The sequence below is a fragment of the Lithobates pipiens genome, unplaced genomic scaffold, assembly GCF_037356315.1.
Source record: "Lithobates pipiens isolate NorthernLeopardFrog02 unplaced genomic scaffold, aLitPip1_a1.2 Scaffold_3, whole genome shotgun sequence".
NCBI classification, from domain to species: domain Eukaryota; kingdom Metazoa; phylum Chordata; class Amphibia; order Anura; family Ranidae; genus Lithobates; species Lithobates pipiens.
In genome coordinates this window covers 100756370-100817317 of record NW_027507790.1, presented here as the reverse complement: position 1 = coordinate 100817317, position 60948 = coordinate 100756370, and the positions used below count along the sequence as shown (strand labels likewise).

Sequence of the window (60948 nt, the reverse complement as noted above, 5' to 3'; positions counted from 1 at the left end):
CTTAATAGGATGCATTAAGGTGAAAAAACACCAGGGTTTACAATCCCTTTAATACCCATCAGATGTTGATTGCAGTCTGTCACTGCTGGAAAGGTACATCATCTCTAACTGTCCTGGTGTGTTGTGAGCGATTGGAAATCTAAAATTGTACAGGCATCTCAAACAAATCTTCCAGTATCAGGGAATATTTGTTCCGGTGATGAAATTTTTTAGGTTTTAAACCTGGTAGGCCTACAGCAGGGCATGATCATCCAAGTGGTGGATGTTGCAGCCTCTCATTGTAGCTGGTCAGCATCTGGCCAAACCTAGCCCTGCACACCGACTTTGTGCTCAACAGCAAAATTAGTGCAGACCACCCCAGTGGTCATGAGAAGTGTTGGAGCTTCTATAAGAAATGGTGCGTAAACTCTGCTGGAACCCACTCAACCTTTGCTCCATCATCTGGCAGTGAGTGTTTATTAGGTGTGCAGTGGCTGTTTTAAAGCTAGAACAAGGGAATACTAATAATTCCAAGTATCCCTTACTTTTTGAGAAAGTACTCCTGCACTGTGCTGGATTGTCTTCTTCAGAGATTTGGGATACTCTGCATTCCCATGGATCTTGCTAGAAGGATAACCAGGGGTATGGCAAGGCTTTGCGGAAGCCAGGGGTATGGCAAGTATATTTACTAACTCTTTCCCCACTTATTTTTCCACTTGAAACATAACATGGCAATTTATTGTGGTGTAATAAGCAGACTTTAAATTAGAGCAAGCCTTGCTTTATACAAAAAAAAAAAAATATTAGGATTGAAGCAAATGGTGGCAGGAATGCATGCACATCACAGGGGCAATTTGATACCTAAAGTTGTGCTAAAGGCAAAATCAAAAAATGACATAGGTATTGTAGGCTGTCACTAACATTGACAAAGCAATATTTGTTTTTTGGAGTTCCCATCATAGCCTAGTTTTTCTTACCTGTTGATTCTGCTCAGGGGCTGTCCCCTCTATCCATGCCACTCCCTAAATGAATAATGGATAGATTCATGCATGAATCGATCCACAGCCGCCGTTGCACCCTCTATTCATGCATCCGACCCCTTCCAGGACTCCGGGCGCATGAATTACAGCATTAGGGGTGTTTTTTTGAAAAAACTGATTAAAGCCATAGGCTCTAATAGGTTTCAAAATAGGGTGGACTCGTGGCGCAGAGCATTGCACTCAGGGCCCACCCAGGTGTGTTAGAAAAGCAAATGAATATTCACCTAACACCGAATCGCCTCTCCACCAATCAGGAAATACGGGTCCGATACCCATCACCTGATTGTCTGAAAGGACAAGTGATCCTATTGGACAAAAGAAAAACGAAACTGCGCTACGGAATTAATAATAATACTTTTGGGGAGGTCTGAAAAAGACCTATTGGAAGCCGGAACTCTGCTGTACAGCAAAAATAGAAAAATAAGTAAATAGAAAAATAATGAATTGAACTAACCTGTAAAATTAATATAAATGTGCAAGTGAACCACAAATGTATCTTAAGTGCTCTATTCGACAACAAAATCAGATTATACCAGTCACATAAATATCTCAAGACAGAGTAAACCTGGACCCCTCACCTTATATTGTGCCCAACCTTACCTCAATGCATAATAATAGTAAATAAAAATAGAAATAATACCTTGTGTGAAAACACAACTTTGAACCAGAAATCAAAAACACTGATTATCACAAGTGAAATAATTATAGTCCAAAAATGATATACGAGTAAAGTAAAAAAAAAAAAAAAAAAAAATTATAAATGAAGTCCAACATAAATTGCAGACCACCCGTGATGAGAGTGAGACACACAACAAATCCAAACGTGTGAGCCGTGTTATATTCACCACCACCTGTATAGAGATTGGCTCCTTACCAGAAGAACATGACCCCCCCATAACAGACCCCCCCCCCACAAAAAAAAGGTGTAAAAACGATATGCAGGCTCTCGCGCCGTCAGACCATCCCTCTGATCTTATAATCTCCACAGCGTAGGGTTAGCTCAGTCCTCTCCAAATACTCCCGATCAGTAAAATGGCACATAAAAAATAGGCCTGATGTAATCTAGTGTTTGTAAGTGCATCGTATATATATTCTATACGATTAAGTAAAGGTTTTACACTATTTGGAGCCTTCCTATTTTGTATGTGCCATTGTACTGATCGGAGAGCTTTGTTCGGGAATTTTTTATAATATTTTTTGAACTTTACTCGTATATCAATCATTTTTGGACTATAAATTATTTTGATAATCAGTGTTTTTGATTTCTGGTTCAAATTTGTGTTTTCACATGAGGTATTATTTCTATTTTTATTTACTATTATTATGCATTGAGGTAAGGTTGGGCACAATATAAGGTGAGGGGTCCAGGTTTACTCGGTCTTGAGATATTTATGTGAGCGTTATGATCTGATTTTGTTGTCGAATAGAGCACTTAAGATACATTTGTGGTTCACTTGAACATTTATATGAATTTTACAGGTTAGCGCAATTCATTATTTTCTCTGATCCTATTGAACGCCTAGCAGGAGGAAAGAAGCGGAAGCATGGAGGACACAGGAGCCACCGCGTGACCTGCCGCCCGTCCCACAGCTCGTCACTGTGGACTGTTGCCTGACTCGCCACCAAGATGGGGTAAGTGCTGGGCAGACAACGAGTGAGTGAGTGAGTGGGGGGGTTTAAAGTTGTGCTTGTTAAGTGCCAGGGGGGGAGGGGATGTTGTGCTTGTTAGGTGCCAGTTAGGTGCTGTGGGGGGGGGGGGGCTTTACAATGGCTGCAATGGATGGGCACAGTGAGGATGCATATATCTGCCATGTCTGGTTGGTGGGGAGGGGGGTGGGCGAGTACCTGGTTTCTCCCTTCAATATTCTGGGACACGTCATAGGTCTCAGAAGATTGCCCAGCCATGCAAGACGGAGCAGTGCACGCCCGGCTGTGAAGCCACAAGCTGTCACAGCCAGGCACCCACAATTGCAATGCAGGCGCCGTGGAGAGGAGGGGGAGAGAACAGAGGCTTAGAGCAGCCACATCGCTGGACCGTGGGACAGGCGAGTGTCTGTTTATTAAAAGTCAGCAGCTACACTTTTTGTAGCGGCTGACTTTTAAATGGGTGGAACTCCACTTTAACACTTGTAGAGGTTTACTTTTTGATTTCAGTTACAATTAAGATGAATAAAAACATAAAATGCTTATTTTGTTTAAAAATGGCAAAATTTATTCACAGTCAGTTTTGTAAGTGTTGTAATTACGGTTTAAATAATACTATGTTAAAATGCATTAGTCCAGTCATTAGTTCTGTGCTATACGTTTTTCAGAGCTTTGATTTTCAGTGCACACATCAGCGGACAGTGTCATTCTCAGTGTTTTGTGAGAAGCCTGCATATGGGAGAACCACTACAGTCCTTATTTAAATCAATGTCCTGAAAGAATAGCATTCAGCTTATAAAAGAAAGGTTCTTTATCAGACACAGAGTCACAACAAATAGGAGTCCTGTTGATGCTTTGCCAGCAGTTGAATTGTTATTGCAATGGCTTGATGATGCTTGCACATTGCATATTGGCTCATTAAATGGGACATACATGTGTTTTGATCAGATAAAGGCATCATTATGACTGACTGGAACCAACTTCCTTTCCGGGACAGTTCATAATTTTACTACAAAACCTATTTAATCATCTTTTATGGTTGTAAATCAAGTTAGTTATTAAAAAGCAAATGATCAAAATGGTTTCGCCAAGCAACACTGCTGTTTCTGTTAGTTTGTTCAGAAATCTGTATTTTTCAGCTTCAGGGCTCTGCAAATAATACTTTTTTGAATTGAATCAAGCCCATTAATTAATACTGTTTAAACTATTACAGTGCTAATCCAATGCATATCAGTGTTGTTTATCAAAGTTATTTGGCACATACTGTAGGAAATCTAAAATTCTAAAAAGCGAGGCCAGTTTCCCTCATATCTGACGACAACAGGTCATTCTAGTGGTCTTTGTTGCTTCTTATTGTGCGTTAAGACGCAGGATGATCTTCTCTCTGTCTGCAGGCTTGTAGTCAGCAATGCCTAAGAAACGGATGCAAAAAAGGTCAACATTAATTCACACAATCAGCAGCTGATTATTTTACATAAACCATTATTATACAAAACAGAGTAAAATACTGTGGAGCCTTTGCGGGTAACATATTATACGTGTCAGTTTACTAGCGCAAGATATAAAATGATGGAGATTAAGCGACTAGTCACCATGGGCAAACTTACAACTTCTACATACAGTGCCTTGAAAAAAGTATTCATACCCCTTGAACATTTTCCAAATTTTCTCATGTTACAACCAAAAACATAGATGTATTTTATTGGGGTTTTATGTGATAGACCAACACAAAGTAGCACATAAAAGTGAAGATACAGTAAATGTAGTAGTGTTAAAGCCTAGACTTTTTATACATGAATGCATTAAAGAGTAACTCCACTTTTGTTAAGAAAAACATTCCCCTCTAGGTGATCTATGTACATTACAAGGATTTTAACAGACTGTTGCAAGTTCCCATCTTTTGTTATTCTGAAGAAATCCCTGTGTGTGTGTTTGTCTGTGCCCATGTGACAAGTACATCTCATGGGAGTGATTTCAATTTTCAATCAGCTGCAGCAGGGCTCTAATGATCTAGCGAACGCGGCGATACCTCCCATGTGTGGTTTGAACACCGGTTTCAAATGCCGGCGCTACTCACGTATGCGTTGGCTTCTGGGTGTGAGCTCGTTGGGACACGGCTCTTTAATTTTTATTTGTTTTGCGTGAAGTAGTTAATGTAAAAAATGGCCCTGTATTCATATCGCTAAGCCACATTGTATGTGTCCATAGACACACAGCCCTGCTCAGGATCGAGGAGGAGGGAGGAGGACCCCTTTCACACTGGGGCGTTTTTCAGATGCTTTTTGGCTAAAATTAGCACATGAAAAATGGCTCCCCTGCAGTCCCAGTGTGAAAGAAAGAAGTCACATGATTGACGTAACGCGTAGGGAGTGGTTGTGACGCGATACCGGGTGAAGTAAGACTGGCGGAAGACGCCAGGACACCATTTTTCTTTATGCGCTGTTTCATTTCCTAAATATGAGAGTCTGATTTTACTTGTAATTGATTAAAATTGATTGTTTTAATAAATACTACACTATCAGAGCCCTTTTTCTCTCCCTATGTTTTTCTTCTGAGTGGCACTTATCAGTGGAAATCGCCACCTCAGTTACTCTCAGCTAACACAGGGATGAATGGCCCCCTGGTGGCCTAGCATGGATATTTATGATGTTCCAGTCAGCTATTACTGAAGATCCCCTGGTGGTTAAAGATAAAACGGAGGCTGTGTGGTTTGCTTGATGTGCCTGATTTTAAAGATCTGAGGTGAGAGTTCTGGGAGCCCTTAGTTTCCCGTTTTTTTAGAAGCACCTTTACCTGCTGTTTCTCTGAAATACCGCTTGAATACATCTGACGCCATTGAACGAATATTCTGGGATTTATTTATGGACCGTTTTGTGCCTGTTCTTTACTTATTAATATTTTTTAAGCACGTAGCACTTTTATTAGTATTTGGTTTGTGCAGGACCATTTTATATCTATAGCTGTCACTTTGGTATTGTGTGTAATATCATTAGGTCCAGCTGCAATACATTAGCACTTTATTGCACATTTACACGTGCACATTTTTTCGGAAATAGTTGTCAAGTGCATTTTATTTATTCGCACATTTCTGTACTGTTTTCTATGAGGTATATTATTATTACCCTTCCTTTATTCATATATATTTTTCACCTTGAAATAGTAGCGCGAAGGCTCTGTTCACTTTTATACCCTTATTTATTTGATTACAGGCGGCACAATGGTGTAGTGGGTAGCACTCTCGCCTACCAGTAAAAAGGGTCGCTGGTTTGAATTCCAACCACGGCACTACCTGCCTGGAGTTTGCATGTTCTCCCTGTACCTGCGTGGGTTTCCCCCGGGTACTCCGGTTTCCTCCCACACTCCAAAGACAGGCTGGTAGGTTAATTGGCTTCTGTCCAAAATTGACCCTAGTATATGAATGAGGACCTTTGGATTGTGGGCACCTTGAAGGTAGGGACTGATGTGAGTGTACAATGTACAGGGATAGGGGCAATTGTAGACACTCATTCAGGTTGAACTGGATGGATTGGTGTCTTTATTCAACCTTACTATGTAACAATGCTATCATTACTGCTGAACTACACAAGCAAATCTCAGTATTAGCCATAATCAATATACAGTAGTATTATCGTATTGTGAGGAATTCATGTCCACAGGTAATGAAAGAAAAAAAAGGGAGGGGGATGGAATGAGATATACATATTTTAGCTAAGCAAACCCTTGGATTATGCCCATTTTCTTTTTTTATGAATTGGTTACTGTGGAGTTCTCATTCTAGATGAAATTTACTAAAATATGTGTTAGAATGTGTGCATGTGTGTTTATTTGTAACATTTGATCCTCTATATTTTAATGGTAAGGAGTCTAAAGGGTACAAAAGCTTCCCAACACCTGTCCCCAAATCCCACACCATTATCACAGGCACCAATGGTGGGGAAAAGCCAGATTTCAGTAATGAACTGGTACTTAAAAAAAAGGGGCCACTTTCTTTTGGGACCCCTTGACATAAGATGGGTACTACTTTTGATAAATAACTCAACCAGCTTTGTATTATCCAAGTCTCTGTCAAGTTTCTAACTTTTTAATGTACTCATAGCCAATTGCTGTTGATTACTGCAGTTTCTCTTAAAATGACAATTTCTCTTAAAAACATATATTATGGAAAACAAACCCTTTCCAGAAAGCCTACCTTCTGACAAAGAGATATCAGCATTCTTAAGAAGCTGCCAATGGCCTACTACATTGTTGACAGTTGTCAGGTAAGGTCCATACAGGGAACTTTTAGTTTCAAATCTAAAAATGGGCAAAAGGAAAGTTATAAAAATAATATAATCAAATAAACAATGCTGAAAAAAAAAAGCAAATTTACATTACACACAATTTGACAAGCATTTTAGTTTACTGAAGTTAGATAAGTAAAATATGAAGTACAATTGGGTAAGCACAAGGCTGTTAGGGGCTTTTAGTGAAATCTCATCACAGGTACTATATAAAAAGGAAACTTAAGATAGTCACTGGAGGTGTATGGCATTATCTATAGGAAAAGTCAGGGAGATCACTCCACTGGATCCTAGCAGGATGGTGATTGAAGACAGGCAGGTGTCTCACCCGCGATAGTTAACATCTCATTTGAAGCTGTAGGATGGTTTACATTAATATATAAAAAAAAAAAAATAGCCACAAAATACATATACCCAGTGAAGTGAACAGCCTCCGATGATACACAGAGATGAAACAAATCCTCCTACATAGTTTTACATGTACACCTGCTCTCTCCAGCCTTGTATACTGTTTAGAAAGCGCAGCTCCTGTTAGAATGTTCACTTCCCGATTCACCTATGGGTGTGGATTATTTCCATACACTGAGAAAGCCGATTGGAGGAAAGGCACACACCCCCGCTCCACATAGGCAGAGTCTTGTAGAGCTCTGCTGTGAATAGACCAGCTCTCTGCTAATCTATTAGAGCACCCACCCTGACACAAATTCAGCCTGGTTTTATCACAGTTGACAGGGAACTTGTCAAACATTATCAGGCTGATAACAGAAGAACTGAGCAGTAGACAGCCATAGTGCTTTGAAGAGAGATAACAAAACACTGCAGATACATGTGCCCAGCTTAAATTTCACAAATGGGGTTTACATCCACTTTAAGAAAACGTATTGAAATTTATTTAACAATGTTACGTTGACTACTCTTACTGAAGGTTTATGAAAAGACTAATCCTTCAGTTAAACAAAGGCTTCTCTTGTCAGCACCATCTTTTAAGGTTATAAGCAAACCTTACATTGCGTTGCCATGGTATTAGGTACTTCAGCTTGTTAATCCAGAAAGCCAAATACTGACAAATTGTTCAGCTGCAGATCAATACATAAAACATGAGGATATGTAAATGTGGTTCGTCATCCAAACATTAGAATGGAGAAGAATGGTGATCTTGCAATATTCACCGTACGTTTTTTGCAGTATCCCAGCACTGCTAATCTCTTGATTTCCTCTTGAGTTTACAAATCATGCTGCAAAAATACCCCCAAAAATAATCTGTTTAAGCTCCAAAACAAAAAAAAACAAAAACAAAATTTTTTGTCCAGGCATTACTGTAGAGCAGGGGTATTTCATTGTATGGTATTGTAGAGAAGAGGAATTGTCTTTGGCCACATAAAATATACTAACAGTAAGGGTAGCTGATGAGCAGAAAAATTCAGGCAGATCAAAAGTTAACGATCACAATATAGATAATGTAACTGAGAAATAAAATTTTATTTTGTAATTTTTTTTTATTATAAAAGTAAAAAAAGAAAAAAATATAAATAGACGAAAACTAGTGAGATATTTGACATATTTTGATAAACTAAAGCGATCAGATTGTAGTGGACATTCTCAATGAATTCTCAAGGTGCTCATCAGATATTTTGGTTCTAATTTTGCCCTTTGTGTGCTTCATGCTTGAAAATAGTTACAAACAAATATACGTGCTGACAAAAACTGATGACATGACTAAGGCGTGATTGTGAAGAGTGGGATATTTTTCTTTAACCACTTCCCGACCAGCGCACGACGATGTACGTCGACAGAATGGCACGGGCAGGCATATTGGCGTACAGGTACGTCCAATATTCGATGCCGCCCTGCCATCGGGAGCGCGCCGCCGGCGGCGCGCTCCCGCGCTGGTCGGGACCCCCGTGAGTCCGGTCGCGGGACCCGCGGACTCGATCGCCGCGGGCATCCCCGCGATCGTCTCATGGAGCGGCCGAATGGAGGAAATGCTGTGTAAACAAAATTTTTCCATTCTGCCTAGCAACTAGTGACGCTGATCTCTGCTCCATGTGATTGGAGCAGGGATCAGTGTACACTAAATGAAAGCCCAACCCCTCCACAGTTAGTAACACACCCCTAGGAACACTTAACCCCTACACTGCCACCCACTGGTTAACCCTTTCACTGCCAGTGTCATTTACACAGGAATCACTGCATTTATATAGCAGTGATTACTGTATAAATGACAATGGTCCCAAAAATGTGTCAAAAATGTCCGATGGGTCCCCCACAATGTCGCAGTCACAATAAAAATCGCAGATCGCCGCCATTACTAGTAAAAAAAAAAAAAATAATAAAAAATTATTAATAAAAATGCTATAAAACTATCCCTATTTTGTAAACGCTATAACTTTTGCGCAAACCAATCAATAATCGCTTATTGCGATTTTTTTACCAAAAATATGTAGAAGAATACGTATCGGCCTAAACTGAGGGAAAAAAATTTTTTTTTATATATTTTTGGGGGATATTTATTATAACAAAAAGTAAAAAATAATGCGTTTTTTTCAAAAATGTCGCTCTATTTTTGTTTATAGCGCAAAAAATAAAAACCGCAGGGGTGATCAAATACCACCAAAAGAAAGCTCTATTTCTGGGAAAAAAAGGACGTAAATTTTGTTTGGGAGCCACGTCGCATGACCGCCCAATTGTCAGTTAAAGCGACGCAGTGCCGAATCGCAAAAAGTGGTCTGGTCTTTGACCAGCAAATTGGTCCGGTCTGAAAGTGGTTAAGAAGATAAAACTTAAGTCCAGTAAAGAGACACGGTCAAGTTTTTCTTCTGCCACATGTGCTCCTCAAATGTAAATGCATTTTCTCTTTTTTGAAGTAAAGAAGAAAAAAATAAAAATCAACATTTTTAGATAGCAGTATAGTCAGTGTTTATCTGGCGCTCCAGATCTTAGGGGTATAGTCTGTGGCTGTAATAGCTGGATGGTAACATATCCATAGAAAGGAGTATTAAGAGTTAAACAGGAAGGCAGCCATCCTTCACAGTGTGTCTAGAACTCTGCAAGACACGTTAGGAAAAACCAGGGAGGGGAAGCGCTGACCTGAGTGTAGTATTAAAATGATGACTTTAATAGGATAAGATTAAAAAACACTTACAAGATGATAGAAGATGCATGCTCATCAAAGTAAAGTGCAGTCCTGGCATTCCACTTGGCTCTGTGGGTCCCACCGCTGTTCCGAATAGCGGGATTTCTGGAGGTTTAGTATCCATCCTAGAGGGATTCCAGATTGTGATTGCTTTGGCCAAGTTGTCCTGCAATCTTTCCCTTGAGGGGGAGAAGAATAGTAGGGCATCCATCCAAATAGGGAATCACAGTGACTCCCTGAAGACTAAGCATGGCTAAGGCTTCCGCCATCACCTTGGTAAAGATCCAAGGTGAGCCTGAATGGCAAGGCCTTGAACTGCAGATGATGAATTATGCCTTCCATCTTTACCACCAACCTGAGATACTTCTGAGACTGGATTAAGATTGGGATATGCAGGTATGCATCCCTTAAATCTATTGACGCTATGTAGTCAAAGGTTTTAGATTGAGGATAAATCGGAATTTCCCTTTTGGCCTTCTTACCAAGAAAATGTGAAATAAAAAAAATCATTGCCGCTCTTCTGATGGCACTTGGATCACTACACCAGGGATATGCAATTAGCGGACCTCCAGCTGTTGCAGAACTACAAGTCCCATGAGGCATAGCAAGACTGACAGCCACAAGCATGACACCCAGAGGAAGAGGCATGATGGGAGTTGTAGTTTTGCAACAGCTGGAGGTCCGCTAATTGCATATCCCTGCACTACACCCTGCTGCATCAGCTCCTTTAATGCGGACTTCATGGCCTGGGCTTTTACTGGATCCTTAAGGGGACTTGTCACAAGAAATCTTCTGGGGGGGGGTGGGGAGAGAATTCCGAAAAAAAATTTGCGTAGCCTTGAGAAAGAGTAGTCGGTATAAACTGATTTAGGGTGAAGACATTTGGAAACTCTGAAAACTTTCCCTAAGCTGAAGGCACTCTCTGGCAAGAGGCTTTTCAGTCATTTTTAGAAGCATCTGCCTCCTGTATTTTCGCTGATGCATGCAGGCCGCAGCACCCTCATAGTTCTTGGATGTAGGTACTATTGACAGACTCACACAGAAAGAAATACACATCTCTCTACACCATACAGGCAGAGCGTTGGGATGTGGACAGGTCTTGAGCAGAGGAAAACTGATCACTCACCACGTGACATACCTCCAAACTAGATGGTCCTTTCATGCTGGTCTACTGCACTATACAGATTGTTCTTTTTTGCAAGGCTCTGATGAAGAATGAAATTCCCCCGAAACGCATGGGCATGTCTAATTTTCAATTTTTTTTACTTTTAACGTGTATATTTTGTAACCCAGCTTTTATGAAAAACGTAGGAACCTTTTTTTATGGTTTTATATATGCATTTGTTTACTTTGCACTTGAATAAATTGTATTGTCTTGATCCTAGCGGTTGATCATGTGCCTTCCTCCTCTTTCTTTTTTCCCCACTCAGGGAAAATCCGATTTGATGTTATGCCTGACCACTGCGGAAAGAAATTTTGCAGCCTTTCGCCCACCTGCAGTTTCGAGTCATTGGGATTTTTTTGCCTTGTGCAGCGTAGGAGGATGGAAAAGGATTTCGCCTTTGCCTTTAGCTTTTTGTGCAGACCAATTGTTCTTCCTCCCCTGGGACTTGTCCTGATCCTGAGCTCTTCGAGGTAGAAAAAAAAAAAAACGCTTCAAGGGTTGTTTCTTTTTTACCGGGAAGGATTTCTTCCTATTGGCAGTCCTGTCTAGAATGGCATCTAGATCAGGGCCAAAGAGGAGGTCACCTGAAAAAGGGAATCCCACAGAGTTTACTCTTCGTTGCTGCATCACCTGGCCAAGTCTTAAGCCATAATGCTCTTCTTGCTGAATTTGTTAAGGCTGCTAATCTAGCCGACATTCTAATTGCTTGGCTGAAGCATTTTGTCAGGGCTGGGCTCAGCCCTTCCTTCTGAGCTGGCCGCTCAGCTTCCGGTTAATTGCCAGCTCTCATCTCTCTACAGTGACTCACCTGTTGATGATTTCCTGCTTGTCAGTCCTGCTTACTTAAGCTGTCCAGCTCAGATGATCTATGCCTTCGCCTGGTCAACATCAGAGACCTTCTCCTGCATTCCAAGTTAAAGACTTGCTTGGCTGACGTTCCTTCTGGCTCCAGATCCTGCTTGCTGTTCCAATATGCTTATTGATGGCTTCCTGACTTTCTGGCTTGTTCGACTGTTTTCGTTTACCGAACTTTGGCTATATTTTGACTACGTTTGTTCGATTTACTTTTACTATTAAAACAAGTGCAATTTAACTGTACTTCTGTCTAGGTCTGATTCATGGTTTCTGACACATACGCTATATAGCCTTCCACAGAGGACAAGGAAGAAAAGAAATCCAAAATTTCCTGTTTGAGTGAATCCACTACTACATGAGCTTTTAACTGGTTAACCCAATATTCCTGGTTCCTGGCTACGAATGTTGTGTCCATAGTTGGCTTTAAATTGCTCATGACCGATTGGCTCTCTTGCTCAAGAGATCTTGGCATATGCTTATCCATTGGATCCCTTAGGACCCCCATGTCTTCAAAGGCCAGGTTGGTGGATCTAGAGACCTGGGAGAAGGCAGCAATCAGCCTAGGGGTCTTTCCATACTGCAGAGGGGTCATCCTTAAAAACGGAAAACATCTCGTGGGCTCTTGAGAAAAGTGTTTTTCTCTGGTTCCTGAAATTTTTTTCTTTATGGCGTCCGAAATGACAGAATGAACCAGAAATGTCTGAACTTTAGGCTCACTTAGATCCACGTACATGTGGTCGTGTAGTGTTAGTTCCTTTTTTTTTCTTCACTTAGGCCAAGGGTAACATGTATGGCTCTAAGAAGCCCATCAACTTCTTCCAGGGATAATTTAAACTTAAACTTAGAAGGGGCTTCTTCCGCCCCCTCACCATCCTCCTCTTCTGAACCGAACAATCATTGGAAGGAACGGGCGATTGACCCCTGGTAGAAGGACCTTCCAAAAAAGATTCTCTGGGACAGAAAGAAAAACCTGGGAAGACTTGGATGTGGAAGGCTGACTAGGCGCCAAGTTAACCAACGAGTCACAGAATGATTAAATCGTGGCATACAGCTCTTTTTTTTACTGGGGCAATCAAGTCATCACAGATGGAAGCAGATTCCTCTTTGACTAAAGAAGCAATGCAAGTGCTGCATAAGGCTTTCTTCCAATTCTCCCTCAGTTTAGCTTTGCATGAGGGACATTGATTTTTGCCTGAATCTGAGTTATTGGCTAAGACCCAGTCTCCACCTGTGGACCACCCCAAGGTGCACTTTAAGAAAAGGTAGAAACACCCTAAAGTGGCCAGACAGGCCCCCCGACACCGGGGGGGGGGGGGGGGGAGTAAAGGATCGGGCAGATTTCAGCTGCCCCCTACCTGGGCCTTGATGGCACCTGTGCCTGTCCCCACCATTGCAAAGCCAGGCCTGGCCCATCCTCCACAGCGCTTCACTTGTGGCTTTACACTCCGCTTCTGGATTCCCATAGTGCCACTGCACCGGACCGGAAACGGAAATAGGTGCCAGAACCAACCCTGCCTCCTCCCCTTGTGCCCAGCCAACCTGCCCTTTAGAGATGTCACTTCTGGCGCGGCTGACTCTTCTGGGCCACTGCAAAATGGAGGTGTGCATGCTCAGCTGGAGCAGAGTGGACTGGCCGGGCCGTACCGCTGCAAAAGCATGGATGAACTAAGGTCCTTGGAGAAAACAAAAGGAAAAAATGGTGAGGAAACCCTGTCTCTCAGGAGCACCCAAGTCTCAGCACCCCCACCCCACACAGATGTTCCCTCCGGGCCAGAGGAAACAAAAACTGATGGGTGGTAAGGAGGTGCCTCCCTTTAAAGATCTGGCGGAAGGATTCACAATCTCTCAGGTGCTGTCCTGAAGACGCCTTGGGAAAAAATACATAAATACCAGTGTTTGGATATATCAATATGTATTAACCACATAATGTTATCACAATATAATACTTTTTTAAATGATGATCTTTTAAAGAGAAAGATCAGAGGAGAATATCCAGCCAGAAGTACACAAGTGCCTAATAAAAAAACAAAAAAACAAACACACCTCACTTCGTGAGCCTAATGGCATCTACTCATGCACAGCACATTGGACTTTGAAGACCATGTGCCAGTGCAGCAAAAATCCACTCCTGTTTGCCAAGAAGAGAAAAATTGGTGTACATGGCTCAGATTGCCATACTGAACATATTGTCTGGTTGGACTTTCGATTACAACATACATATGGTCGCTAGAACGTGGCATTTGCAGCATAAAATTGTTGGTAAAAAAAAAAAAACCACAAACAAACCAGATGCTATGGAATTATTAAAAAAGGAAAAAACATGACAAAAAAAAAAAAAAAAAAAAAACAAACTCAATCAAATTTAGCATAAGTCACAAGGGATATAAATCCACTGGGTGCCCCAAGTGCCTTTTTGAACCCAAAGATTAGCTTGCTAAAGTATCAGTGACATCACACTAAACTACCACATAGGATCTGGAAGAAATACACACACACACACACACACACACACACACACACACACACATTAAAAGGTAGAATAGACAAGTCGCTTGTATTTAGACAGTATTTGCTTATCCCAGAATTCAGGCTTAAAAAAAAAAAAAAAAAAAAAAAAAAAAAGGGACAAAACCCCTTAGAATCATAAAAAAATAGTGCATATGTTGAAATTAGGTCATAATTGAGAGCTTACGAAAAATTTGAATGCTCCTGTGCAGCGTTGAGGACATCCAGAAGTGATGATTGTGAAGGGACCTCAATGACTTCTTCGAAATTATGACCTTCCACTACTAGTCGGACATGAATTGGCTTAACAGCAATGGCAACTTCATCAAGCGCAGGAAGAGGGGTAGGGATCGACAGCGGCTTATCTAAAGGAAAGAACAGGTTTACAAACAATATATATTGTTACAGATATTATAAATGAATATTAAGGCCAAGGGAAAGAGTGGGCATAGACAGCACAACAATTACTGGCAACAGTCACGATTTTAACAATTGGCGACAATTAATCAGGACTTTTCTAATAACCCCCACAGCTCAATGTAAAATCTAGCATTGCTGGCAAAAATAAAAATAAAACACAACACCAAAGACCCATGCATGCTGGGTCAGTAACGTCAAAGCTTTTCTCTTTTTTTTGGGGTCGGTGGTGGTGGCAGGCATCATGATTGACAATGGACCTGCACTGGGGCACAGTTTTTATTTTTAATAAAAGGAATTGTCAAAAAACTGTTTTTATTTCTTAACACTTTTTTGGTGAATGGGTACCCCGTACTCATTCACATGGGGGGGGGGCAGGATCTGGGTCCCCCCCCCCTTCTTAAAGGGGGCTTCAAGATTCCGATAAGCCCCCTGCCTGCAGATCCCCACAACCACAGTCCAGTAGTGTGGGGAAGAAGATCTTGTCCCCAAACCACCAGTCCCCCCTCATATGTTGAGAGCATGTTGCCTGGTATGGTTCAGGAGGGGCGCTCGCTCTTTCCTTTCCTGACCTGCTAGGCTCCATGATAAGATAAGGGTCCAGTATGGCTTTGGCATGGGGTTCCCCTCAAAATCCATACCAGACCCAAAGGGCCTGCTACGGATTGGGGGGTCCCCAGACTGTTTTTTGGGGGTTTTTTTGTATTATTTTATTGCCGGCAATGCTTGTTTTTACATTCAGCAGTCAGCAGGGAAGCCCACTGATGACTCATTGGTTAAGGATGCGACGGACGGCTTCCTGGCCAGCACCTTAACAAGTAGGCATTTGTGGTGTGGCATTAACAAGCCAAAAGTGCTTGTCAAATACACCGTAAACATGCATAGGGCATTTGGGGGAGAATTTTTAATGCTCATTAAACTCTTCTCAACCACACCTATTAACATGCATTAACGCTATAGGCGTGTTTCATAATCGTCAGTATTTTGAGCAAGTGTGAATGAACACTTACAGACCTACAGCTCCCCAATTAGCAGTGCTTTCTTTCCTACAGCTAATATGAAAGCTGTAGGTCTTACATAAAGCACAGGGGTCCTCTTCAGCATACTGCAAGGAATTTACTTTTCTGCTGGGACTGGTTTATGGAAATAAAAAAAGGGACAATAAACTGTTACGCTGAACCTTTTTTTTTTTTTTTTTTTTTTTTTATATCATTTGGACAAAAGCTTAAAATGGGGTTAAACTTACATATTCACAGGAAGTTATGCAACACTGTATTGGTTTTAGTGTTTGAAAGTGAAACTCCCATTTAGGCATCTAAATTTTAAATAAAACATTAAACAATTTGCAAATTTTATATGACTTTTTAAATTCAACCCTGGGTCACTCACGTACTTGTGGATGCGTCACACTTTATATTTGCCAGATTTAGGTAGGTCTTCTGGTAGAACACTGGTAATAACTGGGACATCATCATTGGATTGGAGAACTTCCCTTGGACCACTGCTTCCAGTAAGGCTCTTATTGCTTTGGAAGAAGGTTCTCTGCCGCTTTGACCACCAAGTGCTAAGAGGAACTTGGAAAGAACAATTTTACTGATGTTACCAAGTTCTTAAAAAAGCAAAAACAAAAAAACAAACAAAAAACAAAACAAAAACAAAAACAAAAAAAAAACCCGTCTTCAGTGTTTTGCATGGGGCTTTCTACTGCGGAATGGGGCACTGCTTTCTTCAATGTATTGTGTCGGTGCATATACCCCTTCGCAAACATTTGTTATTTGTCATTGATTTATCTGACTATATGGAAATCCCAGGCTTATGTCTAAGCATAGGATAAGTTAAAAAAATAAAATTTATTATATATATATATATATATATATATATATATATATATATATATATATATATATATATATATATATATATATATATATATATATATATATATATATATATATATAAAATAAATGCAAATTTATTTATTTTTAACTTGCAAAAAAAAGCACATTTGTTATTTTTTGTATTGGGAGCCTGTAAAGCATAGCACTAGTGATCAGCATATCGCTGATGCCATGCGGGTCTCCTGCAGATCTATCAGTGTATCAGCTTGCTCGTACCTTGTATGAGCAACCCGATACATTTGGACAGGAAGACTCAATGAACTACCACAGAGTTCACAGCACCGTAGTAGTTGACTGAAAATTACAAGCCGACAGCCGCAAAGGCTGCCGAACCTTGTAGTTTTCCATTAGCAGAGGACTGTGAATGAGTTGCATGGCCAGTGGGCAGATCCCTCACACAGCTTTTATTTATTTTTATATATATATATATATATATATATATATATTATATATTATATATATATATATATATTATATATTATATATATATATATATATATATATATATATATATATATATATATATATAACCAAACACAAAAATTTACTTTTTTTAACCACTTCAATACTGTCCACCTTTACCGCCTTCTTTGAATAAGAATTGCAGTGTCATGCAGCACTTTACCAATATGATTATATATATATATATATATATATATATATATATATATATATATATATATATATATTTTTTTTTTTTTTTTTTTAAATAGACAGAGCTTTCTTTTGGTGGTATTTAATCACCACTTTTTTTTTTCTAAACAAGTGAAAAAATACCAAAAAGACTTTGTTTCTATCCAAAGGACAAAGTGATCATAAAACGAGAGCGCTGTCCTGTAGCCATCTATTGGCTATAACGCTATAACGCTGCAAGCGGACAGTTTGGTGTGTTGTGAACCAACAGAGGATATGGAAACAGAAGGAGAGAGCAGAGTGATGGCCCCATCAGAATACAGCTTTTCCTTCACTATCCAATTACTGGGTGCATGTGGGAAGGTGACCTAGCTGCCTTGCTTAACCAGAATAGGAAAAAAAAAAAAAAAAAAAAAAAGTCAAGTCACCTGTGCAGTCTGGCAGGGCTGTGCAAATGTTAGGACTGCATGGACAGAAAAAGAAATCCCTTCACAGATAAAAACAGCCACCATTTAAAAGGATTTTTGACTTGCCATTAAAATGTTTCCTGGAGAAACCGTAAACAGTGGGCTCTCTCCTACTTTACCTGAGCTCAACCACTCAAGCAATCAAAACAACTTGCAGTAGCCGCTATTTAGCTTTGATAGAGCAGTGCTACGCTGTTTGAACGGCCTGGAGCAGCTGATAAAAAGGTGCATTAGTGTATTATTCAGCTCATCCAGAAAAAACAGCTGAATGGAGGGGGATGAGAGACCAATGGTTTTTGTGGCGAGCCCCCCCCCCCCCCCCAAACAACTGGATCACTAATGGGAGGGCATGCAACATTTAAAACAGGAGGAGTAATGCTGGTATGTGCAATTTACAGGATATGGACTTTCCTGGTGGGGGGAGTTTTGAAAAATCTTTTGGAAATCACTGGCCATGGGACAGAAAGTCTGTATAAGCCACAACTTCCCATGGGGCGCCTGCCAGGAGCCTGATTAAGTACCATTATTTGGTGCGATTTGAATCACCAGGGTACCCTCAATCACCATCCTGCAACGTAGGTGAGGGAGACTCTGGAGGGGTGTAAAGGCATAGATCAGCCTAAACTGATACCATGGAGTCAGAATGTCCACTGCAAATGCTCCATGTCACAGAACCTGGCGATAAACCAGGCCAGTTTATTTTTGAAGGAGTTCAAGGTCTTCTGTTCCCCATTTGTGGCAAAGTGCTTGAAAATTGCATGCAAAAAGGGCTCATTCTTCTGGTTCCAGATGCCGACAACTGAGAAAGTCCACCTGACAGTTTGATGCCTGGGATAACAGACAGGGCCAAGATGTGAAGTTCTGCCCATGAGGGAATCAAGGCTACATTTATAGCAGTGGGGCTCCTAGTTCATTCTTGATAACTGATGTAGGCCACAGCTTTCTCTGACAACTATGTCGCCTGCACCAAGAGGGTGTACAGGACCGCACCCCAGCCTGACAGGTTGTAACTGAAAATTTTCCAGGATTGAAGAGGAATAGATTTCCCTAATTCCAGCCCTAGAGGGGTACTCCCAATCCTCTGCAGTAGTGGGGTGGGAGGAGGGGTGCCTCATTGCAAGCACCCATAGGCCACAATACAGGGGTATGGAGCATCACTGCTAATATTGTGCCCATGAGACCAGGGCATGTGCACTAGTCAGCATCCAAAGTCTAAAAGGGTACAGACAGGCACTGGACTGCACTGGTGCAGAAACTTCCATTGACCTGACACTGCAAAAAGGCATAGTATGTGCCAAAGGCTGCCCAGGCACCATTGCACCCAGCCACAGTAGAGTGCCACTCTAAAATTTAGAACAGGTGAAATCGTGCCATTGCAAGTGCTCTTCAATACTATATGGTTCCATACTGCACTCCACAGAGGAACAACAGTGGAAAATACCCCTAAGGGAACAAACAATTATGGCACCTTGAAATGAATGTTTAAAAGGGCTCCTGCCCTGTACTCACCAACCAGCTGCAGGAATAAAGGGGATTTACCCCCTCCTAGTTACGCCCACCACAATGGGCATACCCTCAAGGGATTATCGCAGTGGTTATGGTGTAACCAATCATCGTTAGAAGAATCCTCATGGAGAAAAAAATAAATAAAAAATACATAGAAAGATGGGGAAAAAAAAACAAAACAACTCCATACAAGAAGGTAAGCTTCTTTCAGCAGACAAAAGAGGTCCATCCCCTAAGGATGCTAGAGAGAAAAAAATAAAAACCTGAGGCCAGCTCTGAGTGGAAAGTATATATGCGGGGAGGGGGGGGGGGAGGGGGCCGGGGGAATTGGGGACTTCCCAGCAGCTGTTTTTTGTCAGTGTCCAATCACTTGAAGGTAGCTGCATGTGACCCAGTTGTAAGGATTTCAGGAAGCTAAAATTAAGAATGAAATTGTGTCTGTGTATTTCGCAGTTTGTCTGGAGTTCAGCTTTAAAACCTTGTAACTGCTTCGAGAACTTACTGCTAAAACTACACGAGCTCTATGTATTCCATATAATCATGTCCGGAATGTAAAAATTTTTAATGTTGAGCATTATAATAGATAAAAAGATATACAGTATGACCGAAACAATTTTTCAAGTAATCTGGATGGCAAGCTGTGAGAGCGAAACAATCTCTGCAGGCTTACCTGTACAGCAAGAGGTGTGCTATAGATGTTTCCTAATTGCCCATCAGTGCCCTGTGAGGTCAAAATTTTGTCTTTAATACTTTTTATAGCCTTCTTCATGTAGACGACCTCTTCACGAGGATACTTATTAGAATTTTTTAAACATAGGAGTGCTAAACCAGCCATGGCTTCGGTGTCTGTAATGGTAGAACATAAGGAGGCATATTACCATACAAATCAGATGCTGGGGAAAAAAAAAAAAAAAAAAGTTGCTTCTTTTTGACCATAACGGTCGATCAGTTTCTCCTTTTTAGTCCAGGCCTCATTTACATGGGGAATATCAATGTATCCACCCGTGCGGGGTCAGTGTTTACCCATACAGGTATATGTACACAGTTCAGTGCATCCCATGTAGGCAGTCCCATACAAGACACTTGGGACTCAGCAGCTGCACATATACAGCCACTGCCCCCAATTTAACATCTGTGTGGGTGCATGGCCCAGAATGCATACATACATCTGTGCAGCCACTGCGTCCCAGTTGACATAAATGGGACTGCCTGCACAGAGATGCATGCAACACTTGTGCATCCCTATGTAGGTAAATACGGCCCACACATGGATGTGCCCATTGATATGTCCCATATGAACAAGGGCAAAAAAACAAACAAACACACAGCTGTATATGAAGTAGGAAGGTCAGAATCCAAACTGTTATGAGCTGGAAGAGTTTTTTTTTCTAACATAAGAGCAACTCAACAAGTCATTTGTATGCAGCTTAGAATTTACTAGCAATAACTACTTAATTTAAATACAATATACACAATTTTGTATGGATATCAGTGGGTTGAATCACATGGTAGCTTCTTGTGACCTTACACTGCATTGGTGACACGCTCCCCACCCAAACACTTTGTGTCTCTGTCCTCAATAATACTTTGCTGTAGCTGGACTCTAATAGTTTATTCTCTCTAATGGAAGATCTATTAGGGCACTGTGGCTGTTGGGCAAGACTTGGAAGTATGGACTTTCCTATCCACATATAAGAAGGCAGCATGCGATTTAAAATAGAACTGTAGGCACACCTTTACAAAATGCAAACTAAAAGCAGCAATGTAATGCAAAGTTAGGATCTGTCCATATAACAAATCAAGAATAATGTGACTACTATATAAACAGTGTTCTAATCCAGTGGTTCTCAACCCTGTCCCCAAGTACCCCCAATAGGCAATGTTTGCAGGTTTTCCTTTATCTTGCACAGGTGCTTTAAATCAGAGTCAGAGTCAATAACTTGGTATTTTGGACAGCTATTATAGCCAACAGAAATTTCCACAACATAACCTATTGGGAGTACTTTAGGACAGGGTTGAGAACCACTGCTCTAATCCATGGCTGTCATTCCCTCCAGTTAACTGACCACTCTACCGCCCTCCCCCAGAATACTTTGTGGTTACAGTTTGCATCCTCTCTAGCCATTAGGACTACAGCGTGATGTGGCGCTATCCACTGTCATGCAATTAAGATGGTCAGCAAAGGCACACCCTCTTTCTAGCTGAGTGACTGTTACTTCCCTAATCTCGCCTGTCACACAATGCCTACCAGGAGGAAATGCCACAAAAAATGATGGGAAATGTAGTCACTTAAAAGGTTTTGAGAGCGCAGGTTGGAATGCAGATTGAACCTGTCCATCAAACCCTTTGCCCATTGTCTCCTCCAGTTTCAATGTAGAGGTAGGGAAAATGTGTTTTTTTTTTTTGTTTTTTTAAATATATCAAAAGGGCAGCACATTTAAGAAATTACATTAATTTAGCATAGCAGAGCTGATGCTTATATCACCTATACAGCTCATAGAAAGACTTCAGTTGTACTTTAACTTGCCAGTAACTAACAAACAATTTTTAATACAGCATTGGTAAAATTGACCTTTCAAGTAAACCTGTATACTCCCAACAATCTCTGACACATAGGGGTTGATTTACTAAACTGGTACAAAATCTGTGTGCAAAATCTGGTACAATAAATAAACCAATCAGCTTCCAGGTTTTTTTTTTTGTCAAAGCTTAAAATTGAACAAGCTGAAGTTAGAAGCAAATTGGCTACCATGCACAGCTGCACTGGTTTTTGCACTCTTCACTCTTAGTAAATCAAACCCGTAGAGCCCAAGGGCAGCAATACAGTGGTGTGTTTTACAAGTTTGCTTTGCTAGCAGGTTATCCTGGGATTTGATATTTCAGGAGAATGGCCATAGATGACCATTTATTTATTTATTTATTTTTTTTATTTAACCCACCACACCATGTGAAGCATTTGCTCCCAACAATAATGACTCCGTTTAGTCTAATCTAATTTTATAATAAATAAATAGATGAATATTTGACTTTACAACAAATCCATCACAACCCAGAACAATTCACATGCTTCAAACCTAAATACACAGAGGTTACCTTCTGTTAAAGTTGCACATGAAAATGATCACTAGATCAAGAAATACAGGCAGCTAACCCTACACAATAGTGTCCCCTTTTCCAATAAAAGGATTCTTGGACCTGTCCCTTCTTACCTCCCAATAGGTCATTACATATGTCTGCCTTTGGTTTGTAATGTTAAGATAAAGTAGAACTGAAAGGCAAACTTTTTTTTTCCTCTCTCATTTTAGAGTAAGGGAGGATTGTAACCCCTGTCAGATTTTTTTAACCATCTGTCTCCCATTGTGGAAATGTACCTTCACTTTCTGATCCAAAAAGGCAAAAATAAAGTGAGAGGAAATCTCTGCAAATCAGGTGAATCCCTTTTCAATGATAATAGCATACAGAACAAATAGAAAAGTTGAAGCTCCCCAATGTTGGTACACACAGCAATAAAAACCCAATAGTTTCTCTAATACCTCTCCACTCTATCCAGAGAAGGAGAAGATGGTTTTGCCTTTAGTTTTACTTTAAAGGGTTTTTATTTTAGAATGTATTAGGCGAGTGCTGTTTCTGTGCTGAGCCATGTTTGCTAAAATCATAACATAATGCACAAGAAGTTAACTAAATCACCAGTTTCCTTCATGATGTATTCTATTTAAAACCTTTTGGGTCTTACCAACAGTTCACGTTTTGTGGATGTCCACACGCACAACATACTGGAGACAATAAATGTGGATATATAGGGACATCTACAGAACATACACTGATAGCAGGGGTTGAGGACTGGTTTGGGAGAATTCTGTGCTAGTGAAGTCAAATCAGAAACCTATTTTCATACATTCTACATGGTCCCTGTATCTTACCTATTGAGATGGTTTTTCCATGGATAAACTGATTCCTTTCTTCAGCGTAGGTGATCTTGTTTATAAAATGTTTATCGATTAACTTATCATTAACACACAATGCCAGAATACCAAGGCTGTATTGATAATAGCTGGTTAATGGTTTACCATATAGCGCTGTTAAGTGGAAACAGAAAGAAATTACATTTACCACAAGTACAGAGTTAGCAACATGAGCATTTGAAACTATCAAAATTACAGTAAAGTAGGCAAAGTAGTTTTGATTAGAGTGGTGTGGGATTAGAACCTCTGATTCCTGTGTTCCCACTGAGGGAGTACTCCGTGCTAGAAGGATAGCGAGGAATAATCCAAAATTTATAGTGGTCATCTGAACAGGAATAGATGGGAAATATTTCGGTGAGTATACGTGTCCTGGTGACAACTATGAACAGATCTCCTATCACTTACTTGTGTGTACAAAATAGTAAGTGAATGAAGGTCTTCCAAATGGAACAAGAAAAGAATCAGGCGACACATTCCATCCAAAATGGCAAAAAATGACTTTCAATATACTTTAAATAGGAAAACCACACCAAAAATAGGGGAACTATTTAAAATGTACTGTGTGTGTGTAAATATATATAAGTTTACATTGTTCACTGCTTGGTTCTGGCATAATCTGAGAAAGGTATTTAATATACTGATATGTAATTCTCAGTACTTTGGTTTTCAGCACAAAAAAATACTTATTTTGGGTAGTGAAAAGTGTCCCTCATGACCTGACCCCTTGACAAAACCCAGTCCTTAGACTGACCCCAATACCCAATTATTCCCTTACTTGAACTCCTCTAAAGCCCAACCACCCCCGTCCCCTTCCTAAAATTTAACCTACCCCCGTTACTTAATGTAACCCTGATACTTAACTCGACTCTCTAAAACTTGTCACTAAACCCACATCATACAAAAACCCTCTATAAATGCTGGATTGTATATGCTGTTCACATTCAGTCACTTTAAGATTTGTTTTCTGTATTCTGCAAAAAAATATGGTTGATCCTGCTGCTCTCCATCGCCCCTTTCTGTTCATGTCCCCAATTCAGCTAGAGATGTTAAAGCTGTGTTGGCAACTCTGTGAATGCTAAGTTTTTATCGAGTTTCTATGCTGAGCATTTTCTCTTTATAGTACAGTCATTGCTAAATGGATTGATGTCACTGACAATGTTTTTTATATAGTGGACTATAAAATTATTTTTATGTATTCTTTTTTGGATGTCTATCACGAATATCTCACTGTATTGTATATGGTATCACTGAGGTGGAGGTGGCGACATTGACTTCCTTCGCTAGTCCTGTCTACCTGGAGCCACGTTCAAAATGAACGGACTTTACTCCGTATGTGGGCAAGTCTGTTCATTTCAAAAGTCCAGCAGACTAGCACACAGACGATTTTGAGTCAAGACTTCTTTCAAAGTCTGCTGGAGCCCACACACGGGCAGATTGTCCGCTGGATAGTCTGATCGTGTGTACGCAGCATTACTCTGCTCTGTGTGAAGCTTTTGCACAGAGCAGCAATGGTCCTCCAGTTCTGCACTCCTGGCTCCTCCTCCCCACCCCACTGAGTGTCCTTAAAGTGATTGTAAAGTCTCTCATTTTTACAACCACTGTAAACAGCTGTCAGAATGCAACAGCCTGATAGGTGGGATTCATCCATATGCACTGGTAAGCACAGGTGGAGGAATCGGTTACATAATTTTCCTTCAGCCTGCAGGCTAAACAAAAAAATTATCTAAAAATGTATGATCAGCTTAACAGGTTTGATCTCTACCCTGCTTGAATAACTGCTTAGATAACAGGATTCACCACACAGAGTCTGGGTTCTTTTCAATGTCAATTTGTCCCATAAGATTTTTACAGTACAGCAAACAATACTAACCCATACTACCCAGAACTGAAAAAACGAATTCTGTAGTATCCTTTATACATGATAGAGAAGGCTAGAGAGGTCTGAGCCTAGTCATTACCTAAACTTTCCTTTTCTTTGAGGAGATGATGTTTCAGACATGTGATTAGCTTGATTCTATGAGTGATATCACAGGAAGCCTTCTGAGCCATCAAGTGAAGAGCGATTAGTCCCGTCTTTGGCTCAACATCCTTGGTATTTAAGCTGCTACAAAGACAAATATTGTTCTCAGTTAATTTTTTTTATCAGAAAAACACAGATACAAGAAAAAAAAAAAAAAAAAAAGCTCACCACTTTTCAATGAAATGGTGAAAGTACAAGTTAGCAAGTCACAATTTGGATTTAGCTGCAAAAGCACACAATGGTTTGAATCATGCATCCATAAATCATAAAACATGGTGTAGAATAATTACTCCGTGTTACCTGCTGCAAAGATCCTCAGGCTTTAGTTTTTGAACGTATTCATTCTCCTTTTCCAGATTGTGCTCGTCAGAAAGACGAAGTCCAATATACACACTGGGATTTGCCTCTTTATCATGTGTTACCATCAAAAGTTTTTGATTTATTTCTCTAACCAAATGTTTTTGGTTTTCTGGTATTTCTTTATAGAAAAATTAAGAGGAAAAAAAAAAAAAAAAGTCAGGTCAAGAACCAGTGCAAATTACTAAAACCTCATTCACAAAGAACATATCTACAAGTTAATTGACATTGTTAGGCAGCCTAAAGAGATCCAGTTAGCTTGCCCATTCAGGAAAAAGTGACAATGTTTGTTTACAGCTTATCAGTTTACCTTATTGCATTCCCTGAATTAAGATAAAAAAAACTCCCCACTAACTGTTCTCCACTAACTGAGTCAAGCTGATGGAGACACGTGGTTGCTTTTTGCTGCTGCTTTCTCAAAATGACTTTGGAAGTCATGTGTCGGGACAGGTAGAAAATAGACCACTGGCACAGGAGAAAACACAGGCCTTATGAATGTGAGAGTGTGGGGCTCTGAAGTGTAGTGTAATGCGGTCAGAGTGTGGTCTACCCACACAAAGTTAAAGCTGAACTCCAACTTTTTCACTAGAACTGAATGGAATTGTCAGTCCCAGCATAGATCTGTACCACGATACCATGTTGCTCTGTTGTCTGCAGATACCCTGATATTCTGGGTTTAGTTGTGGCTTTGTACCATGTGACACTCTGTATATCCTGCTGATAGACTGTCTATTCCACAGCCACTTCCTGCAGTGGCTAGAGTCCAACACTCCCCTTTGTAGTCTTTCAGACTCTGCAAATGATGTAATGTCCTTCACAGCTCTGATGGTGGGTTGAATACGTTCCAATTAGCATTCAACCCCACTCAGTCATACCTACAGGAAGAGTCCTAACCTCCCAATTTCTGCCTTACAAATCACAGAATTATTCAAGAAGGAAACACCCTTATACAGAGCCCGTTCTGAAATCTAGCTGTGCTATTGCTGGGCAGGATTGAATAAATCACAATTAGAATTCAATCCTCCCCAGTTAAATATGCCGACCAGTGTGAACGGGGAGAGTCCCACCCCTTAGATCCCACCTCCCTGAGCACTGCGCTTTGTGAAGAGATTCATTTGCTTATGAAGGAAACCCCTTCATAATATCCTTCCATAGCCCTTCCTCTGTAGTCTTGCCATTATTCTTTGGCATACTGCCTACAGTAATGACACAGGAGGAGGTATGACACTTACACCTTTCAACATCCACATGAAGGCCCAGAAACACCCACAGTAACCCTAGGATCCACCACATCAACTCCCAGAACTGGTACAAGTGACTCCCACCCTGAAACTACAGAGGCATCAAAGGATCATGGGGTGTGTAGTATCAGGACTGGAGAGGGAAGGAAACAGGAGTCAGAGAATTCTGAAACTTAGCCAGAAGGAGGAGTGACATCACAGACACAGAAACCTGCTTTATACAGCTAAAGGAGATAAGTGGCAAATAAACTGACAGTTGGGTTGTGATTCATTTATATGTACAATGCATTGGTTTTGGGGAGGAAAGGCTGGAGTTCTTTCTTAAAGTAGAAGTCAATGCAAAATACATACTTTTTTGGAATCTGATCTGACCTGCTTCGACCAGATCCCACGTTGAGCTGTCAACTGCGGCTTCTCTGTGTAGGCGGGTGCAGAGGAGACGGAAGACAACGGAAGCCCCACAGTAACTCTATGGGTGACGTCACTTCCCATTCATTTCACAGTCGTTGTCCTCCGTGTCCTATGCAGAGCTTCTGGCACTGGCGACAGGTCGGTGCAGGCTTCCAAAAAAGCTATAGAATACACTCATCTTTTCTTTACAGGGTTGGTGTTAGATCCCTGGCGTCTATAGATGCAGGGATTTTAGATTTTGCATGGACTTCCACTTTAAAGAGGAAGTAAACCCTTCCAAACAACTTGGACCTACAGGTAAGCCTATATTAAGGCTTACCTGTAGGTCCAAGCAATATCTCCTAAACCTATATGGTTTAGGAGATATTTGCCCGAAAATGGGCACCGCTGTCTACGGCGCATGCGCCGTAGACAGCGGCGCGCAGGCGCACTAAATGCGGCAAATCCATGAATGGATTTGCCAAATTTGTCGACTCCCGTGCGCATGCGCGGGAGTGACGTCATCGCGGCTTCGCCGAGTGGCAGCGGCGGAGCTGCGAGACGCGACTCCCGTGCGCATGCGCGGGAGTGACGTCATCGCGGCTTCGCCGCTGTGATTCGTCGGAGCTGCGAGACGCCACCAGCAACATGGATGCGGCGGACTACAGGGATCAGCGGCGACTTCGCTGGCTCCTGTGTCAGGTAAGTGACACATAATGAGCTACTATGCGATGCATAGTAGTCCATTATGCTTTACCTTTGCAGGGAAAAAAAGAGGAAGTAAACCCATCAGGGTTTACTTCCTCTTTAAGTTAATATTGTGCTGTAATGGCTTGTAGTACTCCCCACTGGTCACTAGGGGATAACCTACTAACAAGTTCACCAAAATAAAATAAATTTTACTCACCAAACACTTTCCCTTGAACAATAAAAACTTGGATGGAGATCACCAGGACCAGCCAAATGAGAGCCATTATCTGCAAAAAGGGCTACATTATTAAATAAAAATACTTGTACGCAGGGTTTTCTGCATTTATTAGTGTGACCTCATCAACACAGTATCGCTTGTATTTAAAGCATACCTGCTAAGAGAAGCACATCTCCGGTAACCTGCCGCTTCGCTGCTCCCCTGCGGCTGCAAGTTTACTAAACTTCCAGGTGCATGAAATATCTGCTCCTGCACTGCATGCTGTGGTTCCTTCTGATGACTCACACATCACTACAGGCCATGCAGTTGGGGAAACCATTTTTTCGGCACATCCAACCAGCGGAATACTTGCAGTGGCTGGGGGAATCAGCAAAACTGCAGTTTTTCACGACACATACTGCTAGAAAAGTATATTCCTACTTGTTTTAGTAAGAGTGCTTTGAAATATGAGTGAGCCTGTGCTTACAGCGCCACTTTAGTGGCGAAACTCAGTTGAAGAGCCGATTACTTTAATACTAGACCTGTAAAAGCAATAAAATTAAATTGGCAATTAAACTTTTTCTCCCAATGGGAGTAAAGCTAATACAGTGTCTGACACCATATATAAAATTCATTTTTACCACTGAATCTTTTTTAATAGCATATAGCTTACATACACAGAACAGCAGGAGATCTACATGGCTTCGTTTTTTTCAGTAATTTTTCTGTGTTCATGGCTGTTTGAGAAGTATGGACTTTATTATTAAATTTAATTTTTAAAGTTGCTCAGGTCTGATGATAAAGTGGTTGATTACAATGGGCACCATTCAGTCAAGAGTAGCAGCCACAACTGGACATGTCTGTGGGGCACAGAAGTATTGCAACAAAAGCGGAATTTTTTAAAACCAAAAGAAAGTTTTATTTGGACATAAGAAAAATTGTTACATGTTGAAATGGTGCAAGTGTACAGAGACAAGGGGCAAAAGAAATAAAAATAAAAAAAATAAAAAATAAAAACAACACACAAGAACAATATACCAAAGCCAAGTGTGCACAGAGCAGTATTATGTCAAAGCAAGAACCAGGCAGAATTCACAGACACAAAGACATTCAGAACTTAGCTAATAGGGATATATAAATCAAGAACATATAAACTGATACTTGTCGGATAAGCTGGTAGTCAATGTTTTCAGCCCCAGGGTGCATGGTAGTATCTGAAGAGCCCCTATTAAAGTAGTGAAGAAGTGATTCGTAAGTGCGCGTTGAGTATAATACCCAGATATGGAAAGGAAAAAAGGTCCATTTAAAGGAATAAGGAGTTTAAAGAAAATAGTAAAGTTAACAGAAAGAGAAACAGTTAGTGCCACAGATTGACGGGTTCACATAGAGTCTAGACAGGGCTGCAAACTGGGAGAGGAGAGGAGTGTTGATAGATTAGGGAGGGAGGTATGGTTATGTATAGAAGCATATCATTCACAAATAGAGCGATCTTATGTTGGATGCAGGATATTCCCAGTGCTTTAATGTCTGCATGCTGGTGGATGTGCACAACTAAGGGTTCCAGGGCCAAAATGAATAACAGAGGGCATAGGGGGCATTGAAAAAGGCATGGGCATGAAACTATGGTATCTGATAGATGTGCAAGTACAGTCAAAGATTGCAGCTATTCACTGAGGGTTTGCATTTGAACATATTTTGGGGGTGGGGGGGGGGGGGGGGGGGGGGGAGTAAAGAGGAGGTGGGTCGCTCGGTGTGAGTTGGCTGATTTGATGAGGAAAGGCGCCAATCAGTTATAAGAGAACCTGTCAGGAATGGGATGTTTTTGGGGGAGATCCAGATAGAAAGAGGTGAAAAAGCATAGAACTGATTTTATTACATAGAATAAAAGATCTGGCACATCCAGCACATGTGACATTCGTTATGGTTTGGTAAAACACAAGTACACATCCGCAAAGATACGCTCCACTCTTTGTCTATTAAAAGTTGTCAAGTGCTTAGTCTAGAGGCCACATCTAAATTCTCCTTCAGAGAGTGCTATACGTTCTTTATTGCAACGCACTGAGCTCAATCACAAGCCACAATGTGCATGATAGAGGCCCTCTCGGCTCTCTGCCTTCTCATTGGCTCAGATACCATTCACTCCCACCAATCAGAACCAGTGACGAGGGAGCAGGGCCAAGACCCGCTCTGTGTCTCTTATGGACACACATGGCATGGCTCTCAGGAGTGAGCAGGCATGAGTGCCCTCATAGCAAGCATCTTGGTATGGGAGCACTTGGCAGGAGCAAGAGCTTAGCGGGGGACCCAAAGAGAGGAATGGATCAGGGCTGATCTGTGCATGACCACTGCACAGAGCAGGTAAATAGAACAGGTTTGTCATTTAAAAAAAAAAAATTATATATATAACACAAACCTTTACACTCACTTTAAGATCTTCCAAATGATAGGAAAATGAAACAAGGGAGTTATTTCAGTTCCAGGACGAGGTGCATGGCTTATTTACCAATGAATTGCATCAGATGAGAATAGGATTGTCGTCTGACCACGGGACTGTCAATATAGAGATGGAAGAAATATGGGAAGGAAAGAAATGGGGGGGGGGAAAAAAATAAAATAGATGTGATCGATTCTAGAGAGGTGAGAATGAGAGTGGGAGAAATGTGTGTAATCACGTCAAATTCACTCCATGATGAGCCTGTGTGACTGTAGTAGGGCAAAAAAAAAAAAAGTCAGAGAAGCTTAAGTTGCAGTATGAGAGGGAGACAAAGTTATATTAAAGTGTTACGAGGATGGGGCGGGCATCACGTTTCTCATCAACGCCACGCTCTCCCGCGTGCCACGTCATCACTAGTGGCGCTAGCACGCAGACATGGTGCTATTTAAATCAGTGGTCTTCATGATGTACTGGCATGCAAACTCAGTGCCTGCAGCCGTGCCTTCCTTTTGACCTCTGCAAGACGTTGGTGGTCATCCCCAGCCACATTGGAGTAACTGTACTCCATATACCCTATGAGACATTCCCTGGGTTCACGTTTTTTGGACACTGGGCATTACTGGCCTGGGTCATCTACACAGGAAATTCTAGGTACTATTTGGCAAATTATATAATTATTCTCACATCATACAGGTTTTTTGGTGTCCCCCTTATTGTCATATCCCAATTTTCCTTGGTGATTGTTTCCATTTCCCACACTATCCATTTCCCTTGATTGGGACACATTAATCCCTCTTTATGACCCATCAATATGCTTCCCGTCTAATTTTTTGCTACTTATTTACCTATTGGTCACATACGAGTATACTTTGCACTAAGAAATAGCCAACTTTATATAGACATTCCTATGTTTCATTACACTATTTATAGATAGGCTTTTTACACATGTGGCTCTCACTACCCTTATCCGTCATTGGAGAGTGTGTGTGTGTGTCTGTGTTTCTATTCCCGGGGTATGCCTTCCTTGTTGGATTTTGCATATGTGTCATGGGGACCACTGACTCAGCTCCTGGGGCTAATGATCCACTTGGCCTGGCCCTTGCCCTCCATTGCCTGTGCTCAGACTCATGACTGGTCTGTAAGTATGAGTGGAGTTTGTATCATTTTTCTTTCTAATCATCCTACCTAATAATTTTATAGACATCTATACCGCATCTGCTCCTGAAGAGTGGCAATGTAGCCATGAAACGCGTCAAGATGTTTGATGCTTTCTATGTTACAGTCATATATTACATGTTCTTTTAGATTCTACCAACTCGAATACACAATATACCTATTACTGTGGAGACACTCATCAATGAGTCTGGCGATTTTATGATGTTACTACTGTGATACCAATATGTTGCTAAATCAATATGCTATTATGTTATGGAATTAAAAAGTTTCCTTATTTTTACTGTATTATATTGTATGTATTATGTCACAATGCAATATAAATGGTCACAATCATGATTTATCCACCATCATTGTGTTATGCTACCTCCCTGGTTGCATGATTCATATAAAGTTCCAAACCCTGCTCTCAATTATCTAAATTTTGGGTATGGAGGTACAACAAAATGTCCTCATATAAAGTCCCAAATCCTTTTTCCTTATTATATTAAAGTGAAGCTTTACCCATACCAGTTTGATAACAATTAATGTTCTTAAAAAAACAAAAAAAAACAAAAAAAAACAAAAAAAAACAAACAAACACACAACCACATTTATTTCACATTAATAATTAGGCTACTAAAATAACTATGTGCTGTAAATTGCCTCCAGTATTGCTCCGGTTTCTTCTGAATGAAGACCACCATTTTGTCGAAGCCCGGAGCAGTCACTTCCTTATTGGAAACTCTCGCCATCAACTTGGTCTCAAAAACTAGATGTCACTTTCTTCAAATATGTACATTTCCAGCCTTGAGTTTATGCCTTGGCTTAGTTAAAGAAGAAGGCTATCAGATGGTTTACAGTGCTGAAGTTCACAAGCTGCTGATGACATGAAAGGATAGCATGTCAAGGAGATAAGATACTGTCCTTCTAAGATTAACTCTTTTGCATCTCCCTGGCATCAGAGTTTGTCCTGCTTTTCTTTTCTCCCTCCCTAATCTGTGTTCCCTCTGCACAGTCTGTCATTCCTGCTGTGTTCTTACCCCTTTAGCAACAGTAAATCTTAAAGAGGAAGTAAACCCTAATGGGTTTACTTCCTCTTTGATTCCCTGCAAAGGTAAAGCATAGTGGACTACTATGCATAGCATAGTAGTCCAATATGTGTCATCTGACACAGGAGCCAGCAAAGTCACCGCTGTCCCCTTGTGTACGGAGCCTCCATCTTCTTGGTGGGTCTCGCTGCTCCGGCACTGTCATTCGACAGAGCCGCAATGACGTCACTCCCGCGAATGCACATGGGAGCCGCCACTTGCGGCATATCACCGTTAACTGCGGTGTGCTCAGTGAGCCGCTGTCTACGGTGCATGCTCCGTAGACAGCAGTGCCAGTCTTTTGGCAAATATCTCCTAAACCGTGTAGGTTTAGGAGATATTTCTTGGACCTACAGGTAAGCCTTAATCTAGGCTTACCTGTAGGTCAAAGTGGTTTGACTAAACCCACAACAGTATAATCAGTCTATGTATGCAAAATAGCATGTGCTGGTTATACTCACTGTGGAAACTAAATGGTTAATCCTCTGCATTTTGTAAAAAGGCTGTTTGATCGTGTATACACAGATCCTCCCCTCCAGCACGGTCTCCCCTGGACAAGTTCGGATAAGACAGTGTCTGGAGTCAGGCTGCACATGCTCAATTTTGTGTGTATTGCTAGAGTATATATATATATATATATATATATATATATATATAATTTTTTTTTTTCTTCTTGGGAGATTGCATGTGATCAGCACTGTCCATACAGAGGATTAGGGGTCTTAAAGCCTGATAGGACAATCGTGGGGGAAATGAAAAAACTCCTCTTACAAGCTTTACTAGGAACTGATAGAAGAAGTCACATGACTGCCGATGAGAAAAAGTATTTATCAGTTTAGATTTGCTAAAACAAATTGTATTTCCATGTTCTATGTACTGTGTGAGACCAGATATAGTGAATGCAGGATCTGGGTTTATAAACACTTTAACGTTATTAGCTGATTGGCCTCTAATTTTAGACACTGCCGAGTATAGAGAGCAAAGGAGGGCATTACTGGACTTTAACCACTTGCCGACCAGCGCACGACGATGTACGTCGACAGAATGGCACGGGCAGGCAAATGGGCGTACATGTACGTTCCTTTAAATTTGCCGCCCTGCCATCGGGAGCGCGCCGCCGGCGGCGCGCTCCCGCGCTGGTCGGGACCCCTGTGAGTCCGGTCGAGGGACCCGCGGACTCGATCGCCGCGGGCATTCCCCCGATCGTCTCACGGAGCGGCCGAATGGAGAAATGCCGCTGTAAACAGCATTTCTTCATTCTGCCTAGCAACTAGTGACGCTGATCTCTGCTCCATGTGATTGGAGCAGAGATCAGTGTTCACTAAATGAAAGCCCAACCCCCCCACAGTTAGTAACACACCCCTAGGAACACTTAACCCCTACACTGCCACCCACTGGTTAACCCCTTTACTGCCAGTGTCATTTACACAGGAATCACTGCATTTGTATACAGGGATTACTGTATAAATGACAATGGTCCCAAAAATGTGTCAAAAATGTCCGATGGGTCCCCCACAATGTCGCAGTCACAATAAAAATCGCAGATCACCGCCATTACTAGTAAAAAAAAAAATAATAAAAAATTATTAATAAAAATGCTATAAAACTATCCCTATTTTGTAAACGCTATAACTTTTGCGCAAACCAATCAATAATCGCTTATTGCGATTTTTTTTACCAAAAATATGTAGAAGAATACGTATCGGCCTAAATTGAGGGAAAAAAATGTTTTTTTATATATTTTTGGGGGATATTTATTATAACAAAAAGTAAAAAATAATGCGTTTTTTTCAAAATTGTCGCTCTATTTTTGTTTATAGCGCAAAAAATAAAAACCGCAGGGGTGATCAAATACCACCAAAAGAAAGCTCTATTTGTGGGAAAAAAAGGACGTCAATTTTGTTTGGGAGCCACGTCGCACGACCGCGCAATTGTCAGTTAAAGCGACGCAGTGCCGAATCGCAAAAAGTGGTCTGGTCTTTGACCAGCAAATTGGTCCGGTCTGAAAGTGGTTAATTAATGTAAACCCCCACCTTCTGCCCCTGTTCACCCTCCACACTGAACTGTAAAAATGTTTATAATATATATATATATATATATATATATATATATATATATATATATATATATATATATATATATATATATATATATATATACACACATACATACATACATACATACATACACACACACACACACACACTACTGTCTGTTCCAAAACATATCAAATAAAAAATGCCAAGACAGTAAGAAAAAAAAAAAAAACATTTTGAACAGTAGGTACCACAAGGTGATCTAATTTTTTGCCATGATATTTGTTGAATTTCATGCACTGATAAACAGTGTTACATAGTACAGACTGTCAGCAGAATATATAAAAGGCACAGTCAGCATTTGTAAAAGGGAAGTAGTAGGGAAAATGTGCAATAGCTGCATTAAACTGTGGCCTTTGACTTAATGAACGTACTGACCTGATTTTCAGTTTGTGTCATCCTCCATTCTATAGTGCCAAACAAGGCAATAGAAATAAATTATGCACATATACAGTGCCTTGAAAAAGTATTCATTCATGCCCCTTGAAATTTTCCACATTTTGTCATGTTACAATCAAAAAAAGTATACATATTTTGTTGGGATTTTATGTGATAGACCAACACAAAGTTGTCCAACACATAATTGAGAAACAAAAGGAAAACGATAAATGGTTTTCAACATTATTTACAAATAAATATGTCTAAAGTGTGGTGTGTATTTGTATTCAGCCCCCCCTAGTCAATACTTTGTAGAAACACCTTTCTCTGCAATTACAGCTGCAAGACTTTATGGGGATGTCTCTACCAGCTTTGCACATCTAGAGAGTGACATTTTTGCCCATTATTCTTTTTCATTTTCAAGTCTGGCCACATATTCTCAATTGGATTTAGGTCTGGACTTTGACTGGACCATTCTAACCTATGACTATGCTTTGAGCTAAAGCATTCTTGTAGCTCTGGCAGTATGCTTAGGGTTATTGTCCTGCTAAAACAGTGGTTCTCAACTCCAGTCCTCAGGACCCACTAACAGGCCAGGTTTGCAAGATAACTGAAATACATCACAGGTGATATAATTTGCTGCTCAGCGATTGCAGTATTCTAGTCTGCATCTCCCCAAGGTAATACTTGGGGGAGTATTATTTTAATACTTATAATACTTAAAATCTGGCCTGTTGGTGGGGCCTGAGGACTGGAGTTGGGAACCACTGTACTAGAAGGTCAACCTCCAACCTAGTCTCAAGTCTTTTGCAGACTAACAGATTGCCTGTATTTGTCTACATCCATCTTCCCCATCAACTCTAACCATCTTACCTGTCCCTGCTGAAGAAAAACATCCCCACAACATGATGCTGCCACCACCATGTTTCACAGTGGGGATGCGGTGTTCAGGGTGATGTGCAGCGTTAGCTTTCTGCCACACATGGCGTTTTGGTTTTAGGCCAAAAAGTTTAATTTGTGTCTCATCTAACCAGAGCACCTTCTTCCACATGTTGTTTGCTTTGTCCCCCACATGGCTTCTCACAAACAGGACTTCTTATGGCTTTCTTTCAACAATGGCTTTCTTCTTGCCACTCTTCCATAAAGGCCAGATTTGTGGAGTGCATGAGTAATAGTTGTCCTGTGGACAGATCCTCCCACCTGAGCTGTAGATCTCTGCGTCTCCTCCAGAGTTACCATGGGTCTCATCTGCTTCTCTGATTAATGCTCTCCTTGCCCAGCCTGTCAGTTTAGGTGGACGGCCATGTATTGACAGGTTTGTAGTTGTGCCATACTCTGCATTTTCATATGATGGATTGAATAGTCCTCTGTGAGATGTTCCAAGCTTGGGATTTTATTTTTTTATTTTTTTATTTTTTTAATAACCTAACCCGGCTTTAAACTTCTGCACAACTTTATCCCTGACCTGTCTGGTGTGTTCCTTGGCCTTCATGATGCAGTTTGTTCACTGAGGTTCTCTAACAAGCCTCCAAGGGCTTCACAGAACAGCTGTATTTATATGGAGACTAAATTACACACAGGTGAACTATTTACTAATTACGTGACTTCTGAATATTTTAGTTAGGGGTATCAGAGTAAAGAGGCCTGCACGCCGCACTTTAGACATATTGCTTTGTAAAAAAAAACATTGAAAATCATTCATCATTTACCTTCCACTTCACAATTATGTGCCACTTTGTGTTGGTCTATCATGCAAGAGCCCAATAAAATACATTTACGTTTTTGGTTGTAACATGACAAAATGTGGAAAATTTCAAGGGGTGTGAATACCTTTTCAAGGCAGTGTAGATACTGGTATAAATGAATAAAGTATTATATGTAGACTTATAATACTTAAAAAGACCAGTCAATCTATTTATATAGAGTGGTTAAATGCTGTACTGCTTACAGCATATAGAGAATCACATGAGTCTCTACTGCCTTAACTTATGGTCTAATGTGCATAAACCATCAGGGCCATCTTTAATATTGAGTGGACCCTGGGCAAAAACTTTTCTTGGGGCACCCTCCATGCAGTTTCGCTCTCCACCTGCTCTGAGACATACAATAAATAGCAGCTAGACTTAAAATCAGTTACTGAATCAGATCAGGCGGCTATTGCGATCGTTTGCCAGAGGTTACAGTGTATCATTACCGCTCACTGGCTGGTTGCTAGAGGTTACAGCACACATTACAGCTCACTGATTAGTTGCTAGAGGTTACAGCACATGATGTGTGTATATATATATATATATATATATATATATATATACACACACACACACACACACACACACACACACACATACACATACACATATATATATATATATATATATATATATACACACACACACACACACATACCACCAGTCGCCGCTATTTACATTTCAATGCTGGTGATGTACATGTAAACAGGGTCTGCAGGTGAGTCATCCATACACAACAATAGGGCAGAGCTGGGCAGCATTAGTAGCAGCACTTCACACTGAGATATTGGGGCACAGGACTAAAACCTCAAGGGATGAGGGAATTTAAACCAGGATAGTTGGCAAATATGAGGCAGCTGCTTTGGGCCCCACAACAATGACAGGGCCCAGGGCAGCTGCCCCTTTTGCCCTGCCTTAAAAAACGGCCCTGTAAACAATTATACAGACACGCAAAGCAGCACCAAATTTTACATACAGGCTGGTTTTAGGGGAGAGGGAGAGGCAGACCCCCAATTTGTATATGCCATAAAGTTTCACTCCTCTTGATGAAACAGGTATGGTTTTGATGTTCCACAGGTACCATCACCATATTGCAAAATACAAAGTGATTATATCCATTGATATCCATTAAAAAATGTAATATATTTTTGGGAGGCTTGACCCCCTTTTATAATATCAAATCACTACCGAAAACCATTCAGCATGTCTGGTGTAATCTGCTTACATATTGCTTAGCCTACCTCTAGTAAGGAAATGTGTAATTTCCTGATTTCCAGGAACAGTCCTGGGATTGAAGAGATGTCCCTACAATGTCTCTGGTTTTTATTGCTGATGGATTGTACCACAACATTCAACTTTTCCTGTTATTTCCTAACACCTATCAAATTGTTACATTTGAAAATTACAACAGAAGCCTCCATTGGCGGCACTATTTTGTTGAGGAGGGCACAAACTAACTCCATAACCCCCCAGGAGACAGCGATCACACCTAAGTAAGGATGAGCTCCGGCGTGTTTGCATACTTCACGTGCAGATCCCGCCAGGAAGTCAGCGCAGCGCTGCGCTAATCACAGGCAGTCAGATATTGCCCGATCTCTGCAGCCACGAATTGGGGCAATGTCTCACTGCCTGTGATTAGCGCAGCGCTGCGCCGACTTCCTGGCGGGCTCTGCACGTGGACCATGCGAACACGCTGGAGCTCATCCATACACCTAAGACTCCCTGACCGATAGGGCTTCCTGATTGGCCAGGTGGAGGAGATTAAGGAAGATAATATTGAATATTCATTCGCTATCTTCACACAAGTGGGTGTGCACGGGGAGCAGTGCTCTGAGCCCACCCTTTTTTGAAGTCTATTAGGGCCTCTGGCTCCAATCACTTGCTAAAAAATAAAATAAACCCCACTGGAATCCATGTGTCCGACACCCCGCATATAGATTAGGGGGCCAGACGCCTGGATGAGGGGGGGGGGGGGAGTGGCACCCCTTATAGAGCTGCCAACACTGGAAGCCCCCCCATTCACACCTGGACATTTTGCAGCTCAACTCCCAATTTCCAGCAAACGCTCAAATTGAAGAATTCTATTTTTCTCAATGGGCCCGTTCACAGCTAAGCGTTGTGTTACTTGTCTCAAGAAATTCCAAAAAAGCACATAAACTTTTTTGAGCAGAATTGCTTGTTAGTAGCCCTTTTTTGTGAGCATTTGTACATGCAAATTGTCGTACAGGAGCAGATTCGTGCATTTTTTGGCCGTAGGCTTTAAAATGGAAGTACCTGAAATACAAGCGCAAGTAAGGAGTTTTCCAGACGCTCTTGTTTAAAAGTCTATGGAGGACAAAAAAAAAAAAAAATGCAAAAGATCTGCTCCTGTACTGCAAGTCACATGTAAAAACACGTGCAAGAAGCCTCTAAATTACCTAGTTAGCCTCATGCTAAGTGCGAATGCTTGTGCAAAAGCATCTATGTCTCATAACATATTGTTCATATGGTAATAAAAAGAAAAAAAAAAAAAAATGTATTATAAAATATATATATATATATATATATATATATATATATATATATATAAAATCTTCATTTTAATTTCAGATAAAACATTAGAAAATAAAACAAAACAATTGGAAAAAATAAAAAGGAGGACGCAAAATCATTTTAATATATGAAGCGACAAATTCTATATGCCCCCATCATTGCAAAAGATCAATGTCCGTTGTGCAGCTACCCAGCGCAATCACAGATTGGACTACACTGAAATCAGATACGGTTGTCACCATTTATTGAGTAAATCAGCATTGTTTCTTTTCACAATATATGCAGTGGGAACAAAAGAGTGATCATACTTCCCTCTAGCAATGTAAGGCTTTTAGTAAGACTTAAAAAAATATATATATATCCACTAGTTACACTAGAAGAACATTACATTTGCAAGCACATACCTGTTCGCCTTATTGTAGATTTACAACACTGGCAAGCCCTTTGGAACAGGAAGATAGAAGAAAGCTTGAACTCAATCAGATCCTGGGATTGTTTTGTTACTTACTGATCACATGACTTCCTGAAAGCCTTCCCACTCACCTATCACAGCCAAGTATTTAAGGTGGAACTGGGAGTTCACAGGCTGTTTCTGATGCTGCAGTTCCCAGCTAGACCTTTATTTTCTTTCCCTTGTTACATTTCTATTACTTATGCCAAAAGAATAAGCTACAGATCTTTTTTATTATTTATACTTGTATTATTCCTTTATAGTTTTTTTCTTGTTTTTGAAGATTGTTCTTCACTTCTCTACCAGTTTTGAGTGAACGCGTTTTCAATTCATTTTCATGCAGATCTAAGGACAAAGCAACAAATTACATGTTGTGCATTTACATTAGGATCTATTTAAATCACTCTCACATAATTATGTGTAAGAATCAGGCATTAGAATATATTGAGAACAGGTGAGCGAACCGATCCATAAGGAGCAAGATCGGACCCAGGTCAAGCAGATTCCTGAACAGGGCTTTTATTCAGCGGGAATGCGGGGAACGCAGTTTCGGTGTCCTATCATATACAGTCCCCCATCAGATAGTGTCAGCTGTGTACTGCGCATGCACAGTACACAGCACACACATATTCCAAAAATACCCGAAGATGAACGGCGCCTGCGCCGTGAGTCCAGGTTCTAGCCCCACCATCCAAGTGGACATAGAGCTGGAATAAAAAGAGCCGAGCACAGCGAGGCAGAGGCCGAAGCGTGGCAAGCGAAGCGAGCCTGCGAGGGGCCCTCTAATTTTCCCAGCCCTATGTCCGCTTGGATGGTGGGGCTACCACCTCGACTCACGGTGCAGGCGCCGTTCATCTTCGGAGATTTTCCAAAGCTTCTTCTGCTCCGTACTGCGCAAGCACTGCGCATGTGCAGTACGGGGCGGACACTATATCATGGCAGGACACTATATGCCAGAACACTGGCACCTCTAAAACTGAATGTAATTTTTGGCAAGGATTGCTGGGGTGTGCTGGAAGGTCTATTGATGCTGGCTGTTGGGGGTCGGTTGTCATTGTTGGGAGTCTATTTTTGTGTGGGGGGGTCTATTGTTATTGGGCAGGTCTACTGTTGCTGGCAGGGGGTCTACTGTTGCTGGAAAAGATCTACTATTGAGGGAAAGGTCTACTGTTGCTGGATGCTGGAGGATCTGTTGTTGCTGGTGGGGTCTATTGTTGTTGGGGTGAAATTTTGTTGCGGGGGGGGGGCATTGTTCCTGGGGGTTATGTTTTTGTGTGGGGGATCTATTGTTGCTGGAGGGTCTACAAGGGTGGGGTCTATCAAATGCCATACAAATTACTTAGTAGCACAAAATGATACTTTGTTTTGTATTCTCTAAAAGGGACGATTTTGGGAAGTCTGTAGGGGTTAGAGCCAAGAGACACTGCTCAGAGGTGGGTAGGGGGCAGAGACGAAGGGTGACTTGGAAGGAGGGAGTTCCTGCACCTATCTTCTGAGAAAAAAAGCTCTGTTCATGAAGAACAGATTTCTGCAAAATCAGGGATCAGCAACCAGTAGATCGCGAAGTTGGTGATTGCTAGACTGCGGTCTGGGCTTGCTGACCCGCCATCCCAGAGCATCAGAGTGTAATGCAGAGGGACTACTTGTAAAGTTGGAGCTGTAGTAGGGAGTAAGAGTAGGGCTGCCATTTTTTCTTCAAGGTAAACCCGAACACTTTAGCAGTGCACAGCAGAATTTTTTTTTTTTAGCACAGGATTGTAAAAGACCTGGGACACCTTTCGGCGCTCCAAAGAGAATAGTAATGTGGCGTGCATAGTGCCCTCTCACCCTCCTATCAGCCACTGTTCTGCGCTATATTCCTGTCTGAATATTGTGTCCAGGTTTCAGGTGGACCGAAATCCGGACACATGATTCAAAACCCAAACTGTTTGGGTAAATCCCGGACATGTGGCAACCCTAAGCAAGAGCCAGATAAGCCGATTCCTCCTCTGTAGTGCTGGCTCCTGTCCCATGTGGAGTGATACCAACTGCACTCTACCTCCTATCCTGGCTAGTGGTCTCCAGAGTGGTGCCAGCAGCACCACAGAAGAGATATTCAGGTTAGTATGAAGCAATAAACTGTGCATAATAGTATAGGGCTGCTTTCACATTGATACCCTGAAGTCTACCCACACCGTGGATGCAGTGCAGTGTACCTGTAACTCTCCTGGGTTAGCTGCGCTCAGCCATAGACTTCTATTATATCCTGCAGGTGCAGATTTCATGCACTTTCTTTAAGTGCACCAAAACTCCTGAATGCAGCACACCTGCAGTATATAATAGAAGTCTAGAGCAGTGGTCTCCAAACTGTGGCCTTTTGTTTGCTTTTACCTGGCCCTTGGGGCATTATTCCCCCCAATGTCAGCAACCAATGATGGGGCATTATTCCTCCCATTGATACCAATGATGAGGCACTATTCCTCCCATTGATACCAATGATGGGGCACTATTCCTCCCATTGATACCAATAATGGGGCACTATTCCTCCCATTGATACCAATAATGGGGCACTATTCCTCCCATTGATACCAATAATGGGGCACTATTCCTCCCATTGATACCAATGATGGGGCACTATTCCTCCCATTGATACCAATAATGGGGCACTATTCCTCCCATTGATACCAATGATGGGGCACTATTCCTCCCATTGATACCAATGATGGGGCACTGTTCCTCCCAATGATACCAATGACGAGGCACTATTCCTCCCACTAACACCAACGATGGGGCACTATTATTACCACTGACACCAACGATGGGGCACTATTATTACCACTGACACCAACGATGGGGCACTCTTATTACCACTGACACCAATGATGGGGCACTATTCCTCCCATTGATACCACGATGGGGTACTAATAATCCCATTGATACCAATGATGGGGCACTTTTCCTCCCATTGATACCAATGATGGGGCACTTTTCCTCCCATTGATACCAATGATGGGGCACTATCCCTCCCAGTGATACCAATGATGGGGCATCATCACTCCCCCTAATACCAGTCATAGGAGAATTGTTTATCCCCACTGACACCAAGACATTTTCTACTCCCATCATCCCATCATCCACATTGTTCGGCCCTCCTAAAGTTTGAAGGACAGTAAATTGGCCCTTTGTTTAGAAAGTTTGGACACCCCTGGTCTAGAGCAAAGCACATAAATAAATCAGTGCAGCGCTTAGAGGCACCTATCTCAATAGGTGAAAAATGTGTATATCTGACAAAGTCAAATAATAATGAAAAAAGTCCACAAAGTGTTTGAAAACAGTCCCAAAATTAATCACTCCGGTGCATCTGGAGCTTTGTTAGAGTCCTCAGATGGCATTCAAGGATAAATATCTTGCCACGTTCTCAAACTTCAAAGCCTCTTAAAAATGGATTATAGGCAAGTAGAGAAGGTAAATACTCTTATCAGATAGGTTGGACACATCCACCGTATAGTAGTGTGTCTTACGAGCTTATGGGGGGGCTCCAGCCACTCGCCCCAATACATCGGTCAGATGGTATTTTCCTCTTGGGATTCCTTACGATATCCAAATGGGGAAAATGAATAGAGTTTCCGTACCATAAATTGCTGTCGAACCTGGAACAAGCTTCTATATATCAGGTGTCAGGATGCCTTATGCACTTGTTCTGGAGCTCTTAATATGACAATGCAGAACGGATAGGCTGTGGGAGAAATAAAGTGTGACCGGCTCAACTGTCATTCAGCATCTCAGAATTTGAAATGACAACCTGCACTGTACGGACAAATCACGGGGCTCCCTGTAATCACCTTCTACTGCAACACAGCCCGTCCGCGGAAGACTACCACTCCCGGCATACATCGCTCCCACGCTCTCTTTGCTCAGTTTGTTTGGACTCCCCCAAAAATTTGGAGCGCCAGCCGCCACTGTCGCCTTTAGCTCACACCCAGCAGCTGACTTCTAGCACCCAGAGGGGGATCTAACAGCACTAGTCCCCAGGATCCTCTGTGGGGGTTTGTACTCACAAGGCTCCTGAAGCACTTACGGCAGCCTTCCTCAGTCATACCAGACAGGATCCATGGACATCTTCCCTCAGTCAGCTCTCACAAGTACCATGGGTTGCAGCTTCAATGTTTCACGCTCTCAGGTCGACCACCTGAGCCAACCTGTGTGGAGGAGGGGAGACAGCCCCCTCCTTACCTGGACCTCTCTCTCTGCAGAAGACCCAGAGCCCACGTGCTCCTCAGATATAAATACAGTCACCCAGCATTCCTTGGGGCACATCCCCTTTTAATTGGCCAGGGCTGTATAGACATCCATGCTCTCATCTGCCAGGTTTCCTCCCACTGTCAAGTATACTTCATAGCTATTGGACCAGTGTGGAACTTTCAAGACAGCATGAGCAGCACCAGAACACACTGAGCAGACTCTATCAATCACCACTTTCTGTTAAGCAGACAGCATATCAATTTGCCTAGCTGTCTCCCTGTTAAGCAGAGAAACCACAAGCTTTAAACACTCACTCTAGCGCCTACCTAGGAGGGCGCTACATCCAACCCCACCAAAAATAAGCTATGTCCTCAGTGGCTTGGGTAGCCACCCCTACAAAATTTTAAACAAAAATCTAGTGGAGTATCCCACAAACTTAAAAAGTGGAAAAGGGAAGTAACAAATGAACAGGGTCATGAGGCATACCCCATATGTGGCCAGTTTGAACAAAGTGAAAAAATATAGAGCATCTGCTTTACAATATATGCACATTTCAGGTAGAACTCTATCAAGTGCACTTTTGTTTGTGCACCCTCCCCCCCAACAAAGAATAGTTGGTAGGGTAAAATAGCCAAACACAACATGACTAACTATGCTACACAATATAGTAGTCACGTATTTACAGCATAGCACTATGGGGTGCCTCCGCCGAGGCATAGGAACTCCTTGAAGTCCTGCAAAGGAAAAGAGAAAAGTACACATATATATATACATCCTGAGCAACTTAAGACACATGCTTAGATTTTCGAACGTCTGTTTTTTGTGGCATGCTAGTCTCATGTCGAAAGTGAGGAGGTTACTCACAATACGAAAAGTACAACAGAATACAACGTCAGAAGTGACGTAATGGAGATTTCCGAAAGACAAATCCACTTTGCACTGAAAGTGCACTTGGAAGTGCAGTCGCTCTAAATCTAAGGGGTAGATCTGAAATGAGTGGAAGCTCTGTTTATTTTATCATCCAATCATGTGCAAGCTAAAATGCTGTTTTTTATTTTCCTTGCATGTCCCACTCGAATCTACAGCAACTTTACTTCCAAACGCACTTGCAGTGCAAAGTGGATTTTCCTTTAGTAAATAACACCCCATGTATTGAATAGTTTTGCATGTATTCTTTCATTTCTGGTGGCAGGCTACATTGACTAGTGACACGCTGCATCTGGTGGCAGCCAGGCTACAGTGACTAGTAACACGCTGCATGTGTTGCTAGGCTACAGTGGCAAGTGACAAGCTGCATCTGGTGCCAGGCTAAAGTGACTAGTGACATGCTGCATCTGGTGCCAGGCTACAGTGGCAAGTGACAAAGCTGCATCTGATGGCAGGCTACAATAACTAGTGGCACACTGTATCTGGTGGCAGGTTACAGTAAGTAGTGGTAAGCTATATCTAGTGGCAGGCTAGTAATAGTTTGTCTGATGTTGTGGTTGCAGGCTAGTAACAGGCTGCATCTGGTGCTGTGGTGGCAGGCTAGTGACAAGCTGTATCTGGTGGCTGTGGTGGCAGGCTTATGACACTCTCCATCTGGTGGCAGGCTTTAGTGGCAAGTGGAACACTGCATCTGCTGGCAGGGACCATTGACAAGTGGCACGCTGAATCTGGTGGCAGGCTACAGTGACTAGTGACACGCTGCATCTAGTGGCAGGCTACAGTGACTAGTAACATGCTGCATCTGGTGCCAGGCTACAGTGGCAAGTGACAAAGCTGCATCTGGTGGCAGGCTACAATAACTAGTGGCAAACTGTATCTGGTGGAAGGTTACAGTAATTAGTGGTAAGCTATATCTGGTGGCAGGTTAGTAATAGGCTGTCTGGTGTTGTGGTGGCAGGCTAGTAATAGGCTGCATCTGGTGCTGTGGTGACAGGCTAGTAATAGGTAGCATCTGGTGCTGTGGTGGCAGGCTAGTAACAGACTGCATCTGGTGCTTTGGAGGTAGGCTAGTGACAGGCTGCATCTGGTGCTGTGGGGGCAGGCTAGTGGCAAGCTAGCACTGTATCTGGTGGCTGTGGCAGGCTAGTGACACTCTGTATCCAGTGGCAGACTTTAGTGGCAAGTGACACGCTGCATCTGGCGGCAGGGACCAGTGACAAGTGGTACACTGCATCTGGTGGCAGGGACCAGTGACTAGTGACCCACTGCATCTGGTGCCAGGCTACAGTGGCAAGTGATGAGGCTGCATCTGGTGGCAGGTTAACTAGTAGCATGCTGTATCTGGTGGCAGGTTACAGTAACTAGATACCCACTGCATCTGGTGCCAGGCTACAGTGGCAACTGCCACACTTTGGATGTCACTGCCTCCCATCACCCCAAGATGGGAGCTTCTAGTTCCAGGAAACAAGCTCAGAGCTCCAACTGATTGCTCAGCTCAGTGTACAGCATTGGAGAAGCTAGGCAGGTAGGTGCATTTTATTATAGATAACAAGTTTAGGTTTTTCTCTAATAAATATATCAAATAATGACAGATATAGTGACCGCAAATACAATCCCAAAAATATAGTCCTTAGTGAAAAAATAATTAAACATAAGTCCCATAAATCCCATAGTCCCTTTTAATCTACTTTCAGTTTACTTCCTGTACACAATGACTTCACGGAGGAGGGCCTGGCTGGCGTGTTCTATCATAAACAGCCAGCTTCTGGGGCTTGTACAAAAAGTAATCTGGAAGTATATGCCGTTTTGCTGGCTGTGTAAGTGCAATTTATGCTAAATAAAATGTGTTTGATGTCTACACTATGAGGAGCATATATCTATTTATTTTTGCGTGACTTTGATTGCCTGGACATATTGAGGGCCAGTTCACACCACATGCAGTCCAGTGTGTTTTTGTCTGCATCAAAAACACATGGAAAGTGGGTTGTACGGTTTCCAGTGGTATAGTCCACACCAGTGCGGTCAGTTCCAGTTCCAGAAAAAAAGGTTTTTTTTCCTTCTCTTTTTTTCTTCTTTCTCTCTCTTTTTTTTTTTTTTTTAAGGAATTCTTTCCCTCATAGGGCTTCTTACTTTCTCCTTTTGCTTCTTCAGATATGTAGAGGCTTTTCTTCTTAGTAAAGTATGTTGTCAGGGCAAGCAAGAGAAGCAGGTCTAATGGAAGACAGAATAAAGTCTATCTCAAATAACTAGTTATTGTTTTTTCTGTTGAAGTATTTGATAGGAGTAATGCTGTTAATTGGATTTTGAATGGATTCATTGGAGCTTATATGATTGATGGATTAATGAAATTGTTTATTTTTCTGTATGCATGACAACTAAAATAAAGAAATGAAAAAAAAAAGTAGAACATGCTGCATTTTTCCTGCACTGGACTGTACTGTAACGCGGTAAAACACACCAAAAAGGCACTGGAATACATTAAAAATGCACCAGTACAGTGAAAAAAAAATAACAGGAAAAAAGAAGAAAGCATCTGAAATGCATCAAAAATGCTTAAGAAAATGCTTGAAAGCTGAGGAACAACATAGATGGACAGTGCTACAAGCTAAGCACTTACCCTATGTTCACACCTATGCGCCATTTTGTGCATTTTCCGTTTTTTCAGAAACGCACTACAGCCCATTTAACATGGTTTCCTATGGTACACGTTCACATCTATGTTTTTCAGCCAGTGCATTTTTGGAAAGGGTTGGGCTTTTTTTTCCTACAGCAGTTTTGCATGTAATAGACTTCAATTGAGTCGCACCAGAAATGCAAGTGTTGAGTTTTTGATGTGTTTTTTTTTTTCCCCTTTAAAAACACTGTATATAGCTGGTTACTAAGGAAAGGGCTAAGAAGCTAGCCGCCACATCCTTAACAATCGACGAGTCATCAGCTTATTTAGAACCCCAAAATATGTAATGTTTGGGGGTTCTAAATAATTTTCTAGCAAAAAATACAGATTTGAACTTGTAAACAACAAATGTCAGAAATAGGCCCTTTTTTATTATAAAAAATTCTTTATTTTCACAGAAATAGTATTACAATTTGCATTAGGAAACATCTCATCCATATGACATAACCTCTATTATACACATGCCAATCTCTTGGCCAGTAGGGATGAGCTTCGTGTTCGAGTCGAACGTACGTTCGACTCGAACATTGGCTGTTCGTCCGTTCGGCGAAATCCGAACTCTTGGTCCGTTCGCGTCAAAATTCGTGTGGCGCTCACGGCCCACAATGCACTGTGATGGCGCAGTGCATTGCTGGCTCATGATTGGCCAAGCATGCACTGTGACCCCGCATGCTTGGCCAATCGCAGCGCCAGCAGCGAGGAGAGCCATGATTGGCCACAGGCAGGATGCCTGTGGCCAATCATAGCTCAGGCTGTGTAGTGCACGCCCCACACTATATAAGGCCGCCATTGAGGCGGCCTCGTGTAGTGTGTTGGCATCTGAAGCAGTGGGTGTTCTGTGTACCTTCAACACAGTTACACACCAATCGTTTTTGGCTGATTTCCTATCTTGCTCTTGTGTAGTGGTTATTGTCTGTGCCCTGACCGCAGTATACACCACTATATTCACCTCACCTATATAGCTAGTGATCTATCTTTAATAATAGAGCTTGCAGTCAGTAGTGTTAGGAGATAGTGCGTGCTGTCTGCGTGCTCTGTACCCAGTACATACCGCTATAATCCACCTACATAGCTGTTCTCTATTTGAGCCCACTTGCCATCTGCAGGAGTTATTGGAAGTTGTGTGTGCCTCCAGCACAGCACAGTATACATCTGTATATACCCCTTTATCTCTGCTGTTTTCTGGTTATTGTCTGCGTGCCCTGACCGCAGTATACACCGCGATATTCACCTCAGCCTAAGGCCCAATTTTTCTGCCCCTGTTTAACAGGGGCGTTTAAGTACAATTTTTGATGCAATGCTTTGCAGCAGGGCTAATTCCAGCAAAAAAACTAGAGTATATGGAAGAGGTTGCAGTGTGGTGGCACCAGCAGCAGTGCCTAAGGCCAAATTTTTCTGCCCCTGTTTAACAGGGACATGTAATTACAATTCTTGATATAATATTTCACAGGAGGGCCCGTTCCTGTGCCCACCCAGAGTAACGGTGAGGACTTATAGTGTTGTGGCACCAGCACCACAACCACCAAAGGTCAATTTTTCTACCACTGTTCAACAATGGCATGTAATTACAATTCTTGATATAATCGTTCACAGCAGGGCGCTCCAGCGCCCACCAAGAGTCACTTTGAGGGCTTACAATGTTGTGGCAAAACCAACACCTTGTTCCGCCATTTCTGCAGAGCATATAGGGCAGGCCCCTACTTTCAAACATCCAAATTACAAACATCTCCTACTTGCAAACGCAAGGAGACAGCAGCAAGTGAGATGAAAAAAGATGGACGACAAAACAAATTATACAGGGGTGATAACCCTTCCCTATGTTTTCCAAAAAGCTTAAAAATAGTTTTTTTTGACTGGAGCTACACTTTAAAAATGTACCAGTTGAAAATTACAAACAGATTCAACTTAACACAACAAACCTACACAGTCCCTGTCTTGTTTGCACCGCCTGTATACTGCTGTTCTGAGTATATAGGGCCTGGGGGCCACACGCATTTCCTTTTTTTAATATGGGTACAGGGTTCCCCTTAATATGCGTACAAGACCCAAATAGGCTGGTAATGGGCAGGGAGGGCTACCCATGCCATTTTTCTCAATGATTTTCAACCATATTGCAGGAACCTGATATAACATTAAAACCGCAAGCAGTTTTAAATGGTGTTATTTCCGTTTAATGTCATTTTGTGCAGGGACTGTTCTAAACACGGGAAACACGTGGCACTTCACAGGTATACTACAGACACCCCCCCAGGCACCATATTTAAAGGAATATTTCACTTTTTTTTTTCACTTTCATTGTCAGTAAAATCAGTGCTCCCGCCAAAACGGCCATTTTTAAAAACATTTTAGGCATTGACCCATGTCCCCTGGGGCAGGAGGCAGGTCCCCAAACCCTTTTTAGGACAGTATCTTGCATATTAGCCGTTAAAATTAGCACTTTCCATTTCGAACGTTCGAGTCCCATAGACTTCAATGGGGTTCTAACGTTCGTAACGAATGTGGGGTCCGTTCGAAAGTTCTGGTACGAACCGAACCGGGGGGTGTTCGGCTCATCCCTATTGGCCAGTAAGAGTTACTATTAAAAATGTTGCCAGACTATATTATCTTTAAACTATATAATAATTCATCTTTCCTTGTAATCAAATCGGAAGTAATGCAATTTCTATTTTTGGTATATTTTCCTTAACCAAGAAGAGCCCTGGTTATAATCAAAGAGTAGAAAAACAAAAAGAAGGAAAGAAAGAGAAAAGGAAAAACAAAAACAAAACCATTCTCCCTTACATAACCTCTTACAGCACAAGTAAGTGGGTCACTTAGTGCTGAGAATCATATAAGGAGAGTATCCCCCAAATAAATACAATGGGACTTTAAGGGCAACTAAACAGTAACACAATATCAGAAAAATAGAAATATATTTATTGGTATAAAAAGTGTGGTGCATACATCACCATGACTGAAGTACATAAAAACAAAATGCAGAATAGAATATGTAAATGCAGTTCCTTATGTATTGAGCCCGACACGTTTCAGGACCAATAGAGTGCCCTTTCCTCAGGCGTATTCCATGTAGGCTATTTCTGCTATACAATATTCTACAGTGAAACATAGTTACAGATTCAAATCAGAATCAGGGATACAGGAATATACAGGAGCATTGTTGAAGCAAAGTCTGGAAAAGACACATACCAGCCCAAGATGAAGTCTGCGTTTATGGATACCACCTAGTGTCGAGTCACAACTAGAGCAAGGCTCAAGGGTTATAAGAAGGTATTGGCTTGTATGAGATCCAGAAAAGTCGTTGTGGGTTGAAAATTAGGAGCATCAGGTAAGTTGGAGTAAGTAAACCATTTAACCAAATCGCATGCTTAGATGGTATTGCTGATTTTGTAATTAACGTTGGCAAAAACCAAGCTGAGCTCAGATATTTCTGTAAATAGAGTAAATTAATTATTTTTAGTCCCATACTTATATGTATAAGATAGCATATGTAGTAATGTATTTAAAAGTCATTGTTAGGACGAAATAAGTTCATTGTTTATATCTGCTATGTCACTGTAGGGAGTGTGCAACTTAAATGAGAAAGTATATTATACTGATTTGGAGAGCTTGTGCTATCGACTGTCTAGCTGACAAGACAGACGGAATAGATCTCCATGTCCACCGCGGTAGTAATCATAGTATGATGACACCAGCAGTTGAGCAGGTAGACCTCCAAAACGGTATCAATTGACAAAGAAGCTCCAGCTCCAAAAAGCCAAGGTGCATACCAACACAGAATGCACAAGATGAATGCACTACCAAGCTGCCACTCAGAGGAAAGCAACACAGACAGGTGCATGACTAGGGCAGTCAGATAACTTACTACCCCAAACAACACATGCACAATGCCTTCCCATTACTATTGAATAAGGACACTGACACTTTCTTCTATGTAAATGGCCTGTTCGGCCTTTATTAACAAAAAAACAAGTAAACTATATTCATTATTTAAAATATTCCAGCTCAAGTCTAAATACTTGGTTGCCGGTCCCTGGCGACCCTCCTTCAACTTTTAAATCTGTAATACCTTTTAGTTAGCATCTGTCCCCAGCCGCCAAAATCTCCTCGAGGACTCACAAACTGACCACAGACCCCCACCCACTTATTACCCGTTAGTCTAGACTGAAACCAGATCAACCCGGGACGACTCCATACTTGAGATGGGTCCCACCGTTTTCACAATACCTCATGTTTTTCATACCTGTCGTCAAGGACCCAACCGTAAATACACTCTTTAGAAGTCAATCAAAATCCGTAAACACTTCCATTAGTGCAGGAGGGAGGGAATGTTCCACCACGCTTACTACCCCCAGACTACGGTCTCTGCTCCACCCATCTCCTGAACTGTATATATCACTCCTCCCCATCTCATCCTATCCTCCAATCCGGTAAGTCCAGTTCTTTCTTAAACACCCTCCTATTCTTAACCTATTCCTCTCTACTTACACCCTGTCATGTATGTCCTGCACCTCCTTTTCAATTCAGCTGCATACATGTCTTACCAGTAGCATAAGTATAAAAATATACTGCTTTATGAGAGGCTATAATCATTAAATGAATAAGGATGAAACAATCCCATATAAGTGCACATAACTAACAAAAACAGTCATGCAATAAGACACAGTGTCTGTACACTAACCTTTTTAGATGGAAAAGATAACTAACCGGGCCCCACTAGGGATGAGCTTTGAGTTCGAGTCGAACTCATGTTCGACTCGAACATTGCCTGGGAGAAATCTAAAGAGCTAATTTTAAAGGCCAATATGCCAGTTTTTTCAGGAGCAGTGATTTTAATAATGATTAAAGTGAAACAATAAAAGTGTAATATTCCTTTAAATTTCGTACCTGGGGGGTGTCTATAGTATGCATGTTTCCCGTGCTTAGAACTGTCCCTGCACAAAGTGTCATTTCTGCAGGAAAAAAAGTCATTTAAAAATCACTTGCTGCTATAATGTATATAATTGTCGGCTCCCGTAATACAGAGCACACTCATTGAAAGTCATTGATAAAAAATAAAAAAAAAAGCGTGGGGTCCCCCCTTCAGGTCTGGTATGGATATTAAGGGGAACCCTGTGTCAAATAAAAAAAAATTGAGGTAGGGTTCCCCCTAAATATCCATACCAGACCCATTATCCGAGCACGCAACCTGGCAGGCCACAGGAAAAGAGGGGGGGACGAGAGAGCGCCCCTCCCTCCTGAACCGTACCAGGCTACATGCCCTCAACATTGGGAGGATGCTTTGGGGTCCCCCCCAAAGCACCATGTCCCCATGTTGATGGGGACAAGGGCCTCATCCCCACAACCCTGGCCGGTGGTTTGGGGGTCTGCAGGTGGGTGGCTTATCAGAATCTGGAAGCCCCCTTTAACAAGGGGACCCCCAGATCCCGGCCCCCCTGTTTGAAATGGTAAGGGGTACAAAAGTACCCCTACCATTTCACAAAGAAAGTGTAAAAAATAGTTAAATAAGACAAACACACTTTTGAAAAAGTCCTTTATTAAAAATAAAAAAATATTCCATCGGTGGTAATCCACTCTTGCTATCCAGCGACAGATGATCATCTCTCCGGGGTCCAGCGATGGCTGATCTGATCCAGCGACGGGTGATCTCTCAGTCCAGTGCAGCACAGTCGATGCTTCCTCTGTCTCCACTGTCGGAGACACTGCAGGATCCCGGCGGTCTGACGTTTCTTCCCCAATAACGTATGGGTGACCCTACCCCCCTCTGATGTAACGCAGGTTTCCGTTACATCAGAGGGGGGGCGGGGTCACCCACACACATCGCTGCTCACCGAATTTAACCCCTCAATACCCAGCCATTACTCTGCAATACCCTGCAATACTCTGCAATGCCAGCTAATACTCTGCAATACTCTGCCATTACTCTGCAGTACCAGCAAATACTCTGCAATACCCCCCAATACTCTGCAATACCCCCCAATACTCTGCAACACCCGCAAATACTCTGCAACACTCTGCAACACCCACAAATACTCTGCAATACCCACAAATACTCTGCAATACCCACAAATACTCTGCAATACCCACAAATACTCTGCAACACCAGCCAATACTCTGCAACACCAGCCAATACTCTGCAACACCAGCCAATACTCTGCAACACCAGCCAATACTCTGCAACACCAGCCAATACTCTGCAACACCAGCCAATACTCTGCAACACCAGCCAATACTCTGCAACACCAGCCAATACTCTGCAACACCAGCCAATACTCTGCAACACCAGCCAATACTCTGCAACACCAGCCAATACTCTGCAACACCAGCCAATACTCTGCAACACCAGCCAATACTCTGCACTACCCTCCAATACTCTGCAGTACCAGCCAATACTCTGCAGTACCCGCCAATACTGTGCACTACCCTCCAATACTCTGCAGTACCCGCCAATACTCTGCAGTACCCGCCAATACTCTGCAGTACCCGCCAATACTCTGCAGTACCCGCCAATACTCTGCAGTACCCGCCAATACTCTGCAGTACCCGCCAATACTCTGCAGTACAATTCCAGCCAATACTCTGCAATACCCTGCCAATACTCTGCAATACCCTGCCATAAATTGCCATACTCGGAGATACCCAGCCATACTCGGAGATACCCAGCCATACTCGGAGATACCCAGCCATACTCGGAGATACCCAGCCATACTCGGAGATACCCAGCCATACCCAGCCATAGTCGGTGATACCCTGCAATACCCAGCCATAGACATCCGCCCCTCCCGCCGCCCTCCGATGCTTCTACCGACTCGCCAATACGATCAAAGCCAGAATCTTTTATTATTATTTTTTTTCAGGCTTCCCAGCTTAGAGGTGAGATGCGGGGTCTTATTGACCCCATATCTCACTGTAAAGAGGACCTGTCATGCCATATTCCTATTACAAGGGATGTTTACATTCCTTGTAATAGGAATAAAAGTGATCAAAAAATGTATTTTTAGGGGAAAAAAATGTCAAACTAAAATAAATAAAGTAAAATGAACAATAAATTTTTTATTTTTTTTTTAAAGCGCCCCTGTCCCCATGTGCTCGCATGCAGAAGCGAACGCATACATAAGTCCCGCCCACATATGAAAACAGTGTTCAAACCACACATGTGATGTATTGCTGCGAACGTTAGAGCGAGAGCAATAATTCTAGCCCTAGATCTCCTCTGTAACTCAAAACATATAACAAGTAAAACATTTTTAAAGCGTCGCCTATGGGGATTTTTAAGTAGCGACGTTTGGCGCCATTCCACGAGCGTGGGCAATTTTGAAGAGTGACATGTTAGGTATCTATTTACTCAGCGTAACTTCATCTTTCACATTATGCAAAAATTGGGCTAACTTTACTGTGTTTTTTTTTTTTTTTTTAAGTACGAACTGTTTTTTTTTCCAAAAAAAAGCATTCGAAAAATTGCTGCACAAATACCGTGCGAGATAAAAAGTTGCAACGACCACCATTGTATTCTCCAGGGTGTTTGCTAAAAAAACATATATAATGTTTTGGGATTCTATGTAATTTTCTAGCAAATAAATTATGAATTTTACATGTAGGAGAGAAATGTCAGAATTGTCCTGGGTGCTCCAGAACGCCTGATGGCGCTCCCTGCATGTTGGGCCTCTGTATGTGGCCACACTGTGTAAAAGTCTCACACATGTGGTATCGCCGTACTCGGGAGTAATAGCAGAATGTGTTTTGGGGTGTAATTTGTGGTATGCATATGCTGTGTGTGAGAAATAAACTGATAATATGACAATTTTGTGAAAAAAAAAAGTAAAAAAAATCTAGATTTTGCAAAAGAATTGTGGGAAAAGATGACAACTTCAAAAAACTCATCATGCCTCTTACTAAATACCTTGGAATGTCTTCTTTCCAAAAAGGGGTCATTTGGGGGGTATATGTACTTTTCTGGCATGTTAGGGTCTCAAGAATTGAAATAGGCCGTCAGTACTTCAGGTGTGATCAATTTTCAGATATTGCCACCATGCTTGTGGACTCTATAACTTTCACAAAGACCAAATAATATCCACCAATTTGTACTTATTTTTACCAAAGATATGTAGTAGTATACATTTTGGCCAAAATTTATGAAGAAAAAATTACTAATCTGCTAAATTTTATAACAGAAACAAAGAAAAATTCATTTTTTTTACAGAATTTTCTGTATTTTTTCTTTTATAGCACAAAAAATAAAAAAACGAGCGGTGATTAAATACCACCAAAAGAAAGCTCTATTTGTGTGAAAAAAAGGACAAGAATTTCATATAGGTCCAGTGTTGCATGACTGAGTAATTGTCATTCAAAATGTGAGAGCACCGAAAGCTGAAAATTGGTCTGGTTATTAAGGGTGTTTAAGTGCCCAGTGGTCAAGTGGTTAAATGACTTTTTTTCCTGCAGAAATGACACTTTGTGCAGGGACAGTTCTAAGCACAGGAAACATGTGCCCCTTCACAGGCATACTATAGACAACCCTCAGGTACGAAATTTAAAGGAATATTACACTTTTATTGTTTCACTTTAATCGTTATTAAAATCACTGCTCAACGGCCATTTTTAAAACTTTTTTTTGCATTGATACATGTCCCCTGGGGCAGGACCCAGGTCCCCAAACACTTTTTAGGACAGTAACTTGCATATTAGCCTTTAAAATTAGCACTTTAGATTTTGAACGTTCAAGTCCCATAGGCTTTAATAGGGTTCCAAAGTTCACATGAAGTTTAGGTCTGTTCTCAGGTTCTGGTGTGAACCGAACCGGGGGTTGTTCGGCTCATCCTTAGGCCCCACAATAGAAGACTGTTTCTCCCATCATGTAGGTGGAAGCAGAATAGGGGAATGAAGATGTATGCACCACACTTTTTATACCAATAAATATATTTCTATTTTTCTGATATTGTGTTACTGTTTAGTTGCTCTTAAAGTCCAATAGTATTTCCTTGGGGGATACTCTCCTTACATGGTTCTACATATCAGGATGTTGGCAACTTTTGGGTCTACTTGGATTCTTACACTTACTGCTGAGAGGTTTGGAAAATCTGTTCCCCATAATTAAGATAAGGGACCCAGACTTTCCGATATTTCTCGTCTTGCTCTCTCAGCATCATAGTAAGATTTTCCATTTGTTGGATTTCTGTTATTCTGCAAACCAGTGTGATCTAGTTGGAGGGACAGTACACTTCCACAGCACCGGAATACACGCCTTCACTGCAGTGAGCAGATGTTTTAAAAGTGAATTTTTCCCCGCTGCAGCAAATTACTAAAGCACGGATCTGTCAGGCACGGTGGAAAGCCGATGGACCCAAAATTGCAGTCAAAGGGCTCATATTTTTAAAGATCCTTTTAGTAGATCGTAGGGTGGCACCCACCATTGGATGTCTCCTCACGGCCTGTGGGATATCTGCTTCCAGGAGCCATGTCAGCCCTTCCAAGTGTAGGGCAATTGTAGCTTGTTCCATGTGAACCCATGGCGTCTTCTTTTGAAGCACACACCAGTCCACAACCCATGGAAAATGTGAGGCTTCATGATATTTAAACTAGGTCAGGAAATCTGCCCCCCCCCCCCTCTTTCCTTAGGGAGCGCCAGGATATCCCTGTGCACTCTCGTTGGTTTCCCGGCCCAGATAAACCTCAAGAATCTTGATCGGAGATCTCTCAAAAAACCTGTGGAGATCTTAATAGGCAAGGTCTGAAGTAAGTACAAAAGCCTTGGCATCACGTTCATCTTTATGATATTGGTCCTACCAAACCATGTAAAAACCTCCCTATCCCGCCGTATGTTCGTAACTCCAGCAGCAGGGATGGGAGGGATATAACTGGGGAAGTTATAAAGAATATCAAATCATCTACATGAGCGGCAAGCTTGTGTTCCTCTCCCTTTGTTGGAATACCCCTAATATCTGGATTAGCACGGATAGTTCTTAAAAAAGTTCTAGCGTGATGATAAAGATGATGGGCGATAATGGACAACCCTGATGCGTCCCATTACGAATGGAAAAGGGATCAGACATTATGTCATTGATTTTGACCCTGGCATTAGGGGCGGAGTATAAGCTTGTAATCCATCTCTGCATCCTATTCCCAGGCCTATGTGTTATAACGTGGCTTTCAAAAATGTCCAATCCGGGGGCATGGCGACCGAGTTCCATGCAGGACGTGTAGCGTGAGAGCTCCGCTCGTCCACCGGAGAAATCCGCCGCCATCTGACTCCTCCGGCGTCCCTCACAGACCCTACAGGCACCATCGAGCAGCTCTTTAACAGAGGCATCCAGCAGCAATTGGCCGGCGGCGAAAGATGGTCCAACAGCCACACAAATTAGACGCCTACTTTGCCTCAGGCCTGGGCGGGCTTCAAAAAAATGGCGACGGTACACGCGCGCCTCGGGCTAACGGAGCTTCCAGTCAGCACAACACGGATTGCCACCCGCCGCATGGTGCCTCCGATTCCGCCAGCGTACACAGCGGATCCTCCTCGGGCACACAAAGTCCTTCTACACGCAGCCCAGCGAAAGCCAAACAAAGGAGGACCTCCCCTGATAGGCCGCAACACCAGCCTGAGGCTCCAAAGGAGGTAAGCAGGCCGCAAATATCCACAGCTACACAAGGGACACAGGAGAGGGACCCCATTGGTGACTTTCCTACCACAGATGCCCCGGTATCAGAATCTACCCTCAAGGACATGCTAATGTCTCTCAGGGCATCCCTTCAAGCTGACTTGGTAAAAGAAATCACTGACTGTCAGAAATCAGTGCAGGCCCTGGGCAATAGAGTTGACAGGGTGGAACAACAAATGGGCACATACGCCTCCTCCTACAATGTTATGGTAGAGGCACATGAGGCTCAGGGAGATGACATAAAATGACTGAAAGACAAAATCGCAGACCTCGAGGACCGATCCAGGAGAAACAACCTTAAACTAAGGGGTATACCTGAGTCCGTCCCCGCCACTCAACTCCTGCAATTTGCCCAGACTATGTTTTCCACAATGATACCGGAACTCACAGTCCAGGATTTAATAGTGGATAGAATACACAGACTTCCTAAGCTCTCATTTCTCCCTGTTGAAACGCCACGGGATGTCCTCTTGAGGGTTCATTACTACCACGTCAAGGATAGACTAATGCATGAGTCCCGCAAGCTGGACACATTGCCTCCACAATATGCTGACATACGGATGTTACCGGACCAATCCAGACATACGCTACAAAGGCGCAGGAATCTTGCGACCATCACTAAAGCCTTATGTAACCATGCCATTCCTCACAAATGGAAGTACCCAGCGACTCTTGCTATTACCCACAATGGGGTTTCGGTTATGATTTCAAACTTGGAAGACGGCATTGAGGCCTTGAGGAAGTGGAACATCTTGCCAGATCCCTCATCCTCTCGCTTGCATCCGGGTAACCCACAACACATACCTGATGAATGGCAAGTGGTCACTCGTAAAAGATCTCCCAAGAAACTCAACAGTGGAGTCTCCAGATCCAACAAAAACTAAGCAGATGCACTTCTCCGGGGATTGGAGCTGTTTCTCTAGTTCTCCTCTACCCTCCCTGGTGATACATAGCAGTTAAATCTGCACACGGATCGGTTTATTGATCCATTTCTTAAACATACCTTGTTGACTGTTTTTTTTCTTTGTATTGTCATGTTCTATCTGTTCTGTTACTTGCTCTTTTTTTTTTTTTACACTCGATATATACAGTGAGTCTGGAGAAATACAGATGAACATCACCGATGCATTATGGCCCAGTACCTTCCCTCCACCATGTACGTATGGTTCAAATGATTTGAACATGGCAACGGTGAGTACTTGTACCACACAACTAACTATCCAGCATTTGAACTATGGTAATTAACTGTTTATCTATAAATGCCAAGGGGTTAAATCACCCCGCTAAAAAGATTTTCCTTATGGGCTGAGGCTAAAAAACAAAAAGCGGACATACTCTGCGTCCAAGAGACCCACTTTCAAAAAGACAAGGTACCCTACTGCTCTAACAAGAACTTCCCTCATATTTTTATGGCTTGTACTCCCGACCGTAAAGCAGGCGGGGTACTCATGGCCATTGGCAATTCTGTCTCTTTTCAACTCCGAAAGGCTCTCCTGGATGAGGATGCGTGGTAGATACATAATTGTTAATGGTGATATCAATTCCAAACCATACACATTGATAACGTTATACTCTCCTAACTCTCACCAACTCCGCTTCTTCAAAATGGTACTCAAAAAAGCAGCTTCTATGTTGTATGGTAATCTTCTTATATGTGGAGACTTCAATACAGTGCCCGACCTGGCCATGGACACAACTACTAAACGATCCAGGGGTACACCATCCCGTCAACCCCTTCTGCAGAATGAAGGACTGTTCGATGCATGGAGGTGTTACCACGCCAACGAAAGGGACTATACTTTTTTTCGCATAGGCATTGTTCTTACACACGAATAGATTTATTCCTGATGGATAAATGGTTATTGCAACAAATAGCAACTACTGGGATATTTGATATTGCATGGTCTGACCATGCTGCAATTTCTATCTCTATTTCAGAGGGGTCTGTTTCTTCCTCACCTCCCATCTGGCGCTGTAATGTGTGATTGTTGCAGGAACCCAACACCAATGATGCCCTATCACAACATATCCGAATTTTTTTGCAGATAACCAACATTCAGTTAATGACCCATACGTCCTGTGGAACTCACACAAAGCATACATGAGGGGTGTCCTTATCCAATTAGGTGCCCAACAAAAAAAATAAAAAATACGCACACAAACCTTAAATAGTTTGCTGACAGAGATTCATAACCT

General features: G+C 41.9%; 1 protein-coding gene across 3 annotated transcripts; it reads right to left on the bottom strand.

Moving 5' to 3' along the window:
* Positions 1–3205: 3205 nt before the first annotated feature.
* Positions 3206–40383, bottom strand: TCN2 (transcobalamin 2). 3 transcript variants are annotated; one of them, XM_077462088.1, is made up of 11 exons: positions 40235–40331; positions 30813–30949; positions 28400–28469; positions 25805–25982; positions 25443–25588; positions 23443–23598; positions 20193–20368; positions 16412–16592; positions 14789–14966; positions 6853–6956; positions 3206–4075 (listed from the first exon to the last, which is right to left on the bottom strand). In XM_077462088.1, the coding sequence occupies exons 3-11, from the start codon at positions 28464–28466 to the stop codon at positions 4014–4016; spliced, it is 1248 nt and encodes a 415-aa protein (XP_077318214.1). In that variant the 5' UTR covers positions 28467–28469; positions 30813–30949; positions 40235–40331; the 3' UTR covers positions 3206–4013. The 3 variants fall into 3 exon arrangements, with proteins under 3 accessions (XP_077318214.1, XP_077318215.1, XP_077318213.1); XM_077462089.1 differs by having other exon boundaries at positions 30825–30949; XM_077462087.1 differs by lacking the exon at positions 30813–30949 and having other exon boundaries at positions 40235–40383.
* Between the last annotated feature and the right edge of the window lie 20565 nt (positions 40384–60948).

What these genes read in the sequence shown, in the direction of transcription:
- TCN2 (XM_077462087.1), bottom strand. Translation starts at nt 28,466, where the DNA reads ATGGCTCTCATTTGGCTGGTCCTGGTGATCTCCATCCAAGTTTTTATT. An exon ending in CAAAGAAAAGGAAAGTTTAG is followed by an intron (nt 23,599 to 25,442) that starts GTAATGACTAGG and finishes TCCACTTAACAG; the next exon opens with CGCTATATGGTAAACCATTA. An exon ending in GCACACCTCTTGCTGTACAG is followed by an intron (nt 16,593 to 20,192) that starts GTAAGCCTGCAG and finishes GTTCTTTCCAAG; the next exon opens with TTCCTCTTAGCACTTGGTGG.